The 72,089-nt window shown below is 38.2% G+C and overlaps 1 protein-coding gene across 1 annotated transcript; it reads right to left on the bottom strand.

Annotated features, from left to right (window-relative positions):
- Window positions 1–22,903: 22,903 nt before the first annotated feature.
- LOC134375156 (zinc finger protein 420-like) lies at window positions 22,904–59,838 on the bottom strand. The gene is made up of 5 exons (XM_063093358.1): window positions 59,764–59,838; window positions 48,614–48,667; window positions 29,466–29,592; window positions 29,133–29,225; window positions 22,904–27,482 (listed from the first exon to the last, which is right to left on the bottom strand). The coding sequence occupies exons 2-5, from the start codon at window positions 48,650–48,652 to the stop codon at window positions 24,790–24,792; spliced, it is 2,952 nt and encodes a 983-aa protein (XP_062949428.1). The 5' UTR covers window positions 48,653–48,667; window positions 59,764–59,838; the 3' UTR covers window positions 22,904–24,789.
- Between the last annotated feature and the right edge of the window lie 12,251 nt (window positions 59,839–72,089).

Here is a 72,089-nt window from a genome sequence, read left to right as displayed (position 1 = left end):
GTAAGAAGACATAACAAGTACAGTTCTTGAGGTTGATACGACAAGCAAACCGAAAGGACATTGTTGGGTGGGAGGGAGGAGAGGGAAGAGGGAGGGGGTTTCGGTAAAGGGCCACAATAATCAACCAAATTGTATCTCTACAAAATAAAATTTTTTAAAAAAAAGACTAGGGTTGTAAAAGGCATCAGAGCCAAATCCCCTTGGCCACCTATTTCACTAATTAAAATTTTACTGGAACACACACCAAAAAAAAGTTGTGTCTAATCTTTACCTATGACTTACTTGTGGTTTCATCTTCAGCGGAGTCTTTATAGCCCTTTCTTGAATATCAGAGTTTTTCCCACAGGGAGGCGTACTTTCTTGTGGGTTTTCTTTTTTTCCTTTTTGTTTTGTCTTCTCTACATGACACATAGCATGTTGCCAGCAGGACAATCTTGGACCAGTGCCAGTTCTCTCATGACTCGATTTCTTTACCCTTTTCTCTCATCTCTGCTTTCAGTGTCCTCTACGTGTGTCCAAGAGCAACAACAACTTAATAAATTTCAATGAGTTCTTTGTTTAATCATTACTTACTTTCATTTACATAGTAATTTATGAACTTTAGTGGGTCAATAAATTGAAAAGGAAAAGTAGAAATAAGTAAAAGTCAGTTTCAGAGAATTTTATGTGAGTAAGATAAAGGTGGCATGCAGTTACATGCAGATTGTAAGACTTCAGTGTCATATAAGTTGAGTACAACTTTGTCTCTTGTCTTTCTGATGTCCTGACCGAAAGACAGACACACTTGTTACATGACTAGGGTGGAATCTGAGAATAGAGCATGCTCAAATCTTGGGACATCAAGACATGCTGACACCAACCTCTGAAACACTGTCTTCATTGATGATCTAGATTATGGTAGTGGAAGGTTTTTTACAACCAGCTTGGAAATAAACACAATCAACATACAGTGGACACAGCTACCTAGTGCCAGGGCAAAACTCCCCGTAAGATTTTCTAGGATGTTTGAAATAGTGTGGTTGCAGGCAGCTTTTTGAAGGCTGTACTTGATTCAGAGACAAAACCTGGAATGTTTGGAGGACTAAGTTGATGACAGATCTTTAAGTAACTCTACATATATTCCTTTCATCTCATCTCTATATGCAGGTCGTGCAGCAGACTATTCAAAGTTCTACGTTCTGGCAAATATTCCCAGTGCTCATTCAAATTTTAACCTACTCAGTGTATTCTTAGTTCAGTTTTTCAAAAGCTTACTAATAACCTAAATAATACTGTAATCTAATTATTATTTTCTAGACTTTGCCTAACTTGAATTATCTGACATGTTTGAAACTATGGTCTTTGATTTGCTTCTGGAAATTCTTCTCTGTTTGTTTATGGCATTGCCTCTCTGATGAGATTTTTTTTTTCTTTCTTTTTTTTTTTTTTTTCTTTTTGGTTTTTTTCCTGATTTCTTCTTGGTTTTTTGTTTTGTTTTTTTCTTTTTTGCTTCTTATAACTCAACATGAGCTCCATCCTGAGCCTGATCTTTTGACTTTGTAGTTCTCCTTGGCTGATGCAGTCCTCTCTGGTTTGCACTCCAATTTATCTACATCTTGCACATCTCCAGCCTTTAGACCCTTAGGCTGAACTCTCTTTTGGATGTTTCTTTGTAGCTGTCCAAAAGACATCTAAAGCTCAACAAATCAACAATGAAAAGCACATTTTCTCTTCCCTTACTTATGGTATCACCATTATTCAGTGACTGACCACAACTCACTGTCAGAGGCTAAACAAAACCAATGCCATTTTGTGCCCAACTTGCCTTATTGACTGATTAACCTCATTTCTTTGCTTCACAGACCAGTTACACCTTATCCTTAGGGATAATGTAAAGGGACCTAAAATGTATAGGTTTCAGGGAGTGAATAATTTGTTCCGGCAGGTGGCATTAGTGACCCGAGCATAGTCATCAGAAGAACCACCACACCCCACTTGCCTCAGGTGTTAGAAAACACCTGGTGACTGATGTCATTATCTTATTTTTCTTAAGATGATTCCTTGTAGTTATTCTTAGTAATGGGGACTTTAACTATATAAACACTCTGTAGCCTGCAGAGCAGAGAGGAATTTTCTGCTGATGTCTGATTCTTCACTGCTTCCAGCTTCCTTGTCTGTAAGCCTCTGCACTTAATAAATATGTTTGATTAACAGATGGGCCTGCCTGCTTTCTTCTTCAGTCTCAAAGTACATTCTCAACTTGGAGGCATCATATTTTAACCCCCTTCCCACATATTCACCAAAGTGAGATACTTTTCTGGATTTTTTTTTTCTTATTTTTTGCTCAGGTCTAATCTCTTCTAGTGTCAAGTCCTGTACATTAGTTTGTTCTTTTCATGTCATTCTAATGTTTTTATTCTACTGTTTAATATACAGTACCAATATTAACAGAGGAGATTTGGTGCTCACAAACAAATACCACAACTATGTCAGTAATCTTCCTTGTCCAAAAGCACTCTCATTGGTATTGCTTAATTTCTTTTCCTCCCTGCTTGGGAAAAATCACTTGTGTCCTTTTGAGATAATTACTGGGAGAACCATGCACTTAAAACAAGCAGGAAGGGCTATGGTATGTCAAAGGGGGACTTTTTACATTATTGCAAAGCCTGATAAATTTTATTAAGAGAAATATTAAGATACTCAGAAAGTCCTTTTACCATGCATTCCTGGGAGTCAAAGATCAAAATCATCATGACTTACAACCTGAAGACTTTACTTATTGTAAATCACATGAAATAAATAATTGCCTACATCCATATTTGAAGGGATTATGTCATGTATTAATAACAATTCCTTGTGCAGCTAAACTTAAAGGTATTGACTTGTGGACTCGTATTTCTTATTTTGAAAAGACAAATTCACCTGACTACACCCCTTCCATCACATCTTCAGATAAAGATTACTCAAAAAAAAATCCTCTCTTTTAATAAGGAGAAGCCAATGAAATCTGGGTATGTGGTTTATCAACAAATACCCAACCATCTCTCACTAATACCTCAGTTTTAATAAACACATTTATTTTGTAATTGCTGTTTTCATACTTTTAGAAATTTTATGTCTTCCAGACATTTTATGCCATGTGAATGTCAGCACTTGTGCTTTTTAGAATTTTGGTGTTAACTTTGGGAATATTTTCAGTCTTAGATCTTTGCCAAACTATGTGATTCATCACCTTGATAAAACCCTAAAAAGACCCTCACTTGCTTTTCTGCCTTCAGTTGTTTTCCCCAATCTTTGGCATGGCAAGAGAATACATTGGTCAGACTAACTCAGTGTATAGCTGGGGGAGGAAATTTGACTGATTGCAGGATATGTCACAATTCCTAGATCTATTCATGACTAATATATGCCACTAGCAATATCTGCTGCTCAGTTTAGATGTTCCTGATGTTACCACTTATCTGGAGCAACACTCCTCAGAATTGCCCTTCTGGGTCCAAATATTTAATCACCCCATACTTGTAGTTCATGCTTCAATCTATTTCAAACCATAAACCTTGTTTCCCCAGGCCCGAATTTTAAATCAGTCCTCACACCTAGGCCACCCCAATATTATTCTCATTAGAAATATGTATTAAAAAATTGAACAACAGATACTTTTTATCCCAACTATTTCATTCACTAGGTTAATAGGTAAATGAATTTAGAAAGCACATAATAGATAAGATCCATGGTTTGATTTAGTATTATCAAAACTTCCCCCAAACAAATCCTTTAATGAAATCACTTTCTGGGGAATTACATGTGCCCCTTAGTATGCATTTTTGTATGTTGTATTGGTACAAATTCCCTAATTTGAGGTTGGGCTTATCAGCGTCTTCATAGCTGGCAAAAGGAAGGGCTATGCCCATTTGGACATTCCATATCCTTTTATTTCTTAGATAAAACTACTACGGGTGCATCCTTTTCTCATTATCTACTAAAGAAGAAGAGGGTTAAGTAAGCAAGATAAAATGATCACATTGGTCATAATACATTGGGACTAGTGCAGAAGTGTATGTCCACAGAGACATAGTTTGATATCCATATGTTGTCAAAGGCCAAATAGATGAATATGCTGTCAAAAGCATTGCTGCTCAACTAAAATCTCTTAATTGTTACAGATTGAACCAGGTAATAAAAGTGCATTAGACTATTTGTTAGCTAATCAAATCCTGATTCCTTTATACATTTTCTAAATTCTCTTTGGAAATTGAACACTTTCTGTACTTCTTCTCTCTCCTATCATGTTGTCTCAAAGGCAGAGAAAGAAGACCAGATAGCACTTTGTGTATTCTTCCCAGAAATCTCTTTAGTCACATCCCTGAGACAGTGAGATGTCCTTTCAAGTTTTCATGTTCTTGCTGGCAGTAGTGTTGCCAGTTATCCTGCAGGACATGATCCAGGTTCACATAAATGATAAAATCAACAGGTTAGAGGCAAAAGAAAGCATCTAATCAGGAACAGGGATTACAACCCAGGTAGCACTTTAAGAATGCATCATTACAGAAGTACAAAAATTTATTAAGGTTACCAAAGTTGTTTGTCAGATTATCTCATTAGTTTGCTAAAGAAAGAAGACTTTAATCATTAGTAAAATGGGGCATTTCTGTTCATGTGCACGGAGAAGCGACACACATAGGTGTATACTTAAAGATTAGATCAGTTTCTTTGTATTATACATTGTGAGGAGTGCAGACGTTAGTGCAGGGATTTGATTTCTCTTAATTTCTTTGTGGGTTTCACTGTTCATAAATAGTTCAGCTAAAGTCAGCATATCCAATTGGAGTCCCTGATGTCAAGACTTCAATAGTGCTAAGCTGTCATATACGTGCCTTTTTCTTCAGTTTACACTTACATTTTCCTCACTGCCTTGCAGTTCTTCTCTTGGTGTCTTGACACACTTCCAATTTGTGCTAAAGTTTTCCTTTGAGGCCCAGGTTCTGCTCAATGTCACAGCCAATGCCACGTCTGGTAGCTATTTATTACAGCAAAATCCCATTTCCAGGTACAAAATTTGCTTTCGGTTACCTATTCTGCTCCAGTTACCTAATCCAGCTCCAAGACATGGCAGTTTATAAGAAATTATTACCATGTTTGGCTCACTGGCTTAGGAAATCTTGCAGGCTGGCTTATCTCCCACACACTTGCACTAAGTAGGGCAGCAGCTGAGAAGGATCATGTGGAAGCACAACTGGGCTTGTGTCTAAGGAGCATCACTAGTGGCTGGCAGCACGTGCTACTGGAGATTCATGGGGGCTGTAAATGGGCACACCTGCTCATGCTCTCTCCATGTGATCCTCCACCAGGGCGGTCAGAGGGTAGTTCCTTTGGAGTGAGGTGTGAAGGTGTGTTGGGAGCATAAATTGTATGTGCTCTGGGCATACGTTAAAAGACAGTTGGGTTTTTTCTCAGTGTACATTTTTCGGAGTTTCCTCTTTTCCAACAATACTTGCTATTTTGAACCCTGGTGATGGGGCAAGATCACACTATTTACATAAAAGTAAAGTTGTTTTCCATTTAGCCTGGACGTATAAATGTGCCACCAGACATGTACTATCCAGACCATGAGAAAGCAAGGAAGACATCAGTCAAGCTGTGTTGATGCTACCGCTATCCAAAGCAAGATCCTGCAGGACCCTAAGAGAGTGTCAAGGAGAATGGGGGCTGGACAGAGACTTGGCAAAACCATGTGCCGGGCTTCTTGAGTGGGGTGTACACAGTGCACATCTCTGTCCTTCCTGCTTGTCATTTCTCACACTGCATTCCCTCAGCCCTCTCTTTAAATATTCCTCTTTAAATCTGAGTCTTTGATATGGCTTCTGTGTGATGGTTTTCCTTCAGTTTTAGCAGGCAGATGTGTTAACCTAACATCTCTCATGTCACTGCTTTTCCTGAATGGAAGTTGACTTCCATTTTCGCCACCATTTGGCTGTTGAGTCCTTTGTCTTTGGGGGGGCAGGCCGTGGACTTGGGCTTGGTAAAAGATTCTTGGACAGCATTCATCCAGTAGCTGAGTACTGACCCATAATATGTATTTGTAAACAAAGCCAGAAGAAGTGGGCCCTGGGTGGTTTGCCCTGCCAACTTCTGTGGGAGTGAGTCTGGGTCCACCTGTGGGTTTCACCTGCCTGGGCTAGCTGAGCCCTGAGGCTGGGATTTTGGGGACATTCCCTGGTCTTTTAGCAGTGTTGTCAACCATCAATGTCCCAGTCTTTGTTTGGTAGTGGAAGGCAGCATTTAAGGGATTCTGAGCTGGCAAGTCCCACTGGTAGTCCTCTTTCCACACTCTTGGTTTGTGTGAGGTACCACTGAAATGTCAGAAATGACTATTCTGCACTTTTCTTTTTATTAAAGTTACCACTTGGGTGTGAAAAGTTACTCAAGGACTAATAATCAGCTTTCTCTTTCAAAGAGATTGTGAGCTTAGCCTGTTTGAGTTTGAGTAAGTTTGTGCCTCTTAGTCAGAAGAGACCTGATGACCTAAAAGAAAAGTTTTTACTGAGTTTGTCTTGGCTAGAGAAATATAAACCATTAAAATTGGCTAAGTGTCTCAGCAAAATCTGTCTATATGTGTACAGAGTTCTGCAAGTGTTAAAACAGAACTCACTGTTAATGGCAATCAAGCCAAGACAAGAAAAAAAAAGAAACTCTTCATTAGAAAGAATTGAGGTTACTTGTAGATTGTTTTTCTTATACAATTCAGCCAGTCCTAGCTGTGTGTAATATTTGAGAATTTAACCCAAAACTCTTTGAAACTGAAAGATAAAAAATGAGCAAAAAGATCTCATTCAGACTGCTAGGGAAATTGCTTTACTTAAGGTTTGTTCCACAGCCATTATTTGATTACCTATTGGAGCAAATAAAGTTTGGCCACGTGAAAAGTTCCCATTTTGTCTGAAGTATGCTTTGCATTCAACTCTATGTTATGAACTAGTGAGTTTGTATTATTATCTCTTGACTGAAATGAAAGCTTTAAGGTCTGTGAGTGTACAAATATGTGTTTAGGTTTGTTTACACATTTGTCCATTTATTATATTGTGTGATGTGTCTTGGAATTTGAAGAAGTTGCTCTGGTGCTAATGCTGGAAACTCTCTTTTCTCATCTTTTGGGCTCTTAAGTCATTTGTTGGTACCATCTGTTTAGTCAACTTGTTCTACCCAGTATTACTCTTTTGTTGTCTTTGAGTGTGTATCATTTTGGTTTTTTGTTGTGCTCCATTTTTTTATTTGTTTTTTGTCTTTTAAAAAATCATATGTTGATTTTTTTAAATGGGATAACCTTTGATAAATAAAATATTGATATATGACAGAAAGTTTAATATTTCTTGCTTCCTAGGTTTGCATTGAAAATTGTGGTTATTAAAAGTTAAAAGTCTAATTAGTATGTATACTTCTGTAGAGATGTGTATTAAAAATAATAAGCTGTGTCTTTGATGAGAAATGCATCACTGTGTAGGAGAAGAGAGAGATATGAATAAAGCTATGGATACAAAGGTGTAGTTCTGGTTAGGAAGGTTAAAAAGAAAAGAGAATACTTTTGTCTCAGAACACATCTTTTGTAACGAATCTTTGTCCTTAAAATGACTGGTTGTTTAGGAAGGAGGAAAAATAAGACAAAACAGAATGTCCAAAGCATGTTATGAAAATGTCTAAGTCATAATAATGTATTCTGAAGGGTGAATTTATGAAAGAAAAGTGAGTGTGATAAACTTGGATGCAATTAGAAGGGAATTATTTCTACTTTTTAAAGATTTAACTTTACATTACAAAGGCACACATGTGGAACTAAAATTTCCCCCATATTAGAACATAGTTTTTCTGATGTCTGCTCTTAGTAAGATTACAAGAAGTTCTGATTTTTCTCTAAAGGCATCTACACTCAGACCATCTAAAAAAACTATAACAAGTATTTTAAAACAGATTTCTAATAATTTCAAGATCGGGGACAAATGAAAGTTTTGCCAAACTCTGATAAAAAAAATCTACTGGATTAAAAAACTGCTACTTAAGATCAATCAAGGCAAAAATTAATTACATGAAGTGAAATAATAAAGACAAAGTTTTGAAACTTCCATTTTTGGTTCTTTACTCAAATGTTTACTTTTTCAGATTTAAGGAAATTTTCTCTTTTAAGTTATCTACAACTTACAGCAATTTGGTAAAATATACTTTTATGTACAAAGATGGAAACATTTCCTTTTTTTAAAAAAGTATTTGAGTCCTGCAAAATCCAAAACTGTTTGTATTTGTAGGATTTTTATGGCAAAGTGTTTATTTACACAAATAAGTTTCATAAGCATTTCCCCTCACTTTATAACAAGATATAATTGGAAATATTGGTATCTATTGGTCCTTTGTACATATTTTTTTTTCAAAAATGTATATCGTCAAAAATTTAGCCAAATTGGGTTGTTTGTTCTTTACTTTTAGGGATTTGTTTTGTTTTGCTGTTTGTTTGCTATGGACCCGTAAAAGAATTTTTGTTCTTGTTGATGTTGTTTTTGTATTTTTTACATCATTCTTTTATCAAATACACAATTTGAAAATATTTTCTATCCATTCCATTTTATTACCATTTCACAATGCTGATTGTTTCTCTCACTCTCAAGATATTTTGATTTCTCTTCTGATGTCATCTATTTATCTAACAGTTTGAGTGTGTTTTTACATTTTTAAATATTTGTGGATTTTTGAGCTTTTCTTCTATTGATTTTTATTTTAAATGTATTGTGATTAGAAAAGATTTTCTATTATTTTGTATTTTTTAATTTGTCACGGATTGCTTTCTGTCCAAACATATAGTTGATCTTAAAAAATATTCCATAAACACTTGAGAAAATTGTGTTCTGCTGTTGTTGTATGATGTGTTCTATAAATCTATTAAGGACAAAATTGTTCAATATTGTTGTTCAAATCCTCTATTTACTTGTTAGTGTTTTGGCTGATTGTTCCATTTATTATTGTATGTGGATTATTGAAATCTCCTATTTAGATTGCTTTTCTTTTTTAAAGAATCTTTCATGTTTGGCGCATATGTATCTCTGGTAAATTGAGCTTTTTATCTTTATCTATTTGTACTTTTAGCTTTAAAAGACCACTTAATAATCTTAAGTATTTACAACTCATGGATTAAAATATTTATCAATTTATTACCAATAAGTTATTTTTAAGGTGGCTGGTTGGTATTGGGATCTGAACCCTTGACCTTGCTGTTGGAACACAGCCCTCTAAGGGCTGGCCTGTCACTCACTAGGGACAGCCTGGTGCTGACAACACCAAGTCAAGGCTTAAGATCCCCTTAACAGTCATCTTAAAAAAAAAAAAAAAGAACACAGCGGTCTAACAAACTGAGCTAATGGGCCAGCCACATTTATATCTTTATATAATCTTTTTTTAGGAGGTCCCAAGTAAATCCACACTTCCATTGACTTTGATATAAACCAGTCTCTGAGCCTCTATGCTCTCACCACTTGTGTCACCTTCCCAGCATTTTGATGTGTTCACCAGCCCAGAATCTTCCTGAACCCAGTCCTTAGGGATACTTAGGGAGGTTTCACTACAAAGGCATTATTAACTAAACCATTGTCCATTAGTGACAGAACTCAATCTTCAGCCTAACAGAAGGGGGATACTTAGGTTTCAGGCTTCTATTATACCTCATCAAGTTCAAAATCCAGGACTGGTCTTAGCAATATATGGTTTCACCCTCAGTCATTTCATATAGTTGAGCTGGAAAACAATATCAACTCTTGCTCTGAGTCTCCTCCAAGGCATTGAGGTGATACTGAATTTCCCTCATCACATAATTCATTTCTCAATTCTCTTACTTTCAGCCACTATTTCTCTTTTTCTTCATTTATACCCAAATTTATTCAGCATTGGTTGGGGCATTAGGTTTGTCTCCTGTGCTGCTCCACATTACAGGCAGCGGTTTTAGTCTAATACCCACTCCGTCTGCTAGTCCATTCCCATTCATACAGGACAGGTTTACACAGGTGCAGATTCACTGGGCTGTTTTATCAGCTGGCAATACAGTTACATTGACTGTTAACCCCAGTCCTATCAGATAGCTTCAGAAGACAACATGCTTTATCATTCACTTAGGAATTATGACACAAAGATTTAAAGATAAAATAAGTTCCTTGCCTTGAAATAATTTCTGATTCCTGCACTTGCAGTTGTAGCTCTGGTCCTGTGATCATAATATCAAGTAGAAACAAGAGAGCTGAGATCATGTGGGGAAAAAATCAAAAAGTATACTAGCACCATTGCTCACCCCCTCATCTCCATATATACTTAAAAAAACAAAAATCTATCTACTGGGACCGTCCCTTTCTTTGTCTAATGTTGAGTGTGAGCACATACTGTGTGTGTGTGTGTGAGCCAGCCCCTTCATACCTATATTCCCCTCTCAACCATTCTATTCACACTTTGTAGAAGACTTTGGGTTCTGAGTGAGGTTTACAGTAAAAAATCTCCGGCTCCCTTTTCAACCTTTAACATCATTAAACTGCTTGACTATTGCCTTAATTTCAGAGTTGATTTTTTATAATTTTTTTTTCAAATTTCTCCAACTGGGATAAACAGAGTGGACTTGTTTGAGGGCCTATAATGTTAGGAGACTAACAATGTGTCCGTTTTGCCTGCCCAATCTTTGATAGTGTCATATTAAGCCATTTTATTAACCACAACGATGTTCATTTTATAGGCCTTGTTTCTTAATTATCATCTAAAGATTTCTACCCTCCTGGGATGAGAGTTTCCCCTTTGGTTTTCACCTTAGTTTCACATCTGTCAAAATTTTCTTAATTTATCTTAGGAGTATTTGTTAATAACTATTTAAAATTTTACCCCTTCCTGGGATGAAAAATTATACTCTTCCCTCTCCCTTTCCTTATTCTCTTGTTAATCAATTTCATGATTTCTTTAACCTCTGTAACTCACATTAGGGAAAACTGAGACATCAAAGTCAGTATGGCTTCTGGGACGGTTACCAAATTTTGGTGCAGCATGTTACACTGGGTGACTATGCAAAGGGGGCCTGGTTCACCACAATTTTATTACACCTGGATGCCAGTCATGTTAAGCAGGTTAAGGCACACTAACAGAGTGCTCTGGCATATTTCAAAATGTTTTGCTTTTTGTTCTTCCCCTGCTAGAAACACGAGGTCCCCTTTATTCACTGGGATCCTGGTCAAGGTCCTGGAAGTAAATTTTACAATATTGTCGTGGCCTGCTTATGACTGGGTCCCCCTGGAATTAACTCTCAGAGCTGTCCACACTGAGCCTTCAGGAATTGGTCAGTCACAATGTCACATCAGGTCTTCTTTCTCCTGCACTCGTTCCATGGTGGATTCCCAGGTGAGTCTCTACTCCTGTAAGGTGTGAGTGCCTATATTCATTCCACTGTTTCTCTGCAATTGAGGACAGCACTTTTCCCTGTATCATCTTCTCTCTTATGAATCCAAGAAGAGTTTTTGATTTTTTAATTTCTTTAGCCTTTACTTTTTGTTGAAGGAGAGAAATTACTTTTAAGCTCCTTACATGTGGAACTAGAAATGTGGATGGTGACTTATCATTCTATGTGAATAATCAAATATGTTCTTCACGGCATTGTAAGTATAATAAATTATATTAATAGCATTCTTAACACGGAGATTGTTTTAATTCATGGAATGAACTCAGAAAATCCTTGTCAGTCTTTACAATCTCTTTCTCCTTTTCTATCAGTAAATATTAGTTTTTCTTATAGCCAAATAGGAAGAATAAGTTCTAGAGTTCTATAATACAGTTAGGTGACTATTAATTAACAATAATTTATGTTTTCAAATAGCTAGACGAGAGGATTTTGAATGTTCTTAACACAAAGAAATATAATAAGTGAGGCGATACATGTACCAAGTACCCTCACTTAATCCATATACATAGTATGTGGTACATGTATCACAACATCATGCTGTTTCCCATAATACGTACAATTAGTTTTTGTCAATTAAAAAAAGAACTAAGAGAAAACATGTGTTTTTTCTCAGATTCTTTACTTGGTCTTTTTCTCTTTTTTCAACTTCTTAGGTTCTCTTAGAGCCATCTTATTCACTTGGATGACTTCAAGAACCACTGAAATCCTGCTCCTTTCCACATTTTTCATCCTTAGCTTAGATTTCTGTAAACTGTGGAATTATATACCTATTGCCAGCTGAACATCCCATGTGCTGGACCACAGATATATCAAGTATGGTGTGTCCACGTCTGTGTCAATTTTGTCCATCTTATTTTTTCATCTTCCAAATTTCATTTGAGAAGACCAGTATGTGTAGCTGTGATCATGCACATAGCCTGGAAATAAAACTTCTTACCTTCTGCTCAGCAAATTACTACTATATTCTGCTCTTTCTTTTTATCTTTTTTATAGAATTTCTTTCCTATTCTGTAGGGTTGCTGCTCTGTGTCCTGACATAGATGCTCATCTGTCACCTTGTCCTCTTCCCCTCTGACTTGCACATCCCATTCACTTTCTGGGGGATGAGTGTTAAAGGCAAATCTGCTCATGTAGCTCACCTGCTTTTGCAGGACCCACTCATTATTATTGAAAAGTGGCACTCTTTCCAACCTGGGATAGCCACAAGCAATTATTTGGCATATAGAGAAAAATTTTCATCTGTCTATCTACATTCTTTTCATTTATAAGTAATTAAAAACCAACAATATGCACATGAAATGTTTTGCAGTTTGGGCGAAGTCAAATATTTTCATGTAGAACCACTACATAACTAGTTTCTTCAACATTTGTTCATTTCTTATCATGGTCCAGGACCATACACCTACACATGATGCTGTTTGCAGTTCTGTTAATGCAGGTTGTATTCTTAGTGCTCTTCTGATTGAACTTTTGATGTTGCCTCATAATCTTGAGAACACATTGTTCACTTGGAAGAATTTAACATCTTTGACATTGCAGTGAAGTGCAAACTGAATACACAATAGAATTGTATTCTTTTGCTCTTTCTTACATAAGTCTACATTGAAATTTTGTCTAAATTGGTTTATCTAACACATTATCCCAGGCATGTGTTTATACTTATGTCTTCATACCAGATTGTAATCTCCTTGGAGGAGCAGAATTGTATTCGTACTTTCATCTTTAGCAACTGGGATGGCTCAAGATTTATAATGTAAGTTTGTGATAGCATTGTTGGTAATTAATAAATTATTACAATGGGTATTTATTCTGATTTTGCTTTCTCCCACCATATGATGTACAAAGAAGCTGCACTTTATGTAAGATACATATAAGACAAAGCCACACACAAAAGTGTGAACTTTCAGATTCCTGTTTTGGGCCCAAGGTTGGTGACTTGAGTTATGAAGAAATGTGCTGTTAGAGGGGTTGGTGTCATTTGAGAACAAAGCTGTGGGCTTCACCTGAGGAGTGCCACGACCTGGATTATGTTAAGAGAACCCTGTACAGGTTTGTGATGCTGGAGACCTACAGTGTGTTGTTGGGTGAATGAAGCTCATTAGTAAATCTCAGCAGCCACATTTCCCATTGGTAAACACAGGAATCATTTATAAACTTTAATGCTATGTGGAAAGATTCTATTTCATGAAAAATATGACAGTCCCCCCTCTCTTACAAAAGGTTAAAATTAGCCTCTTTGAACAGCTTCTGAAGATGAGTTCATGTAACACAAGAATCCGACTAAGAAGTCTTACAGAATTCTACATTATTTTTCATTAACAGGGCACTGCATTAGCAAACTGGAGGTGATCTTCAAGTTGGAGCAAAAAGCAGAGCAATGGCTGGCTAAAGAATCTCCAAACCAGTTCCTCCCAGCTCAGCCACCAAACACTGGGCAGGGAAGCTGGGAAGTGTAAGGCCCAGCAGATGCTGGCCATGGTCAGCTTTTAACCAACTTTTTCATCAGTTCCTAGAGCTGACAACAGCTGGTCTGACTGTATCAAACATATGTGCTATGTAATCTCCAAAGTTGCCTCTCATATGTCTACCTTCACCTTGTATATTCCTGAAGTTCTTTTATACTTACCCCAAATCTAATTCCTACTTTCCTATTCTCAGGGTTTATTTATTTACATATTTTTGCTATTCACTCTCACTCATCTCAGTTGCTCTGTTTTCCTCCATTCTCATGCATATTTTTTTCAGACTGTGTAGGTTCATATTCTATTCCTCAGTAAAAACAAACAAATAAAGCCCTAAGTCTGGGTAACTAATTAAGAAACAAAATTTATTTCTAGTAGTTATGCAGGCTAAGTCTAAGGTCATGCAGGTCTGTCTCCTGAGGGCCTTCTCTCTTTGGGGGCTTTCTGCAGATGTGATGTGTCACATGGTGAAAGTGGCCAAACTGTGTCCTCATGTTTTTTCTCTTTTTATAAAGCCACTTGTCTATTTATGGACAACCCATAAAGCACTAACTCATCACTCCATGATCAATTAATGCATTTGTGGTGCCATAGCCCTCACTATCTAATTATGTTCCACATGCCCCATTTTTCAAATATCAGAGTTGAATTATCCATCTTCTTAACATTGCTACAACAGGGATCAAGCTTCAATCTGAGTTCTAGGGGGACATTAGAACTACACCAAGATATAAATTTATATTCTGCTGAAAACAGAGTGTCCTCAAGTCCAGACAGGCTGGACTCTTCTGAGGACATCACTACATTCCTCTTCCTGTAATTGCTACTGGGCAAGTGTATTTTTCCATTAAAATTTTTTTTTATTTTGTTGTGTTTTGGTTTGCTTACACTCAAATGGGAGGTGGGTTACTCCCATTTGTATTTAAGTCCTAAATTGACTGTATTTTTCAGGCCTTCCTCTTACCTGCTTTTTTTCTCACTGAAGTTCTTGCAGATACTTTTACATATATGTGATAATGTCTGACATTATAGTAGCTTTCTACCCCTTTTGATATATTGTCAAGCAAATCTTTTCTTTTTCATTATCACTTTTACATTGATTCTTATTTTTATTTAAAAATCAGTGTCGGGCCAAGCCCGTGGCGCACTCGGGAGAGTGCGGCACTTGGAGCGGCGACGCTCCCGCCGCGGGTTCGGATCCTATATAGGACTGGCCAGTGCACTCACTGGCTGAGTGCTGGTCAAGAAAAAAAGACAAAAAAAAAAATCAGAGTCAACATCCTTTCCACATCCACAGATGCCTACCTGAATCTCATGTGATTTACATTCAGCTGAACTCTTAAAGGGCATCCACTGCATCTAGACTGTGTGGGCCATTCCTAGGACACCAGGTTAGAAATGCAGTGATGGGTGTACAATGTCTTACATCAAAAATGATGAGTATGAGAGGTGATAGACATGTTAATGAGTCTGATCTGCTCATTCCACAATGTATGTAAAAGATCATGACTTTTTTGCTTTCTATTTGTTTGCCTTTCATTTTTTTTCTTGTCCAATATCTCTGGTTAAAAATTTCTTCTGGAATTTTACAGGCTGTCTGGAAAGGTTTTAACTTTTCACTGCTTAGGATGGTCTTAGGTTTGGGCTTGTCATGTATGACATTTATTGTGTTAATGTACATTCTGTCAACCTAGATAAAATACAGTAGAGAAAAATACCTTCAAATCCGTCGAGTTTCTTTGTGAATATAAAATTAAATTAAAATCTGGAATGTATACTATGGCAAGCCACAAAGGCCTTCAGTAAGAGAAGGGTAAGAAAGAGCTTTTATCGGCATAATGTGAAAAGTTCACATAAGACAGAGTTCATTGTTTTTGGAGGCTCAGAGTCAGATTTGTCATAGGTTCATTGCTTCAGATGCCATTACTGGACAGATTCTTTTTGGAGCACCTTATCTGAATTACTGCAATGGCAAACAATGTCTAAGGATAAACTTCATTACAGAAATGTACTTTTGTATAAATCAGGAGATGCATTAAAAAGTGAAGGTTTTTGATGGGTTTTTAGAAGATCCCTGGAAACAACTCTTACCTCAGACAAGCAAGCATGAGCCCTCCTCTTGTGATTTTCCTGGCTCTTTTTTTCTCTGGATCTTACAGAAATTGATTTTATGAACTTTTACATTTCCCACTTTTGTTCAAGATCTTTCTTTGAAAATGTCAACGACAAATTAGACCACTGTCAGACTTTATGTGTCCCTTGATGCTGGGATGAACATGTTCCAGTCACTAGATCTGATCTCATATCAGGGGGAGGTAATGAAGGAGTGGAAGTCAGTGTCCTGACACTTTTAATTACATTTGTCCAACAAGGAAGCCAGAAATAGGTGTTTTTTGCGTGGGTTATTTGGGTGTTATCTTTAAATTTGATTTACGTTTTGCAGTATTGGTTTTTATCTCAGAGCACTCACTGGGCAAACATTATTTTGTCAGTACTTGCATTTCTGCAGAGCTTTAATAGTTAACAAGCACATAGTCTAAAAAGGAAAGTATAAAGGAAAGATGTCAATTATGTGAACATTCTAGGTTGCATGATGGTTTTAAGCTATGAACCTACAGTAAAAGACATGCAATTAAATAGATCAAATGACAGTGGAGAACAAGGTGAAGCTTATGGTAGCCATGTGGCTTGTTCTATTCATTTGTACAAATGAGTCTCAACTTCCTCAGAGGAATTTATTTAGGTACATCTTGCAGTATTAGCAATAATGAAGGCATCACCTTCCTCAGTTAATAATCAAGAACAATTCTATCATCTGAGAATACCGAAACTAGAAGTGTTAACATGCTGTTGGGCAGCATCAGCCTTTGCAGTGGAGCCTGCAAAGATTCCTATGATAGCAGATAAGATTTCTTATTGTTTCTTCATTAGTGACTACAACATACTTTGTTCAAGAGACCTGCCAAAAGAAGCAAATTCAACATTCCATGACTCACCTGGAAAGTCATGCTTGATGCTTTGTTGTAGTGAAAGGGAACTAGCCCAATATTATTCCAATGATTGCTTTTAGATCTATTATGTATTGATAATACAGGAATCCAATATCCCCATCCATATTGGTTGTAGGGCCCATTTTTAGGAGCAAACATTATCTGTGAGCCACATGGTGCCTATGGGTGGAGGATGAAGATGGCGCCCACGGGAAGTAGGAGAGCCATAACACAAGATAGCGCTAAAAGGTTTCTATTGGTCCTCCAGTATTTCTGCACTCATGAACCCTGCGTGATCGCGATGCTCAACACGTTTGTACAAAATGCATGCCCATGTGATCCTTTAATTGATTGGTTAGTCCATGGAGATCCCCTACTTGCTTGCTTATATAAATTGCAGTGTAATGGCAATAAAGTGGAACTGCCCTGACAAAACCCCTGCCGCGTCTGAGTCTCTCTTTCACGGGGCTGTGTTGGCGGGAAGCAGGCTCACTTTTCCCCGAGATCCCTTGGTCCCAACACCAGGGGTAATCCTGTCGGCTCCTTCTCCTTCCGGGTCTGCAGGAGGACCCCAGGCACGCCCCCGCACTTGGTCTATTTTTCAGCTGTTTAAACATCTGGAAGCCCATATTGATATATCCCACCTGCAAAAGTAAATGTGGCTGATAGAAGCACAGACAATTCTTTCATCTGTGAATTATTGCATGTGAAGGAAATAAATGAGTATATTACTGCATATTGCTAATGAGTCCTAAATTTGGGATTGGTTTCAGTAACATTTCACACAACACACACACACACACACACACACACACACACACACATTAGGGAGAACAAGGAATGATTTTTTATTTTTATAAAGATGATGGGTAAGGGTATCTTAACCCTTGCTTTGCTGTTGTCAACACCAGGTAAGCCAGCAACTTGGTGGGGTTTGAAGAGAGAGACCAACCCATGCTTTCAGACTCCTGAGCCTGATTTCCACAAAATAATGGAAGAATGAGGCATAGTCAAAAAGTTTTACAACCAGTCTGAGGCCTCAAGCAACAAAACTAAATCTCAACCTCTCTTTTTTTAAAATACGATATAGGGAAACAACACCTGTATTATAGGTGAAATCCTGACAGATGATCAAAATAATTTTACATTCAGTTGAAATTACAGAATACTCTGAATAACAGTACAGACATTACATGTAACAACTTCAATTTAGCTAATCTTGTGATTAGAAGAAATTTACAGGATCAAACTGAAAAGATTCTGCACAGAAAATGAAACAAATATCGAACTGAGGAGACAACCTACAGATTGAGAAAATATTTGCAAGCCTTACATCTGACAAAGGCTAAATCTAAAGCATAAAAAGGACTCAAAATACTCAATAATAATAATAAACAACCCTACTCAAAAAGTGGTCAAAAATCTGAATAGACATTTCTCCAAAAGACTTCAAATGACCAACAGATGTATGAAAACTTTGTCAACATCACTAATCCACAGAAAAATGCAATTTTAAACTGCAAAGAGATCACATCAAACCTGTTAGAACAGGTATTATAAAAAAGATAAAAGATAACTCTTCATGGTGTGAATACAAGACTAGGTGGGAATGTAAATTAGAACACCACTTTCAAAAGTAGCATAAAGTTTTCACAAACAGCTATAAATAAAACTACCAAATGGTCCAGCAATCCCACTTCTGGGTATATGTCCAAAGGAACTGACATCAGTATGAGAAAGAGACATCAGCACTCCCATGTTTATTGCACCATTATTCACAGCAGCCAAGAAATCTAAACTACAGAGGTCCTCATCAATGAATAAATGGACAAAATAAATGTTTACATACAAAATAAAATTCTATTCAGCCTTTAAAGAGGGGTAAAAATTGTCAATTGTGACGACAAAATGAATCTAGAGTGCATCGTGTTAAGTAAAATGAGGTAGGCACAGAAAGACAAATACCACTTAATTTTACTTGGATGTGTATTATTAAAAGGTCAAACTAATAGAAATAGAAGAATGAAGTTTACTGAAACTGAGGGTTAGGATGGCATCAAAGATCAATGGGGACATGTTGGTCAAAGAGTACAAAGGTTCTATTCAGCAGGAGGAATGATTTCTGATTATCACACAGCATGGTGAATATAGTTCATAGTAATATATCAAAGTTGCTAACAGTGGATTTTAAATATTCTCTCTACAAAGAAATGTGTTACAGGTAATGCATATGAATCATTTCACAATGTATATACATGTGTTGAAACATCAAATTGTACCTCATAAGCATATACCATTATAACATGTCAAATAAAACAAATTAAAAATTTTAAAAAGAATTGTCCATAGTATTTATTTTTTTGAAAAAGGACAAAAAAATCCCCCCAAAATACTATATACTGAGCACAAGAGAAACATGTTAAATTCAAAAACACCAACAGGTTGAAAGTTGGTAGATGGGAAAATATATATAACATAAACAGAAAAATAACACAGATTGACTGACCATACTAATATCAAAAAAATACAAAATAAAAAAAAATGAAACAAAAATGTTACTGGGAATAAAGAGGGTGATTTTATGACAAAAGTGTCAGCTATAAGGACACCATAATAATTATAGGTATACATGCAGAAAACAAAGAAGTCCAACATCAAATAAAAGAGAAATTAAGGGAGAGACAGACAGTTCTTATATTCAGCAACGCCAAGTGCAACTTTTGACTGTCTAGTCAAAAATTTCATTTTAACTTTTGCAACTAGGCAAAAGACTGACAAGAGTATAGAAGTCTGGGACAACAGTATAAAACTTGATTTTACACATATATATATGTAGAACACACCACCACCAAGAGGATACTAAATCTATTCAGTGCCCATGGAATATACTCCAGAAAAGACCATTTCTGAGGCCACAAACTATCCTCAATAAATTTGAGGACTCAAATCATAAGATGTATGTTTTCTGACCACACTAGATTTAACATGAAAACGATTAGCTGAATATTCCAGTAGTTCACAATGATGTGGAAGTTAAACAACAAACACCCAAACTGTCAGTGTGTCATTAAAAATGACACTAAAATTAGAATCATTTTGACATTGAAAACAGTAACACAACATACCATAAATAAGAAAAGGGTTAGAATAAACTTTACAACTGTAAATGTCTATATTTTAGAAAAGAACGATCTGAAATCAAAAATAACCTTCCAACTAAAAAAGTAGATAGAGGTGGAAAATTAAACCCCAAAAACAAAAAGAATAATGATTAGAGTGAAAAATGATAAATGATGGTGCGATACTCTCTGACAACTTTCAAAAGAGATTTGGGGACACAATGGTGGCAGAAGGAAACAACCTACCTGTGCAAAAGGACCCCACAACCTCTGCCTGCAGCCACACCCCTCAGGATCTATGATGGACCCCATTTGCTCTTACTTGCTCTTACCTCTCCTTGGGTCCTTGGTCTCCCCCACCCCAAGGGCTCTGAGGGCAGATAGGTAGTCACCAAAGATTCTAGAAGACTCCTTAAGTGAAAACAGGCTCTGGGGCAATCTCTAGGTCTGGAGGCCTACACACAAACAGAGCCATGCACAAGGCAATACACAAGTGGAGTCAGGATTCACCTGCTAGTGGCAAGGTACAAAATACAAATCCATCACTTCAAGTACTAACACAAGAAATTTCTCAGGTACAGTGCGTGTGGTACACACAAATATCTGTGATTTAGCCACATTTACAAATATGAGGAACAGGGATAAAGGACAAATATCCCTTCCAGATACTGCTTTTCCCTGACTGGAATAAGATAAATACTATTGCTTACAGCTGTTTAAATATGCTCAGACAAGTTATTTACTATTTTGTGCATTCCCATGGAAATGTTTCTATTCAACTCACTGACTGGTTCTGTGTTAACTTCAAACATTATAAAAAGTTACCTTTACTTGATAGTTTTGTAATACTGGTCACAGAAATTTACCTACAATAGGAGAGTAGAAAAAAACCTATGTAGTGCTGTACTTTACTTAATATATTTAACAAAATATACAAAAGTTAGAGTGGCATTTAAGGTCAAAAATCCTGAAGGATTCGAGAATACTATAAACAACTATACGCCAATAAATTTGAAAATCTGGAGGAAATGGATAAATTTCTGGACACACACAAGCTCCCAAAACTGAGCCATGAAGATGTAGAAAATCTGAACAGACCAATAACAATAAAGGAGATTGAAGCTGTTATCAAAAGGCTCCCAACAAAGAAAAGCCCAGGACCAGATGGATTCACAGCAGAATTTTACCAAACATTCAAACAGGAATTGACACCGATTCTTTACAAACTATTCCAAAAGATTGAAACAGACGCAAATCTCCCAAACTCATTCTATGAAGCAAACATCATCCTGATACCAAAACCAGGTAAGTATATAACCAAAAAAGAAAACTACAGGCCAATATCCTGGATGAATATAGATGCAAAAATCCTCACTAAAATACTAGCAAACAGAATACAGCAACACACACATAAAATTATTCACCATGATCAAGTGGGATTCATCCCAGGGATGCAAGGTTGGTTCAACATATGCAAATCAATAAATGTGATACACCATATTAATAAAGTCAAACACAAGGACCATATGATCATCTCTATAGATGCTGAAAAAGCATTTGATAAAATTCAACGTTTATTCATGACAAAGACCCTCTATGAGTTAGGTATAGGTGGAAAGTATCTCAACATAATTAAAGCCATATATGATAAACCCACTGCCAATATCATCCTGAATGGGGAAAAGCTGAAAGGTTTTTCCTTTAAGAACAGGAACTACACAAGGATGACCACTCTCACCACTCCTACTCAACATAGTGTTGGAAGTACTAGCCAGAGCAATCAGAGAAGAGAAGGAAATAAAGGGCATCTAGATTGGAAAAGATGAAGTCAAACTGTCCCTGTTTGCAGATGACATGATCCTATATATTGAACAGCCTAAAGTCTCTACAAAAAATCTCTTGGAGTTGATAAAGGATTTCAGCACAGTAGCAGGATACAAAATCAACACACAAAAATCAGTAGCATTTCTATTCTCCAATGGTGAACATGCAGAAAGAGAAATCAAGAAAGCCTGCCCATTTACAATAGCCACCAAAACGATAAAATACTTAGGAACTGAGTTAACCAAGGATGTGAAAAATCTCTATAATGAGAACTACAAACAACTGCTGGAGAAATTAGAGAGGATACAAGAAGACAGAAAGATATCCCATGCTCTCGGACTGGAAGAATCAACATTGTGAAAATGTCCATACTACCCAAAGTGATATACAAATTCAATGCAATCCCCATCAAAATTCCAATGACATTTTTCTCAGAAATGGAAAGAACTATCCAGACATTTATATGGAATAACAAAAGACCACACATAGCCAAAGCAACGCTAAGCAAAAAAAAATAAAGCTGGAGGCATAACACTACCTGACTTTAAACTACTACAAAGCTATAATAACCAAAACAGTATGGTACTGGCATAAAAAGACACACTGATCAATGAAAAAAAAAATCCTGAAGGAAGTCAAACCAAACTATTTATTAGACTAAGTGTACATATTTCATTTGCAGAGTTATGCTGGGTTCCGTTAAGATAAATTGTCAATGAAGAACACATTTACGCATAAATGTTGCATACATGAAGAAGCTTTTTGGTGCACAGTAGGCTGTTTAGCGACATCTGTGCCTTCTTTCCACTAGATGGAGAAGTGCTTCATAACCTTCAGTTATGACAACCAAAAATGTGTAAGCCAAAGGTCCTGAGAGACAGTATCACCAATCATATTTAAATAATGGTATATATTCAAAACGTTAAAAATAGGTTTGATACTAATGTTATTTCTATTTCAAAATTTACATTAATTACATAAAATTGATACTTTTCATTTCAAATTCTGACAAAAAACACGTTGAACGTTTTCTTGAAAGCTTTAACACATTAAAGATTAGATGGATATTTAACTTTAACTATTCAATGAGGTATCCCTGCCTGATACGATGTCCCATATTTATTGCATTGATTCCCCCCATAATTTGATTTTTCCATATACTGATTTGGTTATAAAAGGTGACAACACAGGATTCTCTTCCCATATACAAGGACTGGTAATGGCTCAGAAAGTTTGTAAAATCAATTAGCTGCAGTGGGATGGTTGTTTTGTACAAACAAAGCACACACAGAATGGCTCAACAAAGAGAATTTCTTATATAACGTATAAATGGAGGTTTGGGGATAGAGGTGGGAATATCTCTGGATTCTTCAATTCCTTCTATTTTAAGTTAGGGTGGATTTTTCCCATCTGTGGACCCCAGCTCCACCCAGGAGTCATCTTCATTCAGTCACAGGGAACATGAGAAATCAGGAAAATCTGCATGGCATTTTTTTTTTTATTGCCTGGCCTGGAAGTAATGTTCATCACTTATATCTATGTTCCACTGAACAGAGCCAAATTACATGGTCATCCACCCAATCACAGAAGGCTCAAATTGCAGGCTATGTATACAAGAGAAAAGGGTGGTTGTATTTAGAAAACACATAGCCAGTCTAATCCATGCCGAATTTCTCCACTGTGAAAATTCTCTAATTCCTGCATGATGTGACTCATTTTCTATTTTTATTTATTTTTTCGTGAGTGGCTGCTATGGGGATGATTGTAATGATGGGGCATGACTGTGTCATGAGCACAATGCTATAAGCAACAGTGCTCTAACAATAGCCAGCCTTGAGACTTTGGAGAAAAGATGTTGTCACACTCATTACAGTCCTCCTTCCATGAGTATTACACATCGCGTTAGTCAACCTACTACTTATCAAATATCTTTAAAAATACAATTATGAAATAAAGGAAACAATTCTACAAAAAAAAACAACACACTATAACAACTATTTACAGAGTACTCACATTTTCCCCAACATCTTAAGTAATGTACATGGCAGGACATGAATTGATAAGACACAAACACTGCACCATTTGAAGAAGGGACTCTAGCATCAGCAAATTTTTATATCAATAGGGAATCCTCAAAACATTCCCCAATACCTGAAAACAAGTACATTTTTACAGGTCTCCTTAATGTAGGTTATCTGATATATCTTGGGGTGTGACTTCTGGCACAATATTTTCCCATACAAATTACATCCACTGTGATTTTCCCCTGTGTGAATTCTTTTATGTCAATTAAGGGAGTTCCAATAAAAGACATCATATTTGTTCCATTCATAAGGATTTTTTTCCTGTGTGCATATCCTGATGTCTTCTAAAGTGTGACTTTTTAAGTTTTCCACATTCAGTCCATTCATAGGGCTTCTCACCTGTATGAATTCTCTGCTGCAGGCTGACGGTTGGACTTTTTCAGTTAAAGGATTTTTCCATGTTTTTTACATTCAAAGGTTTTTAGTTTTACTGTGTGAGTACTCTGATGCACCAAGATGGATGACTTCTTTTTAAAGGTTTTTCCACATTTATGACATTTCTAGGCCTTCTCACCAGTTTGAATTTTCTGATGCCACCTGAGGATTGACTTTTGGTTAAAAGCATTTCCAAATTCTTTACATTCATAATATTTTTTGTGTTTGTGAGTACACCGATATATCCTGAAGTATGACTTGTAGTTACACATTCTTGGACATCAATTACATTCATAGGGTTTCTCACCTAGGTGCATTCTCTAATGCATGCTGAAGGTTGACATTTGGTTTAAAGCTTTTCAATATTCCTTACATTCAAATGGTGTCTCACTGTGTGAATTCTGATGCCTGTTGCTTAAAACTTTTTCCACACTGCTTACATTCATATGGTTTGTCTCCTGTGTGAATTCTCTGATGTATGCTGAGGTTAGACTTTCACATAAAAGCTTTTCCACATTCTTTACATTCATATGGTTTCTCACCCTTGTGAACTCTCTGATGCAAGTTGAATGATACCTGTTGTTTAACAGCTTTTCCACATTGTTTACATTCATGTGGTTTCTCACCTGTGTGAGTTCTCTGATGCATGATGAGGTTTGACTTTTGGATAAAAGCTTTTCCACATTCTCTACATTCATATGGCTTCTCACCTGTGTGAATTCTCTGATGCATGCTGAGGTTTGACTTTCGGTTAAAAGCTTTCCCACATTCTTTACATTCATATGGTTTCTCACCTGTGTGAACTCTCTGATGCATGATGAGGTTTGACTTTTGGCTAAAAGCTTTTCTACATTCTTTACATTCATATGGTTTCTCACCTGTGTGAATTCTCTGATGCCTACTGAGTGTCGACTTTCGGTTAAAAGCTTTTCCACATTCTTTACATTCATATGGTTTCTCACCTGTGTGAGTTCCCTGATGCATGATGAGGCTTGACTTTTGGTTAAAAGCTTTTCCACATTCTTTATATTCATATGGTTTCTCACCTATGTGAACTCTCTGATGAAACCAGAAGGATGTCTTTTGGATAAAAGCTTTTCCACATTCTTTACATTCATATGGCTTCTCACCTGTGTGAATTCTCTGATGCATGCTGAGGTTTGACTTTCGCTTTAAAGCTTTCCCACATTCTTTACATTCATATGGTTTCTCACCTGTGTGAACTCTCTGATGCATGCTGAGGTGTGACTTTTGGTTAAAAGCTTTTCCACATTCTTTACATTCATATGGTTTCTCACCTGTGTGAATTATCTGATGCATGCTGAGGGTGAACTTTCGGTTAAAAGCTTTTCCACATTCTTTACATTCATATGGTTTCTCACCTGTGTGAATTATCTGATGCCTACTGAGGATCGACTTTTGGTTAAAAGCTTTTCCACATTCTTTATATTCATATGGTTTCTCACCTGTGTGAACTCTCCGATGAAACCAGAAGGATGTCTTTTGGCTAAAAGCTTTTCCACATTCTTTACATTCATATGGTTTCTCACCTGTGTGAATTCTCTGATGCATGCTGAGCTGTGACTTTCGGTTAAAAGCTTTTCCACATTCTTTACATTCATACGGTTTCTCATGTGTGTGAATTCTCTGATGCACGGTGAGGGTGGACTTTTGGTTAAAAGCTTTTCCACATTCTTTACATTCATATGTTTTCTCACCTGTGTGAGTTCTCTCATGCCTGCTGAGATGTGACTTTTGGTTTAAAACTTTTCCACCATTTTTACATTTATAATGTTTTTTTCCCATTTGAGTACTCCAATGCATCTTGAAGTATGACTTGTTAAAGGTTTTTTGACATCCATTACATTTGTAGGGCTTCTCAGCTGGGTGAGTTCTTTCATGCATGCTGAAGGCTGACTTTTTGTTATAAGCTTTTCCACATTCCTTACATTCATATGGTATCTGGTCTTTGTGAATTCTCTCATGCCTTTGGAGAGCTGACTTTTGGCTAAAAGCTTCCCTACATTCTTTACATTCATTTGAAGACTCCCCTGTGTGAATTCTCTGAGTTGTCTTCAGATTTGACTTTTGGTTACATTTTCCACATTCCTTATAAATTCTTTCATGCTTGCTGAAGTCTGAATTCTGGTAGAAGGTTTTTCCACATCTGTTACAATCAAACGGTTTCTCAGCAATGTGAATTCTCTCATGTTTTTTGAGTTTTGACTTACTGTAGAAAATTTGACTTTCTTCAGGCTCATATGGATTCTCACTTATGTGAATTCTCTGAAACACAGTAAGGGCAGAATTATGGTAGAAAAATTTTCTACATTCATTACATTCATATGATTTTTCACTTGTGTGAATTCTCTGATGACAGCTGAGAAATGAATTTTCATCAAAGTCATTGCCACACTTAATAAATCCATAGGACATTTCCTCTGTGTGAATTCTGCGATGCACAGTAAGGTCTGACTGCTGATAGAAAAATTCCTCCTGTTCATTACAAGGATAAAGCTTCTTCCCTGTAGATGTTCTTTGATATGAAGTAGCATGTGATGTCGTAATAAAAGATTTCTGACCTTTGCCATATTTATCATGTTTCTCTCCTGTGTGTGTAATCTGATGTTGAGAAAGTTTAATCTCTTTATAGAACATTTTCCCACATATATCACATTGAAAAATATTCTTTCCTACCTGAGTTATCTCTTGGGCAATGGCAGCTGGCTTATCACAGGCTTTTCCATATTCATTATATTTACAGGTGGTCCCGCCCATATGCATATTCTCATATGTACGTATCATTGGCACTGTGTTGGAGAATTTCCCTTTTCCACTAAATTGAAAATGTTGCCCAGTCTGAAACCTGGAATGCTGACTTAGATTCTCATCATGTCTCTGTGACTTCCCAATTATATTATGCTTATCAGATTTCTCTCCAGCACGCATGGCATCAGTCTCTGTAAGAAGTGTACTCTGACATACATTAAACTCCTCATGGCCCACTCCTGAATAATTTCTATTACATATAACCAGATTTAAAATATGCTTTGAATTCAAATTAAATGATTTTCCTAAATCAACTCTCTCCTCAGTTGATCGGTTCCCATTGAGGATTACACCTTGCCACAAGTATCTACCATGACTTTCTTGGCTGCTTTTAATTAGGTCATTAACTACCTGGAAATCTGAAATGACAAAAAGAAAAAAAAAACCCATATCAATATTTCATTGCATACTTTTGTAAAGGTAGAGAAGCTTCTCACAATCCTAGTAATAAACAATTTTGTACAAGTCAATAATGGGTATTGGTTTCATGAGTATATAGGGTTTTTTCCGACTGACAATGTTATGTTGTATTTATTTTCAAAAATTGCATCATGTTTTTCTTTGCTTCTTTATTCACTTTTTTCTTTTTTAAATCAAGAAAAAATATTTGATAATTTTTACCATCTTCCTAATTGTAGTTTGGAAATACTTGGTTATCATCATCCATTTGTTTACACTTCTTAGAATGTTTTATTTTTGTAACAATAGTGGTTTTCTCCTGCTGCTCTTTTCTCATTACTTTGTTTTGAATATGGCTACATTTTCCTTCATTGGCTAGTTTCAGATGCAGGAGCAAGCCAATTTTTCATTACATGTTGAGGAGAATGACTTAGGTTAAGAATTTTGCATTCACATTATCATACTTTTTACTCTTCCATAGGAAAGGGCTACAGGTATATGTGGAAGTTTTTCAAATAAGAAAATCTACTTTTCTCCACTCTAAGCATAGCCACCCACAAATTACTCATTAAACCTGACTTCCTGTGCTTCTCAGAACCATTACTGTACAGGAAACCTCAGTCCACCCATTGAGACTCAATTTTCCTGCTGGTCTAAACTATTTGTTTCTGCAACCAAGGATATGCCCACCTCCTTTGAAAAAGCTTTTTTTTTTTACTCCTAAAATCCACTTGTATTGTCTTCAGAATTCTGAAATAAGCACTTCCACTTGATAATTGCTCATAAAAGCTTTAGTATTATGCACTAGAGTTTTGAATGATGTACTCTCATAAAAAATGGAGTCTCCTGTACACCTCTCAATTTCTTTGTTGTTTTAAAATGATTTATACAAAAAGAAGAGGACAATACTAACTTCAAATTCCACTTCAAAACAGCAATCTTAGCTTCTCAACTTGAAACCCATGGTTCACCTGGCCCTGGCAGCCAGAGTCCCCTGGTTCCTCTCTAAAATACAGAATTATCATTTTCCATGCCCCTATGCTAGGTCCTCCTCAGCTACAGAATTTCTAATATGGTGGTATACAGGGCTCACAGGTGAACCTTTTTTCCCTAAGTGATACCCTGCACTACTTTGGGATTCTGCCAAGAATCCACACCAGAAACAAGAGCCTCACCACATGCAGCCCCTTGACCTCGGAATGCCCAAGGTCCAGAGCAGAACTGAAAAAGACACTTTGTTTCTTTATAAATTACCAAGTGTCAGATAGTCGTTTTTAAGCAACACAAAAGGATAGAGTCTGAAAAACCGTACCCATGAGAGTGAGGACACAAAGGCAACTGACAATATTGAAAAAGTGACCACCAAAAATAAGTGTCAAGTCAGAGAAATGTAGGGGTTATAATTTAAGAAAATATATTTTTAAAATAGCACAGTAAAATATGGAGATATGTATGCATGAGTCCATCTAAAAGATTACATATGTATTTGATGCATGATGAGCCAGTCTCCACTCAGGAATCTGGGGGAAAATTGCTAGAAACAGCTGAACACAGCCAGGATCTGCTGGGTTTTACTTTTCCTGGCCTCTGCCCAGGATGTGTTTACTAACCTGGGAGGCTCTGGTTTGGGTGTTCTTCTATCAACCGTGGCTCTGCTCCTTTCTCCAACCTGAGGATCACTTCAGGTTCACTAATGCAGTACCCTGTTAAGAGGAAGTAACACAGGACTTTTATAAAACTGCAAAGTGAGATCCTTAGAAGAATGACAAGAGCTCAGCTACAGAAAGTATGCAATAAAGAGGCCAATTGAGTCTTTTCTGAGATAAGGATGACATGTTTTTCATGAAATATACTCTTACCAAATAGTGTAAAACCCTATAAATTGTTCCTATATTAATTTTAAAAACTGTGCCTCCTGAATGTTACTGAAGAGTTTCACTCACCCAAAGACACCAGGCTGCTGTAGGTCTCCAGCATCACATCCTTGTACAAAGTCCTCTGAGCATCATTCAAGTCCTGCCACTCCTCCCAGGTGAAGTCCACAGCCACATCCTCAAATGACACCAATTCCTGTAATGGCACATTGATCTCAATTCAAGCCACCAGCCCTGGGTCACAAAACAGGAATCTCAAAGTTCACACCTCTTTGTGTGTGTGTATGTGTGTGTGTATGTGTGTGTGTGTGTGTCTTATGTATTAAACAAGATGCTTCTTTTTGGTACTCAATATGGTGGAGAAAAACAACAACAAGAGGAATATCCTGTTACCGTAATAATATAATAATTACTAAATATATGATTCCAAATCTTACCTTATAACTAAGGACCATCCCTGTGGCTAGTGACAAAAGTATGAATAGAATGCTTTTCCAAGGAGTTTATAATCAGGTATGAAGACATAAGTGTAAATATATAACTGAACCAGTGTGTAAGATAAACACAGAAATGTATTTTGAAATTCACTGAAATGACAAAGACATTAAGCTCTTCCATGTGAACCACATGTTTTCCTTAATATAAGACAACAGCAAAACTGCCATCACAAGACCAAAGGAAGACACCCCATGTTAGTGGAACTACACACAGCACCATGTCTAGGTGAATGCTTGTAAGCTGTGATAACAAATACACACACTATTTTAAAAACTCATTATGAAATGATTCTGCATTTACATATTTGTCTATTTCAAACAGTAAAGCATATGCAACTGTTTTTTAATTACTTATAAACTGAAGGCACACACAAGTGCTTTCCAAAATTTCCTTCCTACATATCAAAAAATTGCTTGTGTCTGCATGAGACTGAACACTGCCACTTTTTAAACCACAGGGTGCAAATAATGTAACTGATTTGTATTTCCAAAATCACATAACTAGATTTACAATATAATAGCTATCCACTAGAAAGAGAATGGAAAGAACCTTAGAGTCAGATGGGAAGAAAACAGGATGATGGAAGACTAGCTACATTAGAACACAGAGCAGGTCTGGTCAGTTAGCTCACTATGGAGAGTGTGGTTCTGGTAACACTCAGGTCACAGGTTCAGATTCCAGCACTGGCCACCCAATAGGAAAACAAAAAAAAAGAACAAAAAGAACACAGAGCAGTATGCATCCAGAAGAGGGATGTAATACTACAAAAAAGAAAAAGAAAGAGAAATAAAATGCAGGAAGACACTGTGGTATTAAATTCCTGTGCAGAAAATGAAAAAGTGTTTTACTCTCAGGCTCTCTACATAATCATAGTTAGTTCGGTAGTGGCACCCAAAAGTGTAAATTGAAGAATGGCAGAAAAATATGATGGGCAGAAATAAAGGAGACTTGAACATATTATACTTAAAATATCTGTGGGTATGTCCAAATTGCAGTCAGATACATGATTCCAGAGTTGAAGTGAGAGAGACCTAAGCTGAAGATAAAGATTTGAAAATTTGTTAGTCCATTTCCAGTACTTATAACAACATACCTGGAACTCGGTGATTTGTAAGAAAATGAAATTTACTGTTTGCAGACTCAAGAGCTGGAAAGCCCAAGGTGCAGGGAACACAGCTGGGGAAGGCTGTGGTGGAGATAACAGTGACCCAGTGGTCTCATATGGCAGAAAACGGCAGAGGGGAGACAGGCTAAGCTCTCACATGCTCTTCTTTTAAAACCCTCAGAAGCACACTTCTGCCCCCCATTATTAACTTGTTCCTCATGGCATGATCTTACAATCTAATCACATCTTGAAGGCCCCAGCTTTCAATGACCATAATTGGATTTCCCACTATCTTAACACTGTCAAGCTGGGGGTCAGGTTTCGGGCGCACATTCAGTACAAGGAAAGTATGAAAATTTTAATGTTACTTGAAGACATCAGAATCAGTGAACAAACCTAAGAGAGTCCAAATAAAAAGAAAACAAATCAAAACCAAAAAAGAACAAGGACAGAGTCTGCAGAAGCACTTTATTGTTAATCATAAGATAGAGGAAATGAAAGACTGTAAAGAACAAAAAGAAATCTTCTAAATTTATTACACCATTAAAGGAAAGCTCTGTATTAAGAAGTCTAACAATAATATAATTCATCTTATATTTACTTTTATTATTGTTATTTTTTTGCATTTGGTCCATTTTCAAATCCAACATATTCACTGTCCTATCAATGAAATTCCTTTAAATAATTACACAGACATTATAAAGATACATGGTGGGTGGGCAACTGACCTGTATAGGGATCAAACTATGGTCCTTGATATGACTGGCACCATACTCTCATGAACTTCACAGACTGAACACAGCTGAGGAAAAAAAATCTCTTGGCTTGAGGATACATCAAAAAATTAAGAACTGAAAAGCATACACACAAAAGAAAAAGACAAAAAAGAACAGAACATAATATATGAGGACAGAACATAATCTCTGAGGACTGGTGGACAATGACAAGAGTTGTAACAAAGAGTAATGAAAAAAAAACAGCAGAAAACAGATGGAGGGGAAAAACATAGAAGAAACACTTAAAACAATAATGTCTAAGGACTTCCATAATTTAACATCAAGCACAAAATCAAACATCAAGGGAGTTAAACACAGAGCCAGATAAATGCCAAAAATCTACATTTTCATATGTAGTTCTCAAACTTCAGAAAATGAAAAATAGAGAAAAAATCTGACTGAAGCCAGAGGGAGGAAAAAACATCTTGCTTAAAAAGCAGCAAGATAAGAATTACTCCCAGCATCTCCTGAGAATCCACAGAAGGAGAGAATACTGAAATATTCAAACTGTTGATTAAAGCAACCTACAACCCAGATTTCTGTACACTATGAAATTACGCTATAGAAAAGAAGAAATACTTTCTCAGGCAAAAGAAATTGAGAGAATTTGTTGCCAATACACCTGTGCTGGAAGCAAAGTGAAAAAAAAAAAAATTCTTACAGAGAAGAAAAAAGACATGCGTTAGAATCTGCATATCCATAATGGGAATTAAAGAAATAAGTGAAGGTACAATAAAAAGCATTTTAAGTTTTATTATTGCAACATAGTTGATTGTACATATCTTTGGGGTACAGCATTGAATATCAATACCTGTGTGCTATATGTGACATTAAAATCAGGATAATTAGTTGAGGACTTCTGGTCAAGATGGCAGAGTAGACGGTCACCAGTGTCACTCCCACAAATCAACAAATTTACAGCTATAAAAATGTAACAGCCAAGCTGGTGCTGCTGGAGCTCAGGTGAAGAGAAGGAGAGACCTATGGAACTCATGAAGACTGGAGAAACCATGAAGAGAGAAAGAAAAAACTGCTCTCAGTGTTCTGGGCCATGGCTGCTTTAATATTGGAGTTCATGGAGCAGGAGCTGGCAGAAGCCGCAGCTGTGCCCTTTAGATGGAATTACTTGGAGGTGGAAGGGGAGAAGAGAACTTTTGTGGCCCCCAGGACAGCAAGATCACTAACAGGGTTCCCATGGACCCACACAGGACTGAGGAGCCAGAACAGCTGAAAAAGGGGAGCCACTCACACTGGTGAGTCACCACAAGGGTCTGGTGCAGGGCCCGTCCCAGGGGAAGTGTTTGGAGCATGGGTGGTTGGGGAGATGGGCCCACTGGGAGAACACTGGGACACAGCAAGGACAGCCAATCTGCCCCACAATGAGCACAGGACCACTCAAAGGAGACTGGTCAGGAATGCAGAATTGCATGGGGTGCAGTTCAATGAACTCAGGCCCAGATCAGAGTTTTTACACGACCCAGGTGCACTGTCTGGAGAGCTGGAAGCACCTGTAAGGTCAACCATTAAAGCCTGAGCTGCACAAAAATTCTTCCCTAGGAAACAGCAGCAAAGCAGCAATTTACCTCAATCACACAGCTAAAGTCCTGATTCCCACAGGAACTTTCCCCAGGTTAGAAGCAAGCAAAGGACAAAAACTTAGTTCTGGGCCAGGCACACCACGAATGCCTTGGGGTCCACCATAGGACATGAGGCATGGAGCAAGGGGCCAGTAACCCCACCCACAACCACACACCACCAGCACCTCACAGCCCCACCTAAGAACCCAAGGATTGGAGCCAAGGACTGGATCCCACTCCAATATACAGGCATGCCAACAATGCCTAGGGTTCTGCCTTGGTACCCGGGGTTAGCAGCCAGGGACCGCACCCCCTTCCCTTCCCACAACCAGACACACTCAGTGCCTAGGGGTCTGCCTGAGGACCTAAGGCATAGAGACCAGACCCCCTCCAACAATCAGGCATGCTGGGAAGTGCATCAGGGCCAGCCCAGGGGCCTAAGGCATGGATAAGGGGACCAAACCTCCCTCCCCCAACCAGGCACCCTATGCGAGCACTCTGGGGCCCACCCAGGTTATGGAACGTCTCCACAAGCAGGCACCCCATGCCAGTGCCTCAGGGCCTTCCTTGGGACCTGAGGCATGGAGAAGGGGACTGGACCCCCCTCCCACAACCAGGCAACCTGTGCCAGCACCTCAGGGCCCACTCAGGGACCCAGGGTATGAAGAAAGGGACCAGACAGTCTCCAACCAGGCACACTGCCAGCAGCATGGAGCAGGCCAAAAACATCTCTTCCATGTGGGTGGCCCACCACAGCCACCATAATAACCATGGCTGCCATGAAGGTGGCTAGATGCCACAACCACCACACAGATGGTCTGCCAGCCACTGGAGAGAGTTGACACAAGGAAAGTCACCAGCAGATATAATGAAAGGAGGAGGATGTCTGTCTCTACAGAGCCCATTTCATAGTGACGGAAGAGACATCTGCTCTACGATAGTATTTGGGGACCTGATTGTGCCTCTCAGCATTGGACAGATCATTTGGGCAGCAAATCAACAGAGTAACCATTATTGTTCCAGAGGGAGAGAAGAAATCTAGGCTGAATAGAGAGGGGAGGGGGGAAAAATGGATGGGGATAGACTGGACAAGAGGCATAAAGAATAACTGCAATTTGTAACACTATATATGCTAGTAATATTGATTTGGTCAACATATCTCAAATGTTGAGCCTCCAAAATTTTTTAATTTAAATAAATAAACAAAAAGGGTGATTACTATATTCTTCATTACACAAAGTAATCGATTTTGGGGTCCCTTTACTCCCTTCCCACATACATCTTGCTGTTTTCTACCTCTGGTAACTACACTTCTGTTTTCTCTCAAAGTTCAATACATTATTGTGATTCTGGTGTATTTCTTTTGATGCTTTATTGTTTACTTATGTATTTATTTATTTTATTAACTCCCACATATATTTGAAGACATGCAATATTTCTCTTTCTGTGCCTGTCTTATTTTACTAAACATACGTTTTTCTAAGTTCTTCCATGCTGCTGTGAATGGAAATGTTTCATTCTTTTTATGGCAGAGTAATATTCCATTATATAAATATACCACAATTTCCTTATCAAATCATCCAATGATGAAAATTTAGGTTGGTTCCAACTCTTGCCTACTGCAAATGGAGCTGCAATAAACATGGGAGTACAGGTTTCCCTCCTACATGATTATTTCCATACCTTCAAATATATACTCCACAGTGCAATTGCTGAGTCATTTGGCAGTTCTACCTGTAGTTGCTTGAGGAACATCCATACCATTTTCCATAATGGCTGCACCAATTTACAGTCTCATCAACAGTATAGGAGGGTTCCTCATTCTCCACCTTCTCATCAGCATTTGTTATTCTCTGCTTTTTTGATAATAGCCTTTCTAACTGGAGTGAGATGATATCTGGGTATGGTTTTGATTTGCACTTCCCAGATGCTGAGTGATGTTGAGTATCTTCATGTGTCTACTGGACATCTGTATATCTTCCTTTGGGAAATGCTTATTCAGCTCCTTTGCACATTTTTAAAGTCAGACTGTTATTTTACTGTTAAATTGTTCCAGTTACTTGTATACTCTGGGAATCAATCTTTTGTCAGGTGCATAGTTTGCAAATATTTTCTCCCAATCTGTAGGTTGTTCTTTTGCCTACACAGAAGCTTTCTAATTTGATATAATACAATTTCTTTATTTTTTTCTTTGGTTGCCTATGCTGTGGGGATCATATTCAAACAGTCTTTGCCAAGTCCTACTTCCTGAAGTATTTCCCCTATGTTTGCTTTTAGGAGTTTTATAATTTCAGCCCTTATTTTTAAGTTTTCAATCCATTTCTTCCAATCCACGAGCATGGGATATCTTTCCCCTTTTTTTTCTTCCTTGATTTTTTTCAACATTGATTTGTAGATCCCAATGTAGAGATCTTTCACATTCCTCATTAACTGTGACCACTGTAAATCGAATACAGCTTTCTTGATTTCTTTTTCTGTGGGTTCAAAAACATTACTGATCTTTGCATGTTGATGTTGTATCCTGAAACTTTACTGAAACTGTTTACTGAATCTAAGAGGTTTTTATGTAGACTATTTAGGCTTCACTATACATAGGATCATGATACCTGCAAACAGACTATTTGACTTTCTCTTTTCCATTCTGGATGCACTTTTCCTCTTTCTCTGGACTGATTATAGTGGCTAGTATTTCCTATACCACATTAAATAAGAGTTGAGGGTAGATATCCTTGTTTTCTTCCCATTCTTAAGGGAAAAGCTTCCAACTTTTCCCCATTCAGGATAAAACTGACATTAAGTTTGTCATATATGGTTTTTATTGTGTTGAGATAATTTCTATACCTAATTTGCTGACAGTCTTTACCATGAAGTGATGTTGAATTTTTTCAAGTGCTTCTTCAGTGTCTGTGGTGATAACCATATGCGTTTTGTCCTTGATTTTGTTGATGTTGGGTAACACATTCATTGACTTGCATATCTTGAACCATTCTGGTGTCTCTGGGATGAATCCTCCTTGATCACAATGTCTATTTTTTTGGATGTTCTGCTGAATTCTATTTACTAATATTTTATCGAGGATTTTTGTGTCTATATTCATCAAATATAGTGGCGTATAGTTCATTTTTTGTGTGCGTGTGGCATCTTTGTCTGCTTTTGGATCGGAATGCTGTCTCCCTCATAGAGTTTCAGAGAATAACCTCTGTTTCAATTTTTTGGAAGTGTTTCAAAAGAATTTATATTAATTACTCCTTAAAGGTTTGTTACAATCCGTCAGTAAAGCCATCTGGCCCTTGGCTTTTCTTTGTTAGGAGATTGCGGATTACTGCTTCAATCTTGTTGCTTGTTATCGCTTTGTTCAGGTTTTCTATATCTTCTTCATTCAGCCTTGGTAGTTTTTGTGTGTCCAGAAATTTGCCCATTTCCTCCAGGTTTTCAAATTTATTGGTGTATAGTTGTTTATAACAGTCACCAATGATTCTTTGGGTTTCTGTGGTATAGGTAGTGATGTCTTCTTTTTCATTTCTGATGTTTGTTATTTGTGTCTTATCTCTTCTTTCTTTAATTAGCCTACTTAAAATTGTGTCTATTTTGATTATCTTCTCAAAAAAACAAATTTTTGTTTCAGTGATCATTTGTATCATTTTGGGGGGTTTCTATTTCATTTAGTCCTGCACTGATCTTATTTCTTGCCATCTATTAGTTTTGGAATTGATCGTTCTATGGTTTTTTGAGGTATTTTGCTGTTTATTTTCAGTCCTTCTACTCTTCCCATTTAAGTATTTATTAAGGTAAATTTCCTTCTTATTATTGATTTTGCAGTATTGCCTATGTTTTGGTGTGATGTCTTTATTTTCATTAGTTTCAAGAAATTTTTTGATTTCTTGTTCAACTTCTTCTTGGACCCATAGGTCATACAGGAAAATGTTGTTTAATTTCCATGTGTTTGTAAGCTTTTCAGAGTTTTGTTTGTTATTGCTTTCTATTTTTAATCCATTGTCATCTGAAAATATATATGAAATAACTTCATATGTTTTGGGACTTGAGTTGTGACCTAACATATGGTCTATCCTGGAGAATGTTCCATATACTGATGAGAAAATATATATATTCTGTGGTTGCTGGATGAAATCTTTTTTAGATATCTGCCAAGTCCAATTCCTCTAAAGTGCAGTTTAAATCTTGTGTTTCTGTTGGTTTTTCACCTAGATGATCTGTCCAATGTTCAGAGAGGGGTGTTCAGTTCCCCAACTATTATGCTATTAGAATCTCTCTCTTTAAGTCTAATAGTGTTTGCTTGATATATTTGTTAACTCTAAAGTTGGGTGCATATATATTCAGTATTGTTAGGTCTTCTTTCTCAATATATACTTTTTCATTATATAGTAACCTTCTATATCTCTTTTTATGGTTTCTGGTTTAAAATCTAGTTTATCCAACATAAGAATAGCTACTCTTCCTTGTTTTTGGTTTCCACTCATATGACATTTCTTTTTCTCTCTGTTTACTCTTAGTATGTGTGTGCCTTTACAGGGGAGGTGAGACAGCATATAGTTTGCTCTATCCTTTTAATCTAATCACTCCATGTCTTCTGAGTGGGGTATTTAATCCATGTACATTAAGAGTTATTATTAAACTATGTTGACTTACTCCTGACATTTTATTGATTTTTGCTTGGATGCTTTAAATACATTTTTTCCTTTACTTCCATTTCATAGTTTGTCTTCCATGTTTGTTGCTTTTTTGAGGTGATTTTAGAAGTTTCTTTCTCTTTAACGTTTGCATTTTTCTTCTATTAATGGGTTTTGTTCTTTCTCATGTATCCATCATAAAGATTTTTGTTGTTCAGATACTGGATGCAGTACTCCCTTGAAGAAATCTTGTTGGGCTGGTTGTGTGGTGGTGAGTTCCCACAGCATTTGTTTTTGTGGGAAATGTATTCTTTCTCCCTTGTTTCTAAAGAATTGACTTCCTGGGTATAGTACTCCTTGCTGGCAATTTTTGCCTTTCAGTATTTTGAATATATCATTACATTCTCTTCTGGCCTTTAGGGTTTCTGATGAAAAGTCTGTTGTCACTCTGATGGGGGCTCCCTAACAGGTGACTGGACACTTTTGTTGCTTTTAAGATTCTTTGTCTTTGACCTTTGCCAATCTGACTATGATGTCTTGGAGAGGATGTTTTTGGATTGAATGAGTTTGGGGATCTTTGAGCCTCCTTGATCTGAACATGCCTATCTCTCCCTATACCTGGGAATTTTTCTGCTTTTATCTCATTGAATATGTTTTCAATTCCTTTTCATTTTTCTTCCCTTTTGAAACACCCATGATTCAGGTATTTGTGTATGTCAGGGTGCCTGCTTGTTGTCTTAGACTTTCTTCTTTTTCATAAAATTCTTTCTTTTTTTTTTTTTTGGTCTACTTTGGTTATTTCAAAAGGCTGTCTTTGACATCACAAATTCTTTCTTCTGCTCATTCTAGCCTGCTGTTAATGCCCTCAGTTCTGTTTCTTATTTCATTAAATAACACTTCCAGTTCCATGAGATCCGCTACATTCTTTTTTAAGCCCAATAGTATCTTTGTACATTTCCTCCTTCAGGTCCTGGATACTTTTTCTCATTTTGTTGTATCATCTGATTCTTCTTGTATCTTACTGAGTTTCTTAGGGATTCTTGAAATTCCTTTTCAGTCAATTGAAGGACTTCTTCAATTGACTATACAGTCTGGTACTTGAAAATCATTATATTCCTTTGCTGGTGTCATCAGTTTTATTTTTCATATTTCTAGCACCTCTATGTTGGTCTCTAGTCATCTTGTACAGCACTTGCTTTTTCTAGTACTCTGAAGTGGGCTTTGAGAAGAGGGAGTTGCTTTTCTAGATGAGTTTTATATTGACCATTGAATGGGGAGTTTTAAAACTGGCTTCTGGTAGCCACAGTAGTGTAGCCTCCATGTCGGTACTCTGGTGAAAGTCAGTATTGGAACTGTATTTGTATGGGCTTTAAAAAAAAATATATCAAGAAAAAATTTTTAAATATTTTTAATAAACAAAAGTGAAAATGCAACTTACTAAAATTTGTGGGATGCAGAAATAGCAATACTTTCAAAATTTTACAGTATCGAATGCACATATTTAGAAAAGGAAACATCTAAAACCAATATTTAAAGTTTTATCTTCAGAAAATAAAAGAAAATAAAGCAAATAAATTAAAAACAAGCAGAAAAAATTAGAGTAGAAAGAAAATTGAAAAAGGAAATCAAGAGAAAATTATCAACAAAAACGTTGATTCATCAAAAAGATCAATAAAATTGATAAGCCTAAAAGATAGTGAAACAGGACAAAAATTACTAATATCAGAAATGAAAGAGAGGACATCACTAGAGCCTGCAGACATTAAAAATACAAATACCATGAACAATGCTGGGCAAAAATTTGATAACCCAGATGAAATGGACCAATTCCTTGAAAGACAAAACTCACACATAGTAAAGTGCAGTATTACAATATGATTATATCTATTATGAAAATTGAGTAAACTGTAAATAACAATCCTCAAAACAAAGCACCTGAGCAAGATGTGTTATTTGGGCTTTCAAACAAACATTTAAAAGGAAGAAATTATACCAACTCCCTACCATCTACTTCAGAGAATAAAAGATGAGATACATCACAACTCATTTACAAGGAAAGCATTACCTCAATTCCAAAACCAGACAAAGATAATACAAGAATGGAAAACAACAAGCCATCATCTCACATGCAAATATATTCAAAAAAAGTATACACAAACCTAACGGAACAATGTTTAAAAAGAACTATGCAGCACAACCAAGTGGCATTTATCCCAAGTAAGCAAGGATTGTTCAATACTTGAACATCAATTAATTCAACCCTTCACATCAAAATACTGAAAAGAAATTAGATGGTCCTATCAATAAATTCAGAAAAAGCCTTTGACAAAATACAGCACCCATTCATCATAAACTCTCAGTAAACTAGAAATAGAGAGGAGCATCACAACTTGATAAAGATTATCTACAGGAAACTGTAGTTAACGTTATTGTTCATGGTGAAAAACTCAAAAGTTTTTCCAGAAAATCAGGAACAAGGGAAGAATGTGCTCTCTCACCACCACTATAAACATTACACTAAAAGTACTTCACACTGCAATAACAGAAGACAATGAAACAAAATTACAGACTGGGAAAAATAAATCAATAAATGGGTCTTTGGTTGCAGGTAATATGACTATCTGTGTAAAACATTCTAGTAAATAAATGGAAAAACTCCTGGAAAGAATAATGGAGCAAGATTGCAGCATACAAGGTTAATAAAAATTTAATCACATTTCAACACATCAGCAATGACCAAGTAGAATCTTAAAAAATAATTGAAATACTATTTGCTAGAACCTCAAAAACTAAAATAGCTGCAAATCATCTATATCATAAGAAATAAACACCAAGAATAAAGAAAATAAAGAAAAAAACCTTTCACACCCTATACAACAACAAAACAAATAACCTGTGTATAAAACAAGCAAAAGAGGAGGTTGGCTGGTTAGCTCTGTAGAGGATTCTTAAATGTACTTCACAGGGCCTGGTTTTCCAAAGCCTTGCAGTTTCAAATACTGATCTTGCGGAGGACTGGAAATTTTCCTCAGGCTATAAAGTCTCTGCTGTAAGATAAAAGATTTGTAACAGCAAGGTTGCTGGCTCAAAAACAGCCTATTTACTGATTGTTATGCAAAGATACTGAGAAAGTTCTGTAAGAAGGAATGTTTGCTAAGCTCAACCTTTTGTTAATGGATCACTTAATCTTCTAATGGAATGTCATCTGACTTGTTTCACTAAAAGTTGCCAGCCTATATTATTAAACTATAACCCCACCTATGTTCTCTACCTCTAACTTCCTGGTCTGGAAAATAAATGCAGGAAGAAAACCTCAATTTGGGGTTAATTTCCCAAGGAAGGGATGACTCTCACTTGAGGATTCTGAGGGAGATTAACCACTTCAGGGTCTCTCACTGCTTGAAAGAGATAGGATTTGAGTAATCCTTTGTGGCTCCATCTTCCAGGGGAAGTGGGGTGACAAATCCATGGGGGGGCAAAGCAACATGGCTAAGTTGGTTAGAAAGGACAATTGTAACACCAAGTTACAAGTTCAGTTCCAGGAGAGTTCCAGTTAAGGTGGCAGAATAGGCTGTCCCCAGCATCACTATCTCCCCACAAATCAACCAATTTACAACTATAAAAATGTAACATCAGCCAAGCTGGGGCCACTAGAGCTCAGGGGAAGAGCAGGAGAAACCTACACAGTCCATGAAGGTGGGAGAAACCACAATGAGAAAGAAAAAACTGCTCTGAGCATTTCAGGCCATGGCAGCTTTAAGGCTAAACTTGCTGAGCATATGGAGCAGGAGCCAGCAGAAGCCACAGCCGTGCCTTTCAGATGGAGTTACTTGGAGGCAGCAGGGGAGAAGAGGCCCTTGGGGGCCCCTAAGACAGCAAGACCAATAATACAGTTCCTGTGCACTCATACAGGAGTGAGGAGCCAGAACACCTGAAAAAGGGGAGCCATCGAGAGGCCATTGAGTCATCCTAAGGGACCAGTGCAGGGCCCATCCCATGAGAAGAATTTGAAGCATGGGTGGTGGTGGAGACAGGCCCACCAGAAGAACACTGCGACACAGCAAAGACTGCCAATCTGTGCCTCAATCAGCAAAGGATCACTCAGAGGAGAATGATCAGGAATGCAGAATTGCATGGGGTGCATTTGATGAAAAAATTCAGGCCTAGATCAGAGTTTCCACACAACCCAGGTGCACTGAGTCTCTAAAGAGCCAGAAGGATCTGTAAGGTCAACGATAAAACTCTTGGCTGCACAAAAAGCCTTCCCTAGGAAAAGAGCAGCAAAGCAGCAATTTAACTCAAACACACAGCTCAAGTACTGGTTCCCACAGAAAGTCCCCCCATTTTAGAAGTAAGCAAAAGACAAAAAATTAGTTCAAGATCAAAAACACCACCAGTGCCTTGGAGCATGCCAGGTCACAGGAGGCGTGGAGCTGAGGACTGGACCCTGCCCACAACTACTCACACCACATGCATCTTGGGGCCTGTCTGGTGACCTAAAGCATGGAGAAGGGGACTGAACAACCCTCCCACAACCAGGCATACCACGCCAATGCCTTGGGACCTGTCTGGGGGCCTGAGTCATGGAGAAGTGGACCAGACTTCCCTCCCACAATCAGGCACACCATGCCACTGCCTCAGGACCCACTAGGGGACACAAGGCATGGAACCATAGACCAAACCCCCTTCCCACAACCAGGCACAACATGCCAGTGTCTCAAGGACTGCCCAGGGACCCAAGGCATGGAGAAGGAGACTGGACATCCCTCCCACAAACAAGCACTGCACCAGCACCTTGGGGCCTGCTTGAGGACCTGAGGCATGGAGAGGTGACTGGACCCAATTTCCATAACCAGGCAAACTGCACCAGCACCTCAGAGCCTGTCCAGGGACCCAAGGCATGGAGAAGGGGGCTGGACCCAACTCCCACAACCAGGCACACTGCCAGCCCCTGTAACCCCCACCTGGGGGCCTGGGGCACGGATCCAGGGACTGAATGACCTGCTCACAACCAAGTACACCACCAGCACCTTAGGGCCCATCCCAGGGACTCTAGGCATGGAGAAGGGGACCAGATCCCTTCCCACAACCAGGCACAGTGCCAGTGCCTCAGGGCCTGCCTGCAGACCTGAGGCATGGAGCTGAGGCCCGGACACTCTCCACAACAAGGCACACTGCCATCACAGAGGAGCATGCCAAAAACAGCTCCATGTGTGTGGCCCACCACAGCCACCACAATAACCATGGCTTCCATGATAGTGGCTAGATGCTGCAACCACCATGAAGAGCATCCGCCAGCCACTGGACTGCACTGACACAAAGGGAGTCACCATCAGAGATAAAGAAAAGAGAATGTCTATCCCCACAAATCCCATTTCAGACTGACAGAAGTATCTGCTCTATGATAATATTGGGGGACCTGATCAAACCTCTCACCATTGGACAGATAATCTAGGCAACAAATCAACAGAGTAACCATTACACTTTCAGAAGCAGGACATCTAGGGTAATTAGAAGGGGGAGTGGGAGAAAGACGGGGATGGCAAGAGATGGACAAGGGGCATAAATTATAATTATGATTTCTAACAATATATACGTGAGCAATATTAACTTGATCAACATATCTCGATGTTCAGCCCCAAAAATATGTATAATCAATTTTGATTCAATAATAATTTTAAAAAGAACCTATTCGTTGAACTATCACAAGAGATAGAAATTTTTTAAAAGTTCAGTTTCAAATACCAGGCAGCCAATCTGACCCCATGCCCCCAAATAAAACAGCAAAGAAATTGAATACGCATATCTTCAAAGAAAATATACCAATGTCAAACAAGCATATGATAAGATGCTTAACATCATTAATCATTAGAAAATGCAAAATCACAAGGAAAAATTACTCCACACTCAATAGAACATAACCGGTTTCAGTGAAGTTGGAAACTTACCATGCCGTGGGTGGCAATGTAAAATGGTGCAGTGCCTGTACCATTTAAACAACAAGTACAGTGGCTTCTCAAATAATTAAAGATGGAATTACCATGTGATTCAGAATTACAAATTCTTTGTATTTATCATGAGTAATTAATAGCAGAATCTGCAAAAGATATATCCACACCTGTGTTCATAGCAGCATTAGTCACGTAGTGAAGTGGTGCAATTCAAATGTACATCCATGAATGAATGGATAAACAAATTGTGGTATGTACAGAGAAGGAAATATTATTCAGCCTTAAAAAGAAATACAATCTTGGCATATGCTATAACAAGGAACCTTGAGGTCATTACACAAAGTGAAATAAGTCACTCACAAAATCACAAGTATTGCATGGCCCCACTGATAGGAGTCAAATTTTTAGAAACCAAAATAGGATGGCAGACACCAGAGGCTACAAGCCTGGGAAAACTGACATATGTCATTTGACGTATATAGAGTTTCGGTATTCTAAGATAAAAAAAACTTCTGGACATCTCCTGCACAACACTATGAATATACATAACACTACTTAAAGGTAAAAAAATGGTTCAAATGCTACATTTTATGTTATGTGCATTTTTCTTTACCAAAACTAAAATTAAAGTAAATTATTTTAAAAAGCTATAGATGGAACAAATTAAAATATTTTAAAATATTTGATTAATGGAAAAAATTTTTAGGAAAAGCTGAAAAGCAAAGCATTAAGAGGCAGATTAGACAATAACAAAAAAATAGTAAAATGGCAGACCTAAATCTAACCCTATTAAGAGTTGAAATAGAATTAGATTAAATCTTCTACTGAAGGCAAAAATTATCAGATTTGATAGGAAAGTAAGACCCAACAATATGTTAACCAGAGACATATACTTTAAACATAAAGACACAGACTGAAAGTTAAAAAGTAAAATAAAATTTAAAATATTACACAAATACTATGAAAAGCTTAAGTGGAAATATTAATACTAGTGAAAAGAAGTGTCGCCACAAAATATGTTACCAAAAATAAATGGAACACTGAAGGATGTGGGCCACACTATTGCCTCCCAAAGCATGGAAAGTGGAAAACTATCTCACCCTCTCAGGGGTCTGCCAAAGGAGACTTCTTTGAACAATGGTAAAAGTGCTACATGGTCTCCTCTCTCTGAAACTGGTAAAATATAAGAAGGACAAAGTAAAGAAGGCTGGCTGGTCAGCTCATAAAGAAGGATAAAACATGGTTTTAATAAAACCAAAGTCAAGGGTTGGATCCCCATATAGGCCATCTGCCAATAAGTAAATAGTTAACAATAAAATAAAGAAGGATGGTCAATTTTCAAACAAATTTAAAGAGAATATAAAGGAGCCAGAACTTGCTGAGTTGGAAATAAAACTGCTTTTCAATCCAAGTTTTTTCAACACAATATTTTCAAAGACAGAAACTACTTTGAGGCAAGAATCAAACTGTTTTGTAAACAAACAAACAAACAAATGTGTTTCCAGCCTTTTAAGTACCATAGGGTGTGATACATAGATAGCACCTGATAAAAATAAAACTTTTTAAGAAATAGGTGCCTAAGAGAGAATGGAAGGCCAGAGAAAAAAGGGCCTAACACAGAGGTAGGATTGGTTGTATGGATTTTAGTACAATGAAAGTCAACGCTTTTTAATGATGTACAAAGGGGAATTTCTTTGGCCAGAATCCAAAAAAAAATATTTTTAAAGGTCTTTGGATTTGCAATGTATTATACCAAAAAAAAAAAAAAAAAGACATTGCTCAACTGTAAACCCAATCATTTAATAAAAATGAATATAAACAGAGAATGGTGAGAGCCCGCAGGGCACAGTACAGAAGCAGGAAGCATCATGTACAGAGACCAACACGGGGCCCTAATCAAAGAACTAAACCAGGTGCCCAGTGGGCATAACTGCTCAGACCAGACCCTGCTGGATGCCAGCCCTTCCGACCTACCCTGCTGAAGGGAAGTGCGCACATGCTTAGGCCAGTCTCCTCACTGTGATCTGGCCATGTGTTGAGGAGATGAAGAAAACAGGCCACTGGACATAATTTAATTGGGTTTACAGCCAATTGCACAACAGTAGATTTCTAGAGCTCTTGAGAGGAGCAAATTATATTTTGTATATGGTAGAAACTTATGGCCAGAGACCAAACCATGTTCTGTTAAAGACTGCTGGAAATACTTACTATTCCTTTTATTGAGAAGTAGGATATAATTGCCTTCCTCTTGAATCAGGGCTGATCTTAGTGATGTGCTTGACCAAGAAGAGAATGTGGTGGAGACATGCTTTGGGATCTGAGTGGAGATAACAAGAAGCCTTGCAGCCTCTGCCTGGGCCTCTTGGACACTTACCCTGAAGAAGCCAGACTAATCTGACTACACGGAGACTGCCAGACTCTGAGGAAGTCCACCTGGCCACAAAGAGGGCCTGAATGTCTGCCCAAAGTCCCCAGCCACTCGTGTTCTTCCACTTTAGACCAGACACATCATGCAGCAGCCAACCCACACTACCCGGAACACTATACTTACCTACAACATTGCAACATGGAGTAAGGAAAAAATTCTTATTCTAAGCAACTATGTTTTGTGTCACTGTGTCATGCAGCTGATCACCGGAACACCAGACCAGTCATTAGAGACCACAGACAGTACTCTCATATGCAACAAGAAGCATGTACTTTCACATTGATTGTTAGGTCCAAAATAAATAAAGCCAGCATTTCACATCTTGTTACACCTCAAACTCTAGTTGAGAATGTAAACTTTCAGTTAACTGGTATGTAATTTTTCTTTCTTAACCAACTGTTAGCTATGGTTCTGGTTTATAAACATACTGATGACTAATGCACACACCCATTTTTCTCATTGATTTCTAAGTTATCAGCTGATATAGGAGAAGAAGAATATACAATCTGTAAATAAGATTAAAAACATAACGGGTCTTCTTGAAGTAGAAACAGAGAACTGTACAGTAAGAAAACTACACACAGAATCAGATATAAATTTATATATATAAAATGTACAAATTATAAAAATTTGCCATTTCTATTTTTCTTCTTCGCATGCCTTTTTACTGGCCCTTCATCAAACATGTCCCACTAACTCCTGAAGGCTCTCTCCCCTCACACTCTTAAGGATGTCACCACAGGTGCTGACTAGAAGCACAGGTCACCAGGGATTGAATCTCATCACCCAGGAAATATGCCCTTAGGTTTTTACATGAGTATTTACACTGGAACAAAGTTACTGTCTTTATAAGAGCCATCATCTCCTACCCCTATACAAGCAGTGTATACGGAAATTAGAATAAAATAAAAAGAACAAGCAAACAAAAGGAACACGAATAAACACCAGAAAAGACTAGACCCCAGAAACAGGGAGGAATCCAGGAAAAATCCCACTTCAGTGGCTTGGGTCACCGGCTGGGTGGTACTGTTACCACAAGTAAGAGAAAAGAAGTAGACGTCATTTTCATTTTGGATTCATTGGCCTTAAGGTACCTTTTAAATAGCTAGAAAAACCAGTCAACAGAGAGTTCAACCTATGATCCAAAGAAAAGGGAAGAAATAGAAAAGAGAAGAAACTAAAGAGAACCAAGAGTACAAACTACAGAGGACTGAATCAGTCAAGAAAAGGAGCACAGTGACAATAGTGCACAGAGTGAAGCACTTTGATAAGCTACGTTAGGAGGAAAAGAGAAGAATTCAGGAGAAACAAGAGAAAGCCATCAGTAAGGGCTTGAGAGAAACTGACAAACCAACACAGAAGAATTTCCAGAAGTCATGAATAGCAGTTTCAAAGGTGGCAGAAGATTCAACTTAGAAAAAGACTAGAGAATAGGCACTGGATTTCACTAATTTATGTGATAATTCAAGTTTTTATCTGTGAATCAAGTCTTCCAAAGCTGTACACAAGCCACAGGACATGTGAGTGAAGCCATCTTGAAGCAACAGCCTCAGTCAAGGCACCAGGTGACTGAAGCTACATTTAGAATCCAGGCATCGCTAGCAAGAAAACTGCCCAGCTGAGTACACCCAACATGTGGATCCATAGAACTTCAAGAAGATAAAATGGCCTGATATTTTAAGCCATTTGGGTTTTCATTTGTTCTTACACAGTGAATGTTAACTGACACATCTAAGTCCCCAGAACTCAGTAGGCTTTAACAAAATTAGGTAGGGGAGAAAGTCTTACATTACATGAAACTTTACAGACTGCTTATTCAGGAACACAGGCCTTAGCACTCACTAACCATTTCCTGTGCAGAAAGGTAAAAGTGTTCATTTCTAGGTTGGCAGTCAAACACCTTCTAATAGAGACAGTGTTTCAGAATTTAGTGCCAGTAAATCTTCATATCCCATGAGAATTTGGTATTTTACCTTATTAGTTTCCATTCCAGTCATGTAAAACAAGTGTCTGCCCTTTTGCCACAACATCAGAAAGACCAGAGACAAACTTTTACTGAACTTAGATGACTCTGAGGTCTTATAACTTGCTATATCTACATGCAAACGTTATCTTACATATGTGCATTTCCTTCCAGCTGAGTTTTATTCATTTCTACTTTTCCATTTTAATTCAGGCTCCCCACAATAACCAGGTAATACAGTAAAAAAAAAAAAAAAAAAAAAAGAGAGAAATAAATAAATAGACTACTCACCAGAGAATTATTCATCTTTTGTTGCTCTTCAAAATGCATAGGGCACTCTGGCAGCTTAGATGGGAGAGAAGAGAATGGAGTGGATTAAGGAAAGAACTGTTGTGCATTGGCCCTGGATTCTCCTGCCCAAAACTCTCTACACAATAGCTAGGAAAGAGAAACAAACAAAATCCTCCCTATGAGACAACAATCTTTTATGGTCAAAAAGGTGCAACAAAGACCCATTAAAGTTGCGTCTACAAGTACATTAATTGGTACAAAAGAGACACACAGTTTATTTTGGTGTTAATGAAAAGTTACGTTACATACTGATTCAGCAAGAATCAATGATATCTAAACATACAACTTCATCATTTAAACCAAAGAAAAACAGGGAGTTCCAGTCAAGATGCTGGAGTAGTTGGTTCCTGGTGTCACTCTCTCCCACAGAGTGACCAATTTGCAGCTATTGATGAGCAGCAATGGAGGACCCGAGATCTGTGCTGGAGTGAATGGCAGCTGTCCATCATGGGACCCCAGTTCAGGTTGCTCTCCATTCTGTAGAGAGACTTTAGAGCTTCTGGGCCCACACACCCTGAGCCTGCCAGGCTGGAAAACGCAAGTGGGGCAGGACTTCCAGCCCAGGTCAGTCCTACCACCAGGAGAGATGTAACAGCCTCAGGGCTCCCACACCCCAAGCCAGCTATCCTAGAGTAGGCAGGCAGGGCAGGAATTCTAGCCCAGGCTGGTCCTGCTACCAGGAAAGACCTAACAGCCTTGGGGCTCCCACACCCCAAGCCAGCCAAGCTGGAGAAGGCAGGTGATGTGGGACTTCTGGCCCAGACTGGTCCCCATCTCTGAGAGTGACTTAAGGGCTCCAAGCCCGCACAACCTAAGTAAGCCATTCGAGCCAGAGTAGGCAGGTGGGGTGGAACACCTGGCTCAGGCTGGTCCGTGCCTCTGGGGGTGACTTAAGAGGTGCAGAGACCCCACACCCTGAGCCAGCCATGTCAAAGAAGGCAGACAGAGCAGAACTTCTGGCCCAGGCTAGTTTCTGCTGACCAGAAGCAGCAGTCCCTTCAGGATCCAAGCCACACATCAGGGTGAAACAAGTGCACTGTGATACCCCTGGCTGCAATGACAAAACACCAAAGGAAAGATAACTGAAATATGAAAAATCAAGAAAGTATATCAACACCAAAGGAAATTAATAACTTTCAAGAGCTAGATGCTATAGAACAGGTTACCTTTGAAATGACAGACAAAGAATTAAGAGCAGCTATTCTGTGGAAATTAAATGAGATATAAGAAAACTCATTTAGACAACACAATGAAATGAGAAAAAGTATACAGGATCTGAAAGAAGAAATGTACAAAGAAATCAAAGCCTTGAAAAAGAATGTAGCTGAACTTGTGGAGCTGAAGGATTCATTCAATGAAAAACACAACAGAGAGTTTAACCAGCAAACTTGAACAAGCAGAAGAGATAATTTCTGACCTTGAAGACAGGCTGTTTGAATTATCACAGGCAGACCAGAAAAAAGAAAAAAGAAAAAAATTGAAGAATATCTAAGAGAGACTACAGACAACCTTAAGCATGCAAATATCTGAATCATGGGAATTCCAGAAGGGGAGTGAAAAGGAAATGGCATTGAAAACAGATTCAATGAAATAATAGCAGAAAACTTCCCAGGTATAGAGAAAGTCACAGGTCTCCAGATTCAGGAAGCCCAAACATCACCAAACACATTCAACCCAAAAAGGCCCTCTACAAGACATATGATAATCAAACTGACAAAACTCAAAAGACAAAGAGAATTTTAAAAGCTGCAAGAGAAGCAGCAAATCACCTATGAGGAAGCCCGAATCAGAATAGTATATTTCTCAGACAAACAAAACTATGGGAGTTCACTACCACATGACCAGCCCTGTAAGAAATTCTCAAGGAAGTACTAGATTTGATACCACAAAAACAACCATCACTGCCATGAATATGCAAGAAAAAAGAATACCTACTAGCAAAATAAAAATGCTAGCAAAAGAAAAAAATAGTTTATCTATAACCTCAAGAAACCAACAAATAGAGAAGACAAACAGAAAATTAGAAAGAAAGGAAAAGATACTTAGTATATCTAGACAAAAATCAGTAAAAACTAGGAGTAAGTCAACATCTTTCCATAACTCTAAATGTAAAGGGATTATATTCCCCATTCAAAAGACACAGACAGACTGACTGGATTAAAAAGCTGGATCCAAAAATCTGCTGCCTTCAAAAGATTCACCTCACCTGAAAAGACACACATAGACTAAGAATGAAAGGATGGAAAAAGATGTACCATGCAAATAGGAATGGAAAATGAGCTACAGTAGCTATTCTTATATCAGATAAAATGACTTTAAAGCAAAAACCATTAAAAGAGATAAAGAAGGCCACTATATAACAATAAAAGGATCTATCCATCAAGAAGACATAACAATCATAAATATATATACACCTAATGTTGAAGCAGCCAGATTAATAAACCAAACACTATTAGATCTAAATAAAGAGATAGACACTAGCACCATAATAGCAGGGTACCTGAAAACCCCACTGTCATCATTGGACAGATCATCTCGGCCAAAAATCAACAGAGAAACACAAGATCTAAACAATACTACAAACTAATTGGATTTGGCAGATATCTACAGAACATTCCATCCAACAACCTCAGAATGTTCATTCCCCCCATCAGCACATAGAACATTCTCCAGAATAGACCACATGTTACGTCACAAAGCAAGTCTTAACAAATTCATAAAAATTGGACTCCATGTATTTTTTCTGATCACAACAGATTAAAATTAGAAATCAATAATAAACAAAACTCTGAAAAATATACAAACTCATGGAAATTAAACAACATTCTACTTAATGACATGTGGGTCCAAGAATAAATTAAACAGGAAATCAAAAAAATTCTTGAAATTAATGAAAATAATGACACACCATACCAATACCTGTGGGATAATGCAAAAGCAATATTAAGTGGGAAATTTATCACACTAAATGCTAACTTTGGAAGAATGGAAAGATGGCAAATAAACAACCTAACACTTCACCTTAAAGATCTAGAATAACAAGAACAATCTAAATAGTAGAAAGAAATAATTAAGTTCAGAGCAGAACTAAATGAAATAGAAACAAAAAACAATACAAAAGGTCAATGAAAGAAAAAGTTGGTTTTTTGAAAAGATAAATAAAATTGAGATAAAAAGATAAACAAAACCCAAATAACATAAATAAGAAATGAAAAAGGTGATATTACAACTCACATCTCAGAAATACAAGGAATCATTAGAGACAACTCTAAGCATCCATATGCCAACAAGGTTGAAAATCTGGAGGAAATGGATAAATTTCTGGATTTATACATATTGCCAAAACTGAGCCAAGATGATATAGAATATCTGAACAGACCAATAACACTGAGTGACTGAAGCTGTTATCTAAAGTCTCCAAAGAAAAGCCCAGGACAAGATGGGTTCACTGCAGAATTCTACCAAATGTTCAAAGAGGAACTGATACAAATTCTCTACAAACTATTCCAAAAGAATGAAACAGAGGCAATTCTCCCAAACTCATTCTATGAGGCAAACATCACCCTGAAACCAAAACCAGACAAAGATGCATCAAAAACAGAAAACTACAGGCCAATATAGATGCAAAAATCCTCAATAAAATACTAGCTAACAGAATACAGCAACAAAATTATACACCATGATCAAGTGGGATTCATCCCAAAGATACAAGGTTGGTTCAACAAACACAAATCAATAAATGTGATACACCATGTTAATAAAAGCAAAGACAAAAAACACATGATCATCTCTATTGATGCTGAAAAAGCATTTGACAAAATTCAACATCCTTTCATGATAAAGACTCTTTACAAGTTAGGCATGGATGGAAAGTATCTCAACATGATTAAAGCCATATATGAGAAGCCCACTGTCAATATCATCCTGAACAAGAAGAAGACAGGATGCCCACTCTCACCAATCCTATTCAACACAGTTGGAAGTCCTAGCCAGAGCAATCAAAGATAAGGAAATAAAGGGCATCCAGATTGGAAAAGATGAAGTCAAACTGTCCCTCTTTGCAGATGACATGATTCTATATATCAAACAGCCTAAAGCCTCTACAAAAAACCTCTTGGAGTTGATAAATGATTTCAGCAATGTTGCAGGATATAAAATCAACACTCAGAAATCAGTAGTATTTCTATACTCCAACAGTGAAAATGCAGAAAAAGAAATCAAGAAAGCTAGCCTCTTTACAAGAGCCACCAAAAATACACACACACACACACACACACACACACACATATAAATAAAATACTTAGGAATAAAGCTGACCAATGATGTAAAAATTCTCCACAAAGAGAAATACAAATGACTGTTGAGAGGAACTAAAGAGGATACAAGAAAATGGAACGATATCCCATGCTCTTGAATTGGAAGAATTAACATTGTGAAAATGTCCATATTACTCAAAATGACCTACAGATTCAATGCAATCCCCATCAAAATTCCAATGACATTTTTCTCAGAAATGGAAAAAGCTATCCAGACATTTATATGGAAAAACAAAAGACCACACATGGCCAAAGCAATCCTGACCAAAAAAAAGTAGAGCTGGAGGCATAACACTACCTGACTTTAAACTATATTACTAAGCTATAATAACCAAAACAGCATGGTACTGGCATAAAAATAGACAAATGGATCAATGGAATAGAATAGAGAACCCAGAAATCAATCCATATGCCTACAGCCATCTGATCTTTGATAAAGGCAGCAAATCTTCATACTGGGGAAGAGACTGCCTTTTCAACAAGTGGTGCTGGGAAAATGATACTCATATATAGAATGAAATGACCCATACCTTTCACTGTATACCAAAATCAACTCAAAATGGATTAAAGAATTAAATATACATCCGGGAATAATAAAACTCCTTAAAGAAAACATAGGAGAAACACTCCAGGAAGTAGGAGTGGGTACAGATTTCATGAGTATGATCCCCAAAGCACAGGCAATCAAAGCAAAAAATAAACAAACAGGATTCTAACAAACTAAAAAACTTCTCCACAGCAAAAGAAACAATCAACAGAGTGAAAAGACAACCAACAGAGTGGGAGAAAACATTATCAAAATATACACCTGACAAAGGATTAATATCCAGAATATACAAGGAACTCAAACAACTTTACAACATAAAAACAAATAACGCAATTAAAAAATGGGCAAACGAGCTGAATAGGCATTTCTCAAAGGAAGACATATGAATGGCCAACTGACACATGAGAAAATGCTCAACATCACTCAACATCCAGGAAATGCAATTCAAAACCACATTGAGATACAATCTCACTCTAGTTAGGATAGCTAACATCGAAATGGCTGAATATGATAAGTGCCGGAGAGGTTGAGGAGAAAAAGAAACTCTCACTCACTGTTGGTGGGGTTGCAAAATGGTGCAGCCTTTATGGAAAATGATATGGACTTTCCTCAAACAATTACAGATAGATCTACCATATGACCCAGCTATTCCACTGCTGGGAATATACCCAGAAGAATGCAAATCATCATGCCGAAAGGATACCTGTACTCCAATGTTTATTGCAGCACTATTTACAATAGCTAAGAGCTGGAACCATCCCGAATGTCCATCATCTGATGAGTGGATAAGGAAACTGTTGTATATCTAAACAATGGATAACTACTCTGCCTTAAAAAAAAAATGAAATACTACCATTCGCAACAACATGGATGGACTTCGAGAAAATTTTATTAAGTGAAACAAGTCAGGCACAGAAAGAGAAATACCACGTTCTCACTGATTTGTGGGAGGTAAAAATAAATAAATAAATAAACACACAAACAAGTAAAGGGTCAGGGGGAGAAAACAGAATAACCACAAAAATTCCTTGAACTTTTAAGTCAAGTGAATGATGTGCAGGGAGAGGAGAGGGGGTAGAGAGGAACGGGTAAAGGGGCATGAAATCAAGTACAATGTATTTTGAGAAGTAAAAAAAAACCCAAAGAAAAACATATCATGTCTTTACTAAAACTGTTACAGAAATATAGTTAGGCTATATTAGCTATTTTCATATTAATATAATGCCTACATAAACAACTCCAGTGATGGAGTTTGGATGTGCTGTCCCCTCCAAAACTCATGCGAATATTTGATCCCCTATGTGACAGTGTTGGAAACTGAATGAGTCATGGGGACAGATCCCTCATGACTGGATTCATGCTCTCCCTGGGGGAGAGAGAATTAATGAATGAGTTCTCCTTCTATTAGTTTCCTCCAGAGCTGACTGTTTAAAGGACCCTGGCACCTCCTCTTTCTCTCTTGCTTCCTCTTGCTGTGTGATCTGCTTGTACCCGCTGGCTGCCTGCCACTTTCTGCCATGAGTAGAAGCAGCCTGAAGCCCATGCCAGATGTAGCTGTCCCAGAATCGTAAGCCAAATAAACCTCTTTTCCTTATAAATTACCCAGTCTCAAGTATTTCTATTATAGCAACACAAATGGACTAATAGAGAAAATTGGTAACAGAAGTGGGGTGTTGCTATACAGATACTCAAAAATGTGGAAGAAGCTTTGGAACTGGGTACTGGGCAAAGGTTGAAAGAGTTTGGAGGACTTAGAAGACAGAAAGACGAGGAAAACTTTGGAATGGCTTAGAGACTTATGTGGTGGTGAGCAGAATGCTGATAGAAATGTGGACAGTAAAGGCCATGCACATGATGAAGTCTCAGATAGAAATGAGTAACTTATTGAGAACTGGACAAAAGAACACCCTTGCTACACCATAGCAAGGAACCTGGCTGTACTGTGTCCATGCCCTTGGACTTTGTGGAAGGTGGACCTGAAGAGTTGTGAACCAGAGCATTTGGCAAATTTCTAAGCAGCAAAGCATTAAGGAAGTTGCATGGCTGCTTTTAAGAACCTACTCTGAGTTATGGCAGCAAAGTCATGACGTAAAGCCAGAATTTAAAAGGGAATCAGAGCGTAAAGATTTGGAAGATTTGCAGCCTGGCCATGTGGCAGAGAAGTGGAGAGCTGGAGAAAAATGCAAGGGTGAAGCAGATAAACTGGTTGCTAAAGACATTATCATAGCGATGAGGAGGCCAGATGCTAACAGTGGAGACAAGAAGAGGAAAGCCCTGCAGGCATTTGAGAAGTCTGGAAGGGTGACCCACCTAACACAGACCCTGAGGCCTAGAAGGACTGAGTTATCCTGGAAGAGAGACCTGGGGTGCAGCTGCCCTTGGGATCCTGCTCCCTGCATCCCAGCTGCTCTGGCTGGAGCAGCCCCGAGTGTGGTTCACGCAGCATCCCTGGAGAGTAGTCGCCTGAAAACTTGGGGGCATCCACATTATGTTGTCTGCAGGCTGGCAGGACATGAGAGCAGTGGAAGGGTGGCAGCCTCCATCCAGATTCCAGATGATGTATGGAAAAGCCTAGGGACCCAGACAGAGTGTTCCCGCAAGGGCAGAGGCACTGCAGAGGACATCTACTAGAGCAGTGCTGAGCAGGAAAGTGGGGCTGGAGCACCCACAGGGAGCTCCCACTGGGGAAATGTCTAGTAGAGCCAAGGCAGCAGGACCACCATGGAGACCCCAAACTTATAGAGCTACCAGAGTGGAACACTGGTCTGGAAAAGTTGCAGGCACCAGCACAGCCCACTTGGCTGTCCCTGGCTATGGGAGTGAGGCTGCCTGATCCTTTGGGGGCCCAAATGCCCCACTGTGCCCAGGATGCAAAACTTGGAATCAAAAAAGATTATTTGGGAGCTTTAAGATTAGTGTCTGTCCTGCTGGGTTTCAGACTTGTTTGGGACCTGTTTTTCCTTTCTTCTGGCCTATTCCTCCCTTTTGGAATGGGAATGTATACCCAATGTCTGTTCCACCATTGTATCTTGGTGGTAGATAAATTTGGCTTTGTTTTTCAGGTTCACAACTGGAAGGACTTTTGCTTTTGGTATCAGATGAGACTTTGGACTTTTAAGTTGGTGCTGGAACAAGCTAAGAATTTTGGGACTCTTGGGATGGAGTAATTGTATTTTGTATATGAGAGTGACATGAATTTTGGGGGCCAGGGGCAGAATGACAGTTTGGAAGTGTTGTCCCCTCCAAAGCTCATGTGGAAATTTGATCTCCAATGTGGCAGTGCTGGAAACTGATTGAGTCATGGGGGCAGGTCCCTCATGAATGGATTCATGCTCTCCCTGTGGGAGGGAGGATTAATGAGTGAGTTCTCACTCTATTAGTTCCCTCCAGAGCTGATTGTTTAAAGGATCCAGGCACCTTCTCTCTCTCTTGCTTCTTGCCACATGATATGTTTGTACCCACTGGCTGCCTGCCACTTTCTGCCATGAGTAGAAGTAGCCTGAAGCCCATGCCAGATGCAGCTGTCCCTGAATCATGAGCCAAATAAACCTCTTTTCCTTATAAATTACCCAGTCTCCTGAATTTCTGTTATAGCAACACAAACGGACTAATACATCCAGAGAAGTGTTTCCACTACAACACATCTTATTTATATATAACTAAATATCTAAATAGTATGCATCTTGTAATCCAAAATCTTTTGCCCATCATTATATAGGTAAAGTAACATACATAACGTATATTTCTCTTGGTACACCATCCCTGTGCCAGCGATGGATCTCCCTGCACCAAAACCCTCAGATAGTATGCTCTGACAATGGACTGGGCTTTGCTATGTGACTTGCTTTGGCCAAAGGCACATTAGAAAATGTTATGCAAACATGTTTGATGAGTAATGGCCACTGATGCTTGCTTTCTTAAACACAATCATGGTGTGAAAAAGCCTGAGGCTACACTTTTGGAGACAGGGAACCCAGCCAAGAGTCAGCAGAAACCACAGGACATGTGAGTGAAGCCATCTTGAACCAACCAGCCTCAGTCAAGGGACCAAGTAACTAAAGCTGAATTTTTAATCCAGCCAACACTAGCATGAGAGCTGCCCAGCTCAACACACCCAAAATGTAGATTCTTGGTACTTCAACATAATAAAATGGCTGGGTTTTTTAAGCTATTTGGGTTTTCATTTGTTCCGTATGTGACAAATGCGAAATGATACATCTAAGTCTCCAGAACTCAATATGTTTTGAACAAAATTATGTGGGTGAAAAAGTCTTATATTACATGTTAAATACAATCAATATACCTTCACAACCACAAGGAGTTTTGAAAATTTCAATGACTGTCAACTAAAAGGACTACTTTATTGAAGCCCCTGATGTTAATGGAGGCCATGTGAATCATAAAAAGCAATTTTATACACATCAGTGAACTACGGAGTAAGACTTTCTGTTATTCTTTTCTTAATATATCATATACAAGTTGTTTACTTTAAAAATATAAAAAGGGTCTGTTTCTTATAAAGTAGTAGTGAGCCATACAATGGTACTTTGAAAAGTTCATGGGAAAAGATAACTAAAAGTGAAAAGGAATATCTCCATGAAGTTTTTGAAGCACACGAGTATTGTAATTTTCCCATTTAAGTAATGAAAAATTGGATCCGATATACATATATGCAATGTTTCTGATTTTCAAGAACAGAATACTGACATTAAGTTGGAAATACTTAATGTTATTCACTTTATGGTGACATGATTCGCAGAAAGCACTGGAGATAAAAAAAAGGATAGGGATGTTTTAAACAGTGTATGTTAAAGCAATGTTTGCTCTAAGTTGACTTCATTCAGCATTACAAAAGTAATTTCAACAGTGAACAAGCACTTGTTTTTGACTGAAGGGTGGTAAAATGGAGAACAGCCAAAAAGTCAGGAAATCTAACATCAATAAATCATGTGACCCTGGGCAAGTCACATTTCCTAAAATCTACTTATTTTCACTTTTCTTACAAGGTAGAAATACCAGACAAGCCATTCCTGAACTACCAGAAAAAAACAAAGCAGATACAAAACCATAAGTATATTTCTAGATGCCAAAATTGGTGATAGTCTAGGTTTGAGAGAGCTCAGACCCTGGGAACAATGAGGGAAGACTGAAGGAATGGGACTGTGTTCAGAGAGCACTGTAGACAGAGTCTCTCACCTATGACAGGTTATTCCTGTACCCCAAAGAACATCTTCAGACCCCTTCAATAAGTAACATTTGCAAGGTCCTTGCCTATACTCAAACTCACTCACCCTTTTCAAAGTTGGACCAAACCTTCCCATATCACCAAGTCACAGATCGCTGCCGAATGCAGTATTATCTGTCAACTCTTGTGCATTGTAAGCACTACACTGAATAACTGCGTGGGCTGTGCAAAGCTACACCTGTCTGGGACTCTTCTGCCTCTGCTCTGAAGCAGTACTGAGAGGGTTCAGGCCACAATGATGTTCTCCCAGGCGGGATTCCTATTCATCGGGCGCCCTCCTTCAAGCTCTTGTCACAGCTCTATTACCCCAAAGAAAATCAGAATATCATGCAGAGCCTCAATCTCCCTCCACAAGTTACTGTCCCTGAAAACTAGGTCTTGCATTATCCTCTGTAAACTGAGACCAGGAGTGGTAGGCAGGCTACACAGTGCAGGAAGGGAGAGAAACCTGACTTCCTGAAGAGACATCAAGACACCCCACAAACAAAACTGGCACAGAGTAACAGCCTGCACACACTTCACAATTATTTCTATGAGAATCTCGGGGCATTACACTAACGTCAACACGCTCATGTTACAGACGGGTAAAGTGAACGTCCCATAGGTCGGTACCAGGTTCCTGGACGGCGGAGCTGGAATGTGGCCTCCCGCACACCTCCCAGGCTCGCTGTCTTCACACACCCCCACCCACGTTCCTGTGGCCACCTTGGACCTGAGCCCCCGTTCTGGGACATGTGGAGCCGGCTTCTGCACACCAGGAGCGCACGCCCGCCTTTCCGCAGCGCGGTCCTCTGACGGGGCCGTTGTGGAAAGCGCAGCCCGGACGCCCCTTCCCCGGCCCGGCCCAGGTCCGCGCTCGCGCCGCACGTCAGGCCCCGCCCGCCCGAGGGCCACAGCGCTGCTGCCCAACAAGTGCAGGGACACCCGTCGTGCCCCCAGGGTCGGGAGGCGTGCAGGACTCCTCTTTCACCCTCGAACCCACCTTCAGGGACGCGCAATCCAAACCCAGGCTCTGAGAAGCAGCGAGGGGAGGGCAAAAGCGAACGGAAGTTCCAGACAAAACATGGCGGAGTGGGCGTGGCAGCACATGCGCAGTAGAATCACGGAAATGCCTGTCCCGTAGTAGTCCTCGGAGGGTAATGTCATTGCTGGGCAAAACTACATATCCCACATGGCGCAGTGAGTGAGGATGCGCAAGGGCAGAAGTACCCCTGTGCCTGTGATGTTAATGGCCAGCGAGACTACATTTCCCCGAAGTCGCTGCAGCCCTATACTGGGAACCAACTGTGAAAATTGTTAAAATTTTCCCAGCTGAAATCTTGTTACTGGGAGATAAGGCCTTGTTGGATCAAGACTGGTCTCTACCCACGTGATAGACTAGTCTCCGTTCCACTGAGGTTTAATTCTGATTTTTTATGAAGTCTTGGTTTGACAACCTAGGACATTGTGGCAGTAATGGGGAAACTCAAATGGGGCCCAGGTGTATGTGTTATACAACCCAAATCTACTTTTAAAGGTGCATTTTAAAGTATGAAAAAATCATATCTATTTTACTTTAAATGTGTTAAACAACAAATTGATGTAGTAATTTTCTTTCAAAATATTAGAAGATGTTTCTTCTCATCCAGCAAACTAATTTGTGAGTTTCAATGCATTTTATTACACAGTTAGAAAAACTGCTCTGGTGTTTACAGTGACATAAAGGAGCCAGGTCACAGGGTAGGTGCATTTCTTAAGCCTTCTTCCAATTTACACTTGCAGGGTCTGATAATTAATTACTCAGAAATTCCCGTGTTCCATGAACCTATCCGTCCATCTATTAAATCAATTTCAAGTAACTTGGGGTGTGTGTGTGTGTGTGTGTGTGTGTGTGTGTGTGTGTGTGTGTGTGTGTGTGTGTGTGTGTGTGTGTGTGTGTGTGTGTGTGGTGGACAAGAACGTTGCCTTTTCTTCTCTGGTTTCTGCAGCAAACTAGACAAGGAAATCTGTACATGGGTTTATAAAAGTTTCTGCTACACTGAAGTTCCTTTTAAAACAGGGAAATAAAGTTGGCTGGTTAGCTCACTTGGGAGAACATAGAGCTCATAACACAATGGTCAAGAGTTCAGAACCCAGTATTGGCCAGCTGCCAAACAAGAAAACAAAACATGGAAAAATGCCCAGCTTCAGTAATCAGGGTTGATGCGGGTTGGAGTGTTAGAATGTGGGGCAGAGTGAAAGAAGGGCAAACGTTGGGGGTGTGTGGATGGTGCGTATGAGAGGCTGCAGTCATGCTTATATCCTATCTCTGGTTTTCTCTTTTCCTAATGTGTTTCCTGCCTTGTCGAAATTCCTGTGCTTTCATACATCCTTCAACTTCCCCTCAGTGATTCTATTTGCAGATGCAGGGAACTCAGCCTTGATCTTCCCACAGCCCTCTTGTCTCGGATATTAGAATCTACAGACCCCCATCTTTGAACTCCTAAATTCCATGCCTCTCAAACCCTTATTGGTATGGTATGTGGGGATCCTTTAAACACAGCATGATTGGCAGGGATTGGGTGGTGAGAGTCACTGCCTGATCTTTCACACTCTGGCTAGAGTTTGTCATTCCCTCTCTTTCTATGTATGTCTCCTATCCATAAAAATGGAGACACTAAAACACATTTGGATATGCAGAACTCACCCCGAGCCCACCTCTAATAATATAAAGGTCAAGGATGCAATCCGTTTTCTCCCCCATGAAGGTAAAGTTCTCAGAGCCAAGGAGAAGAGGCTCAGGGATAATACCTAAGTGTTTCCATGCTACCCATGTACTGTGGCTTTCCACGTTCAAGTACACACTTCTATTGTTAAACTTATTTCTAGGGATCTTATTTTGAGTCTATTGTAACTCAACTGTTTCTTCAATCTCATATTTGTATTATTTATATTTGTGTACAGAAATACAATTGATTTTTGTATATTGATCCTGTTACTTCTCTGAACTCTAATAGTACTTAGTGAATTCCTTATGATTTTCTAAATACAAAAACATGTCAACTGAAAATAAAGGAAATTACACTTTTTTTCCAATCTAGATGCCTTTTATCTACATCTGTTGCCAATTTTTCCATCTAGTAGAGTGATGAAGAGATGTGGTGAGAATGGATTGTTTATCTTGTTTCTGGTCTTAGAACATAAGAATATGGACTTTCACCACTAAAAATGTTTCTGGACTCACGTCCGGCTGCCCACCCCTTTGAAAAAAACCTCAGAAGTCAAATGGTTGGTGTGAGAAAAGCAGAGGTATTCAGCTGAAGGAGATAGCAGACCACCCCATCTCAAAGATTTACATTTACTGAGGGGTTTTTAAAGGAAGGGTTGAGGGAATGGGATGTGGAAGGTGAAAGGCAGGAGAACAGGAGATGTGAGTTACAAAAGGTCCGTGTCTCTGAGTCAGGTAAAAGGTCTCAACAAGGCTTCATCTGGTTTCTGTTCTCATCTTCGCTGTTAACTCAGGACCCTGCAAGATTTTGATTTGCACCAGTGTACGTGGCTAGTGCCCAAGGTCAGCATCAGTCATTTGGCCTTGATCATTTCCCAAAACTCTACAAGTCTCAAAGAAAGAACTGTTAGCTTTGCAAAGTACTAATTAGCTTCTCAGCCTTGTTTTTCTAATTAGTGAGTGAGATAAGAAAGTCAGAGGATAAGAAAGTCAGAGAGAAAAAAACTGTCCTTTAAAAAAATCCTCCCCACCTCTGCAGCCCAGGCAGCCTTAGGTCCCAACATGGCTTCAGTCCTGCTCACTCCAACAAAAATACTGTGAGCAGTGGGTTCTTCATATGCCCTTCATCAGTTTGAGGAACTTCCCTTCTATTTCTACTTTGTTGAATGTTTTCTTCATAGGAGGACATTGGATTCTGTCAAATTTGTTTTGTCCATCTAGTGAGATGTCATGTAGTTTTCTGTATTCTTTTATTGACATAGGGTACTATATTGTGTAATTTTTAGCTTTTTCCCAAACATGTAGTCCTGGGATATATGCAACTCTGACATGGGGTATAATTAGTTTTCTATGTTGCTTGACGCGATATACTTTAATATTTGTACCTAGTTTTCAATCTGTGGTCATAAGATACATTCTTCTGAATTTTTCTTTTCTTGCTGTGTCTTTCTACAGTTGCCTTCCAAATTTTGTACATTGTATCTTCATTTTTGGTTATATAAGTGTATTTTCTAATGTCTCTTTTGATTTATTCTGTTTGCTAGTATTTTAGTGAGGATTTATGCATCTATATTCATCAAGGATATCGGCCTGTAGTTTTCTTTTTTGGTTATGTCTTTACCTGGTTTTGGTATCAGGACGTTTGCTTCATAGAATGAGTTTGGGAGATTTGTGTCTGTTTCAATCTTTTGGAATAGTTTGTAAAGAATCGGTGTCAATTCCCCTTTGAATGTTTGGTAAAATTCTGCTGTGAATCCATCTGGTCCTGGGCTTTTCTTTGTTGGGAGCTTTCTGATAACACCTTCAATCTCCTTTATTGTTATTGGTCTGTTCAAATTTTCTACGTCTTCATGGTTCAATTTTAGGAGCTTTAGTGTGTCCAGAAATTTATCCATTTCCTCCAGATTTTCAAATTTGTTGGCGGATAGTTGTTTATAGTAGTCTCATATGATTCCTTGTATTTCAGATGAATCAGTTGTAATATCTCCTTTTTCATTTCTAAATTTTGTTCTTTGAGTCTTCTCTCTTCTTTTTTTTGTTAGCCATGCTAATGGTTTGTCAATTTTATTTATCTTTCAAAAAACCAACTTTTTGATTCATTGATCTTTTGAATTGTTTTTTGGGTTTCAATTTCATTCAGTTCTGCTCTGATCTTAATGATTTCTTTCCGTCTGCTAACTTTAGGTTTGGATTGTTCTTGTTTTTCTAGTTCTTTAAGGTGAAGTTTTAGTTTGTTCATTTGCCATCTTTCTATTCTTCTGAAGTGAGCATTTAATGCAATAAATTTTCCCCTCAATACTGCTTTTGCAGTATCCCACAGCTTTTGGTATGATGTATCATTATTTTCATTAGTTTCAATAAATTTTTTGATTTCCTGCGTGATTTCTTCTTGGACCCATATGTCATTAAGTAGAATGCTGTTTAATTTCCATGTGTTTGTACAGTTTCCAGAGTTTCATTTGTTATTAATTTCTACTTTTAATCCATTGTGGTGTGAGAAAATACATGAGATAATTCCAATTTTTTTGAATTTATTGAGACGTGATTTGTGACCTAATATGTGATCTATCCTGGAGAATGATCCATGTGCTGCTGAGAAGAATGAATATTCTGAGGTTGTTGGATGGAATGTTCTGTAGATATCTGCCAAGTCCAATTGGTCTACAGTATTGTTTAGATCTTGTGTTTCTCTACTGATTCTTTGCCTAGATGATCTGTCGAATATTGACAGTGGGGTGTTCAGGTCCCCTGCTAATATGGTATTAGTCTCTATTTCCTTCTTTAGGTCTAACACACAAGGCACTAGAGGCCAACTGAGCAGTCACGGAGGTAGCCATACCAAATTGGCAACCACAGCAACATCTTAGTTAGTCAATAGTCTCAACCTGGTAGACTGTGAAACCCACAGCCACAATGAATAAACATAAAAAAAGATACCAGAAATAGAAAAAAATCAAGAAAGTACACCACCAAAAGTTAATAAGTTTCAAACTCTAGATCCGATAGAACAAGAAGCCCTTGAAATGACTGACAAGGAAATTCGAGTGATAATTCTAAGGAAACTGAATGAGATACAAGAAAACTCAGCTAGACATCATGATGAAATGAGGAAAAGTATACAGGACCTGAAAGAGAAAATGTACAAGGAAATCAATGTCCTGAAAAAAAATGTAGCAGAACTTGCTGAACTGAAGAAGGTTTTAAGTGAAATAAAAAACACAACGGAGAGTTTAACCAGCAGGCTTGTCGAAGTTGAAGAGAGAACCTCTGAACTTGAAGATGGGCTGTTTGAAATAAACCAAGCAAACAAAAAAAAAGAAAAAAGAATCAAAGACATTGAAGAAAATCTGAGAGAGATATCAGACAACCTTAAGAGCTCAAATATCCGAGTCATGGGTATTCCAGAAGGGGAGGAAAATGGAGATTGCATTGAAAACATATTCAACAAAATAGTGGCAGAAAAATTCCCAGGTTTTAGGAAAAATCGCAGATCTTCAGGAAGCTCAACGATCTCCAAACGTATTCAACCCAAAAATGCCTTCTCCGAGACATGTTATAGTCAAATTGGCAAAACTCAGAGACAAAGAGAGAATCTTAAAAGCTGCAAGACAGAAGCGTCAAATCACCTATAAGGGAGCCCCAATCAGACTCACATCAGACTTTTCATCACAAACCCTAAAAGCTAGAAAGGAATGGGATGATATATTCAAAATACTAAAAGACAAATATTGCCAGCCAAGAATACTCTACCCTGCAAGGCTATCCTTCTGAAATGAAGGGCAAATAGTATATTTCTCAGACAAACAAAAACTGCGGGAGTTCACTACCAAACGACCACCCTTACAAGAAATTCTCAAGGGAGTACTGGGTTTGGTTCCTGAAAAATAACTATCACTGCCATAATAACCGAAGAAAAATTAAAACACACTAGTATAATAAAAATGGCATTCGTGAAGACAAAACAATCAAACAAAAACGCTATCTACAACCTAAGGAACCAACAAACACGGAAACCAAACAGTAAATCAGAAAGCAAGGAACAAAAGACACCTAAGACAACCAAACAACCAATAAAATGCTAGGAATAAATTAACACCTTTCAATTACAACTCTTAATGTAAAAGGCTTAAATTCCTCAATCAAAAGACACAGACTGGCTGACTGGATCAAAAAGGAGGACCCAACTATATGCTGCCTACAAGAGACCCACTTCACCCATTAAGATTCACATAGGCTAAGAGTGAAAGGATGGAAAAAGATTTACCATGCAAACAGAAAAGAAAAACGAGCTGGAGTAGCTATTCTTATATCTGACAAAATAGACTTTAAACTAAAAATCATAAAAAGAGACAATGAGGGACACTACTTAATGATAAAAGGACTGATCCATCAAGAAGACATAACAATCATAAATATGTATGCACCCAATGTTGGAGCAGCCAGATTTATAAAACAAAGGTCTTATTTCATACTGTGTTTGCATGATGCATGTCTGTGTGTGTGTGCCTGTGTGCATGTGAGGTACTCTATTGTACCCTGTGCTGGAGTTGCCCACTGCTCCTTGGCGCCAGGTGAAAATAAAAGTCTCAGCCCAAATGAATCTGAATGCATTATTCAAATAGAATTTGGGGAATAGACTCACTATAGGTAAATGTAGACAATAAGATGAAAAAGAAAGGAGCCTCAGGTGCCTGGGATTACAGGGAAACTTGGGCTGATTCAGATGTGCCACAGAAGTGCTGAATCTACCCTTATCCAGTGCTCCCTATTCTCTCCTTTTCCAAACTCTTTCATCACCTACACCCTAAATCTTAATGCCTCTCCTCTTAAAAATCTAAACACTTTCTCCCTCTCTGACTTGTCTATTCCCATGCAGTTTGAATGAGGCATTGGGGCCCCAGGACCTGCAGGCTGTGATCAGAACACATCAAAAGCAAATTGTGACCCCTTTGCTGTCTCTTTCTTCTCACTTTTGGTGTGTGGACTCTCCCATGTGTTTCTTTCCCACACTCAGTTCTTCCTGCTACTCCTCATTACATAGTTCACAGGCTGGTTGAGGGCATAAGTCTTGAAAATCACCTCACAGCAGACAGAGTAAATGGTTTACCAGCAAGATAAGAAAAAAATGGAGGTAAAGTAGAGGTTAGGATTTCCATGTCTACCTTCACAAGTTTAGGGCAGGAACTTTTCTGTATTAATGTCCTCTGAGTGACAAAGTTTCTCTCCTTGACCACTCTAGCCTGTCCCCTCTGAACTGTCTTGTGAACTAGGCCTCAACCTTGGTATATAAAGGCTTGTATAAAACATCAACACAGTTTCTAACAGTTAAAGTGTCTACCATCCAGGGATGCCTTCAGCACCCATTAAAGTGCCCACCTGAGCAAACTGAATGCTGAGAGTGAGTCTCCTGTTTGTTCCAGAAAACATGTGAAGATAGGCCCCTGTCTGCCAGCCTCTGACGGAGGACAGGAGCCCGATTTCCATAAACAGCATTTAGTTAACTCAGATGTCTTTTACATGAGCCAAACCCCTTCTTGCTTTTGAAGCTTTTCACAGTCCACATGCCACTGATCCCCTGTTTACCCTTTCATTTTCATATTCTCTTTAAATTCCCACTCTCCTTTGGACTAATTTGATTGGAATAAGTTGATTTGATTTTACCATTTTTCCCATTATATCAGTTTATTACTGATGACAGTCTGTCCTGACCATTGTGAATAATGTCCAGCTTTATTTTTCTTCAGGGCTTACTTTTCCACTAATTTAGGGGCTGAGAAATTTACTTCTGACTTAATTTAGGATAGCTGACGTCTCCTGTCATGGGCTGAGACCATGCTAAGGGAGTTGAAACCATGGTGAAAAATGGTCAGTCCAAAACCCATGTTTCTAACCTCCCTTACAATTACACAGGCTCAGAAGATTAGGTATGGCTAATGTATGAGCTCCACTAAAGCCTAGAAGAACCAGCGTCCAACCTGAAACATGCTCCAGATGAAGCAACTCTAAGAGTTCAGAATCAGAAACAGCCTAGGTCACTGAATCACTCTGAGCAGCCACATGCAACCCTTGTTGACCTGCATGTAAAGATGAGTGAGAAATATGTTCTCTTCTCAGCAACCACTGAGATAACATGATTTTTTAAATGGAGAACAATAACCTCAAAACTAGTGGGTCTCACAATCTGCTCCAGCTCTCCACACCACAGAGCAGGGAGCATGGAGATGTGCTGAGTTGAAATCACAGAAGTGGGGATTCGGAAAGTGAGGCCAGAGAAATTTACAGACAGAGTTCCGGAGAGGAAGGAGCAATGCAGAGAGAGAGAGAAAGAGGGAGAGGGAGAAAGAGATATCTTCATATGTGCATCTCCTCCAGATTGTTTGGATAAACACAGCACGCCACATGCATTGCGGGGGTGGGAGCAGGTGTTGTGGAGGGGAAGATTGAGATGCTTGCAAAAGATAAAGAGAGCAATAATTGGAACACTACAGGGCTCTAGGGGGTCTGGAAATGTTTTACATGCCTAGTCAAACTTGCAGGTGAGATGCTTCATGTAGACTGGTCTCTGTCTCCTGCTCTCCATCTAGACTCAGCTCTCTCTCTTCATCTAGGTCTGTCTGGGTTCAGTGGCCTCCAAATGCCCTCCATTTAAAATTTTGAGGTGTTGCACACTGTTGTCATCTCCCCATCTCTGTTTCCCTCGGGGCTCCTACATCACTAGCTTTAGTCTGCAGGCACAGGGGCCTTCTCCTATCCCTCATTCTCCTGTGCATTAGCTTCCTTCTCTCAAGTTCTGTCAAGCTCCCTGAAATATCTATCTTCTCCTGTGCTATGAGAGCAAGACCTTGTGAGACTGAAGGAGCCTCTTTGCTTGAACTCTGAATGTTTTCTATGTGAATGGGCTTGTAAGACTTTTAACATTCAGGAGCTGGATCAAAAGCTTTTGCAACCGCAAGCCAAGGAATACCTGCAGTCATCAGAAGATAGAAAATGTAATGAATGATTCTCACCTATGACCTTGGGAGAGAGTGTTGGTCTGACAGCACTTTGATATTAGTCCAATGACACTGATTTTGGACTTCTGTCCTTCAGAATTGTGAAAGTATAAATTTCTACTGTCTTAAGCCATTATGTTTGTAATGATTTCTTAAAGAAGAAATAAAAAGTTAGAGTCCCTTGCAGCTTAATTCTTGAATTTGTATCAAGCAGATGTAGCCAAAATTTATTGGGACCTATCAACAGTGATCAGATCTGTTAGAAAATATAACAAAATAGATTTTAAAACATAAAAACTAAATAGAGAAAATAAGGAACATTTTATAATTATGAAACTGTCTATCAATAAAGAGGAATAAAAATTTTCTAAGGCTGCTAAAGTGGTGACTATATGTAAATTTATAAATGTGAATAAGTATATATTAAAAACGATCTCAAATCAATAACCTAAGCTTCCACAAAAAGATATTGAATAGTACAGCAAACACAATCTAAAGTAAGCATAAGAAAGGAAAAGAATTACAAAAATAGGGCAATGGAATATGAAATAAAAAACAATAAAGAATAACAATAACATTAAAAGGAGGTTAATAAAAGACCAAAAAGTTGACAAATCTTTATCTAGTCCAAGGCAAGAGAGAGAGAGAGCAAGAGAGAGAGAGATCTCAAATACCTAAAATCAAAAATTAAAAAGATCATTACTACCAACATTACAAAAGTAAAAAAAAAATTAGAGAAGAATAATATGAAGGATTACATGCCACAATTTTAGATAATTTAGATAAAATTGAGAAATTCTTAGAAAGATTGAAACTATGGAAACTTTCTCAAGAAAATAATAAATACTCTGAGTGGACGTATTACAAGTATTTTAATAATAAAAATATATACACAATGAAAATTTTACATTCAGAAAGATCATTATTTAATTCTATCAAACATTTGGAGAAGATTTAATATAAAGTCTGCTTGAGCTGTCCAAAAAATAGAAACACAGTAGAGACACTTTTACATTCATTACATGAGGTCGTTTTACTATGATACCAAAAGCATACTGAGATATCGTACACACGAAAAAAATTCAGGCCAGTTTATCTTCTAAGTATAAGTGGAATTCCTTCAAAAACAATATAACCACACAGAATGCAGCAACATATAAAATAATTATTCCCCATTACCAACTTAAATTCTCAGGAATGGAAGGTTGGTTAAGACCTAAAGATCATTTAGCATGATATATCATATTGATACAATAAGAAACAAAACCACATGACCATCTCAATAGATGCGAAAAATGAAATTGACAAAATTCAACATCCTTTTATGATGGAAATATTTAACATAGGAATAGAAGGAAACATTTTTAACAGATAAAGGGCATTAAAAAAAACAAATTAAAAATTCCACAGCTAACATCATTCTTCATAGTTAAAGCCAGTATACTTTTCCTAGATCAGGAAGAAGGTCCATGTATCTACTCACCACATCTACTTATTGCTGTACTAGAGGTGCTAGCCAGGGCAATCTGGCAACAGAAGTAAACAAAAAGCATCTAAACTGGAGAGGAAGTACAATCATCTTTATTCACAGATGACATGTTCTTGTATTTAGAAAACCATGAGGAATTCAGTAAAACATACTAAAACTAATAAACAACCTGAAGAAAGTAATAGGATAGAAAAATCAATGTACAGACATTCCTCAAATTTCTTTACATAAGAATAAAGTGTCCCAAAATAAAATTAAGAAAACAGTTTTACGTACAATCATATCACAAGGAAAACTACGAGTTACTCAAACAAAAGAAGTATAACCTTGAACAGTGAAAACTGCAACACATGGCCAGTGTGGAAAGAATTACATATCACTCCTGAGCCCCCTGTCCTTGGCTCTGAGAACTGTACCTTAATAAACAGAGAAAAGAGATTTCACTCATGAACTTTATATTACTAAAATGGGCTCAAGGTGAGTCTACACATCCAAGTGTGTATTACTATCTCCAGTTTTATGGACAAAAGACTGAGGCACACTAACAAAAGGAATGAGAATCTATATTTTTAGAGGATGGAATATACTCACTAGTTGCCCTCACCAACCACTGCTAATCATCCTGTATTTATTTATTTATTTATTTATTTATTTATTTTTTAATTTTATTTTGTCGATATACATTGTGGCTGATTATTGCTCCCCATCACCAAAACCTCCCTCCCTTCTCCCTCCCCCCCTCCCCCCCAACAATGTCCTTTCTGTTTGCTTGTCGTATGAACTTCAAATAATTGTGGTTGTTATATCTTCTCCCCCCCCCGGTTTGTGTGTGTGTGTGTGTGTGTGTGTGTGTGTGTGAATTTATATATTAATTTTTAGCTCCCACCAATAAGTGAGAACATGTGGTATTTCTCTTTCTGTGCCTGACTTGTTTCACTTAATATAATTCTCTCAAGGTCCATCCATGTAATCATCCTGTATTTAAAGGATCCCCAGATATCATACTAAGTGTTTGGTGCTTTCATTATTAATACATTTATTATTGTAAAAAATATATAACAAAAGGTTTGCCATTTGAAGCATTTTTAAACATACAATTGCATAAAATTAGATACATTCCCAGTGGTGTGTAAACATCACTTCTATCGATCCCAAGCTTTTTTTTTTTTTTTGACATCCTACGTATTAGGTTTGGGAAAAAATACTTAAGATGGTGTGTAGAGCTAGGGTCAGGGTCTGGGGCTTACAGATCCCTCAAGCCCATTCACAAACCCTTCACAGGCAGTTCTATGAGCTAGGTAACCAGATAAAATGTTGCTTGGAGCCTTGGCTGAAGTAGGAATAGTCTTTTTTCAGCACACACACATCTAAGAATTAGGCCACACAGAAACTCAGAAACTCAGCTGCTACCAGCAAAGTCCAAAGGAAAACTGAGCAGCTGCCAGCAGAGTAAACATGCTCTATTTTTAGACATGAGCTCTCTGCTGACCAACCCTGCTTCACAAACTGAAGAACACACAAAAGCAACAAAACTAAACAGGTACATTGGTGCACATGTGCACTAACTTCAAACACACACACAACTTGTTTACAATAAATGTGCTTTTGGACCCCCATCCAGACCTGAGTTGAGGGAGCCTGATTCAACTATTCTATTTTCCCCATATAGTGCCACCCAAAGATACTCAAAATCGTGATTTCTTTCCTGTGGAAGTTTCCCATAAAATCAGAAGAGAAGGGAACTCATAACTGCAACAGAAGTCCATGTCATTGGTCCCCTCTGAAACTCTACTTTAAATGCTAAGGTAACCAATAATCATATACCTGAAAAAACACCTAATTAACATAAGGCCTCAACAACTTCCATTGGATATTTATTTAACTCCTATTTAACATAAGCTATGGCCAATCACAACAACACACCTCACCACAAGAAGAAATAGAACCCCAACCGCCAGGGGGGTGGTTATTCTGTCTTGTACCTATGCCTCCTACATGCTGCCTATTCCAGGCCCCATGCTGCTGCATGGGCAAATGAAGCCTTCTGAGCCTGATTACTTGTCTCACTACCAATCTTCACTAATCATCAACTTTTCATATTTGATGTCAAAACCTGGGAATTGATGAGAAATCCATATGAG

Source organism: Cynocephalus volans, chromosome 4, assembly GCF_027409185.1.
Source record: "Cynocephalus volans isolate mCynVol1 chromosome 4, mCynVol1.pri, whole genome shotgun sequence".
NCBI classification, from domain to species: Eukaryota; Metazoa; Chordata; class Mammalia; order Dermoptera; family Cynocephalidae; genus Cynocephalus; species Cynocephalus volans.
This window is presented reverse-complemented; position numbering and strand designations above follow the sequence as displayed.

What these genes read in the sequence shown, in the direction of transcription:
- LOC134375156 (XM_063093358.1), bottom strand. Translation starts at nt 48,652, where the DNA reads ATGCATTTTGAAGAGCAACAAAAGATGAATAATTCTCTG. An exon ending in AAAAGATGAATAATTCTCTG is followed by an intron (nt 29,593 to 48,613) that starts GTGAGTAGTCTA and finishes GTGCCATTACAG; the next exon opens with GAATTGGTGTCATTTGAGGA. An exon ending in CAGCAGCCTGGTGTCTTTGG is followed by an intron (nt 29,226 to 29,465) that starts GTGAGTGAAACT and finishes TCCTCTTAACAG; the next exon opens with GGTACTGCATTAGTGAACCT.